Here is a 72089-nt window from a genome sequence, read left to right on the forward strand (position 1 = left end):
TGTAACTTTGAGGTATGGACAGCTACACACTGAGGCTTTGAGCCTCAGTCCTGTCTGTTCACATTTTATTCTGTAAAAACTAAATTTTCACTGCTTTTATGACCTTTTTAGTGGGGAGAACATAGCTAGGATTTAATGATTTAACAAATCTTTTAAATCCTTTGTCCTCCACAATGCTAAATGGCTGGGAGTCCTCAATCACCATGCTAACCAGGTCTTCATCTATTTGAGATTGTTCTCCTGAGGAAAGACAACAAAAACAAAGCACAAATATAAATATCACACACGTAACTTATTACAGTTGTATAATATTGTTATATCATTTAGTAACATTACTGCATGCTATATTATCATGGCATTTGATGGCTCACCTGGTCTTGCTCCACAATCGGTGTTCCCCTTATTCTCATGCAAAGCTCTGTAGTGCCTGAGCATGGATGAGGTGTTGTTGTTATATCCCAGCTCCCTGGCACATAGCAAACACTTCACCTTGTACAAAAGTAAAGACAGCTTAACATAAATTGTATTGCACCATCAGTATTATGAAAATACATCTTCTGTAGAAATTTATATACCTTGTTGGGAAGAATAAGATCAAAATGTTCCGACACAGGGGAGGACATCCTCCTCTTCTTTGCTGGCTCCATTCTCTCCTGACTTTCTCTCCTCACTCTCATAAACCTCCAAACTGTCTCCAAACACTCACTAACCACAACTCTCCATCAAACACCCACATTTTTGAATGAAGTCTGAGGGGTTTATATCGCTGTCATAGCTCGCGGCAAAGTTCGAACCACTTCATGAACCAGTCACGTGGTACAGCCGGGCAGCGAGACTTCGGACGTCATCATTTTCAGCTCCTCCCATAAATGAAGCAAGCCTCGATACGCGCGTCGCGGAAACGCCCCCTCCATTAGTCGACACAAGCTTTGAAGCCTCGATACAGAACGTCACATCACTACTAAACACACATCCTTGGGGAGCCCCCGTATTCATGGACTGGTTCTTATATAGCGCTTTTCTACTCTGTCCGAACACTCAAAGCGCTTTATACAACTAATTCATTCACCCAATCACACAAGCACTTCTTCTAAGCTCTTAAGTGCTAAGTATCTAACATTCATACACACTCACACTCCGATGGATGCATCGGAGAGCAACATGGGGTTAGTATTTTGCCGAAGGATATTTGGCAGCCAGGGATTGAACCACTGACCTTCTGGTTAGTGGCTGACCTGTCTTCAAAGCATGCCTCAAAGCGAGTGAAGAATTCGTTTAGCTCATCCGGTAGAGAAGTGGAACTGACAGCAGTCTGCGGAGAGGGGTTGTAGTCTGTGATGTCTGTATTCCTTGCCACATCCTCTGAGTATCTCTGCTGTCGCTGAAGCTTTGGGAAATCCTCCTGGAGTATTGCCTTTTCCTGCCTGAGAGGTTTGCCCTTGCTGTTCTTAGGCTCACCTCATCCCCAGCTCTGAAGGCTGCATTTCTCACCCTCAGGAGCCTGTAGGCCTCACCTGTGAGCCATGGTTTCTGATTGGCCCAGACAGTGATAGTGCGGGTCTCTGTGAAATCATTGATGCATTTTGAGATATAGGCGATGACAGTTTCTGTATATTCCTGAAAGTCTGTGGTATTGTCGTGTGTGGTGGCCTGTTTAAAGATCTGCCAGTCTGTGGTAGGAAAGCAGTCATGCAGTGCCTCTGAGGACCCTTCTGGCCACACATGTACCAGCTTACAAACTAGTTTGGTGACTTTGACCAGGGGCCTGTATGCTGGCATTAGCATAACAGTGATGTGATCAGAGGCACCAAGGAGGGGGAGGGCTTTGTAATCTCCTCTCTGGGCAGTGGAAACATTGTCAAAAATGTTGTTTCCTCGTGTGGGAAATGTAATGTCTTTATGCAGTTTGGGAAGCACAGTCTTTGGGTTTGCATGATTTAAATCACCCCCTAGGATGAGAAAAGCATCTGGGTGGGCTGTCTGCTGCTCACTGACAAGCTGATGCAGTTCATTCAGTGCCTCACTCCTGATGTTGTTATTGGAGCAGGGAGGGATATAGACAGCAACAAACAGTATGGCTGAAAATTCCCTCGATAGGTAGAACGGTCTGCACTTGATGATCATAAGCTCCAGCAGAGGTGAACAGTGTTTGCAAGCCACAACTGTATCGCGGCACCAGGCATCATTGATGTAAACATAGAGTCCCCTTACTCGAGTCTTACCCCCTTCAGCGAGAGCTCTGTCTGCTCGAAAGCATGTTAGCCGGTCGAGTTGAATGGTGCTGTCGGGAATGTTGTTGTTAAGCCAGGTTTCCACAAAGACGAAGACACAACATTCCCTCACTGACGTCAAGGTGGACCGAATTAAGCGTCCATGATCCAGCTTGTTGTCCAGGAAGCACACGTTGGACAACTTGCTCTACCTCATGAGTTACAGCCACCCCAGCATAGGCCCTTGTGTTGAGTCAAGTCCTCATTAGACAAGTTGTGACCACAAATTTGACCAACCTATAAAAACAAACAAACGAGAAAAGGCCACTCGCTGATTTAATCGCTCTTGAACTTGATCTTGGATTGGTTTGAATCCACTAGTCAGCTCAGGTGAGTCAGGACTTTGCATGTTGTCAGTGTGCAGTCCACAGACATGTAAGTTCAACTGGTAACTCTACATTGGCTATAGGTGTGACTGTTAACGTAAATCATTAGATTAGATTAGATTAGATTAGATTAGATTAGATTACATTAGATTAGATGACTCTTTATTGTGTCTCTTAGGAAAAATTTGTCTTGGATGAATTAGGGGAACAAATGATTGTCTGTCTGTATTCACCCTGTAATGGACTGGCGAAATGTTCAGGGTGTGCAGAGGAGGTGAGAAAGACATAAAGAGAGAGGAACTACGTCTTTAGTGGGGTGTGGTGTGTGGCTCAGCAGGCTTTACAATTTCGTCTTAATTTACAGTGCTTTTATCCACCCCGTGTTGTTAAAGAGGGCCACTTTTGCTTATATTCATCCCCGTATTTCATTCTTGGACTTTAGTGCAGATGCTTTAAATGGATCACAGATGTCTTACAGCGGAACAGAGTGCAGCTCCTCTGTTCACTCTCAGACTGAAACAACCATTTCAGCTCTCATCCTTTCTCACTGCTCTCACAACTTTCTTCTGACTGGTGGCTTATTATAAACAGAAGGTGTGAAAAGCAGGTGGGTGGAGCTTCTTTGCTCATGGCCAGAGCTGTGTGCCTGAGATGACTATATTATATTATATAATCTTAACTGCCCCTTGGTCCTTGGGGATAAATAAAGTCTTTCTGACTCTGACTGATATCAAGGATATTTGTTGTCTCTGACATCACACAGAGCCATAAGTATAAAAAAAAACTGTCAAAAAACAGCAGCTGAAGACTGTTGTAGGGCAGTTTTACACATTTGGTTTACTCTGGGCTGAATCTGCTGATAAGCTCGAAAACTTGTAGTTTTTTCCCTTCGTTTATTTCTTTTCACAGAGAAAAACTTCAAGTGAACCATATGCGTTGCTACAAACCACGTGATAACGTTTAGTCTGCTTACTGGCCAGACGTGTGCAGACCAGGAGCAACAAAAAATGAAATACAGGATGAAGGTGTTGTTCTCTGGTCTAGTGAATAACATGGAGACTCGTTTATCTGTGCAATTTTATTCATTTACAGCAAATTGGTACAGTTTGTGTACTCTGCACATCTGTGGTGCTCTGCTGCATCACACAATGTGAAGCTTGGAGGGAGGAAAAGCAGCTGGCTTAAGAAAGGAAAAAATAGAACTTTGACATCTCAGATGAGCTTTATCCCAGTCCTGCCTCCACTTTTTGGAGCTAAACAGTCATGACATTCTCATAATAAATAAGATACTGCAAATAATTATTTCTTCATATGTGCGATTGAAGTGAATTGAAACTGTGTATGCAATGTATGCAACTGTTTTAAATATTTGGCCTAAATAATTTTGAATGAGCCTAAACATGATGACCTAACTAGTGATACCCTGACACACACACACACACACACACACACACACACACACACACACACACACACACACACAAGCATGTTATGCTGGTTTCAGCTGAAACAATGTTTCAAACCAATTTCTGGGGTTTTTAGTTCACCATCTATGAGGCTTCAAGAAGACAATAAAAGACAGATCTGAATGTTTGAAAATGTTTTGGAAAAATTCTGTAAAGATGAGACGAAAAATACTCAAAGGATAAATTTAATTGGTTTATTATTTAGATAAGTTGAAAGAAAAGTTAAACAAGCAAATAATGAAAAAAGGTAAACAAGTAAATAAAGAAAAAAGGTAAAATGAAGTAATAATGAAAAAAGTTAAACAAGTAAATGAAGAAAAAAAAAGGTAGAGGAGAGAAAACCCCAACAATCCCCTCTGAGCAAGCACTAGGCGACAGTGGGGAGGAAAAACTGCCTTTACACGGGCAGAAACCTCCGGCAGAACCAGGCTCAGGAGGGGACAGTCAACTGCCGGGACTGGTTGTGGGGGTGAATAGAGGTGGAGCAAGACGAGGCTACATCAGGTGAGGAAGCAGCAGCGTCTCTCCTCCGGAACAAGCGGAACCATTTTGTCTTCTTTTTCATGCACTTTTCCACGAGCGCTTTTTTCTCCAGGATGAGATTTCTCAACTCATCGATTGTTTCTGTGTTTTGCTTTTCAAGTTTCTTACATCTTTGTTCCACCTCTTCTAATGTTGCTTGTTGTTCTTCAAGCTTGTCTTTGAGTTGTTTGGATGTTGCCTCCTGTATCAGCTTGTCCTTGTGCATGTCTGCATTTCTCTCTTGGACTTCTTTGTGCTTGTCTTCTAACTGCTCGTTTCTTTTCTGGATTTCTTGGAGCGTGAGCTGCAGGTCTTCATGTATTTTGTCTTGTTGTTGTTTTTGTGCCTGCATTTGAGTGTTTTCACGCTTCAAGTTATTGAATTCCACCAAAATCCCCTTAACAAGCTCGGAGTTGTTTCTTGCTATCTGATCGATCCTTTTCTGCATCTGTGAGCAGCGTTTCTCCAGTTTGTCCTTTTCTTCTTCCACTTTAGTTACTTTGTCCTCCAGCTGATTACAAAACTCTTGCAGTTTTAGATTTTTACACTCAAAGTCCTGGACAATACGTTTTCCTTCTTCCAGTCTTTCCTGCTGTTGCTCTTTCTGTTGAAGAAGGTCTTTATTTTGGCGCAGTGTTTCATCCAGGCTTTCTTTCAGCATTTGGTATTTTTCCTGCATGCTCTTCAGTTCGTGCTGCAAGTCTCTTTGCTTTTTGTCCTGCTCTTCCTTCTGTTGTTGGATTTTTCTCTTTTCTTCCACAACTTCACGGAGCTGTCTTTGGAGCAGCTGATCCATTTGGTCGATGTATTGGAGATCCCTTTGTGTCTTATCAGTCATCGTTTTCTTGTCTTGGAGCTGGTTGGTCATTTCTTTTAGTTCTGCGCTCTTTTGCTTATTTTCTTTAATGAGGTGCACAATTTGCTCTCGGGCCTGAGCAAACTTGATTCCCCAGCCCTCATTAATAATTTTTATGTCCGGCTGGCGCTGTTGTCTTTCTTCCAGCTCTTTATTTTGGGCTTCCATTCGTCTACACTTGTCCTCCAGTTGAAGTTTCTCATCTTCAATTTGTTGCATTTTTTTCTGGAGAAGGTAGTTTTCCTTCCTACTCTCCTCTAATGCCCTTTGGAAGGATGAGACGCCATTTGGGGAAATTGGCCGGCCACGCCAGGAAGGAGAGGCGGCGTAATCTTTTTGAACTGGTTGTTTGTTTCTTGGAAACATGTTGGAGTTTCTATACGATGACTTTGAAAAGCTTTCCAAATGTTTCTGTGGTGAACGTTTCGTAGGCTGCAAACACAGATGCTGCTGAAACGAACTAAAACTTGCTGTGTCTCACCCCTATTTAAGGAAAAACATCAAAGGACTTAAGATTCTTAAGATCTCCCTATGACATCATCACTCCCTAAGCCAATGAGATTGTCACAAGACATTTTGGAATGGGGTATTTTTTTTTAAACTGTTTTCAAACTTAACTTAAAATTTCAGTGTTTCCTAGTTGTGGAGTATTGGTTAGTCCAGTCGATTAAGAAATTAATTGTCACAAACATCCCTAATATTATATAACAGACAACAGAAAACAAGACAGTTTTTTTTCTACGCAATAGAGCTATAATAAAAAAAATTTTTTAATTATCCTACTTTTTATAAAAGAGAACATTTATTAAAGAATATGTATTTAATTAAAAATCTCTGTTCATCTAAAGCAGGGGTCAGCAACCTTTAAGACCCAAAGAGCCATAATTGGCCTACCTGGGGTTGAAAGTCTCGATAAACCGGCGAAACGCCGTGCAGGAAGAGATCATGTCCCTGCAGATGAAGCACTCGGAGCACGACGCTCACCACGACATGGAGCCCCTGCGACCCCACGACATCCTGCGGCCCCAGCGATGAAAAAATAACAAAATATAATTTTATTTGTATATTGCAAAATCACAATAATCTTCCAATTTAGAACTACAAGTTAAAAAAAAAAGAACTAACATAAATAAAATACACTTCAGCTAAATACTAATTTATTTTCCCAAACCACGCGGAGCCGCACTATAAGGACTAAAGAGCCGCATGCGGCTCCGGAGCCGCAGGTTGCCGACCCCTGATCTAAAGGGTTTAACAAAAAGGGGGAGCTTCCTGCTCGAAAATGAAATGTCCCCATTTTATGGGTTTGGGTGCTTAACTAGTTAAAAAGAACAAAAAAACAAACAAACATCTGTCTCCTATTTTTTTTGTGTCACACAGGAAAGAAGCATCAATATCTGATGAGAAGACATTAATTTGTTGGTGTTTGTGGTGTTTGGTGCAGTTTTCCTGTGTTCTGGGTTGTTGTTTATTTCAAATGGAGATGAAGATCTCTAACAAGTTGATTTGTTCACATTTGCACATCTTAATTTTTAAGAGGAATGTGTTTGTTGAGTTTGTACACTATATGCATGTAAGGCAACCGTTTCCTTTTTCACTATTTTTGTGTGGTGCATTTTTCTCTTTTAACAAAAGGGGAACAAAAGGCATTTAAGTCGTCCTAAGATGATTTGTTTAAATGTTTACATGGTCTTACTGAGGTGATGCAAAGTGAAACATACTTTCTTTTTTTGGTAATGTGCTGGAAAAGCTTGAAAATGGACCTTGAATGTGCTTAAAAAGTGCTTGAATTTGACCCTGAAAAATGTGTATGAACCCTTCATATATTGCAGTATTCACAGTTTATAGTAGGAATTTCATGCCAACAGCTATTCTTTATTTTGTTTACTGGGAAATGAAATGCTGCCAATTCACAAAGCTGGTTTTCAGCTGCACTTCCTGTTGTAGACTTGTGATGCACACAGGCTCTGTTCCAGCACTCAGCATGTTCTTCCTTATTTTCTCCACCAGGGGGAGTTCCTAAACTATGACATCCTGATAGGAGTGAACCAGGGAGAGGGGCTGAAGTTTGTGGACGACAGTGAGGACAACGACGGCATCTCAGCTGCGGCGTTCGACTACACCATCTCCAACTTTGTTGACAACCTCTACGGATACCCAGAGGGTGAGGACGCCACCTCTGTACACTGCCACTTTTTCAGTTATTCCATTTTACAGCCTCCTCTCACTTAACTGCGTTTTGCAGCAGCATCAGGTTTTGTCTTATTAGGAGCCGCATTTGTTTATTTGTTAGCATTTTTCTTTTTGCTGTATTCATTAAAATAAACAGATAATCGTGAAAATGACAAATGTGGGCAATTATCAAAGCCCACATTACAGTTCTGACAGCTTGAGTTCACATGAATTTTCAAAAGAATATGAAAACCTGTGAAAGTGCTTTAAGCGTTTAAAACCTGCGAGTAAAGAATGGAATCAGTAAAATGTAAAATGTGAAGTGAATCAAACAAGACAAGCGTGCTAAAGAGAGCCACCCATCCACATCACGGCGTGTCTGCGCCTTAACCTTTGAGGCTCTGTGGGCAGTAATGCTATCATCCCCCAGGTAGTCGGCTCCCAATCTCAGCGTCGTTGTTTCTGACAGATCGGCCTGCGAACCCCTCACAGCCGGACCACAGTCACAGTACAGACATGTTTGGATAATGCAGCCATACTTCCTCTCTACTGCCTGTCACTCCTTCTGTTATGTGAAAGACTTTTTTCCTCTCTAGATTTTCACTCGCTTCCTGGCTCTTGGTTCATCTCACCAACGTGTGCTTTGGTTTCATATCTTTCGATCAGACCGATCTCTTAAAAATGTCTCGCACTGCTGTTACTTTACTCTTAGCAGTTTTCACTTTTATCTTTCTTCCCCTCCTGTGCTTCTTCACCAGGCAAAGACATCCTGAGGGAGACCATTAAGTTCATGTACACAGACTGGGCGGACAGGGACAACGGCGACATGCGGCGGAAGACTCTGTTGGCCCTGTTTACGGACCACCAGTGGGTGGCACCAGCTGTGGCCACTGCCAAACTCCATGCTGAGTTTCAGTCCCCAGTTTACTTTTACACGTTCTACCACCACTGCCAGACCGAGACGCGGCCCGAGTGGGCCGACGCCGCGCACGGAGACGAGATACCTTACGTGTTCGGCGTACCGATGATCGGTGCCACGGACCTGTTCCCGTGCAACTTCTCCAAGAACGATGTGATGCTGAGCGCTGTGGTCATGACTTACTGGACTAACTTCGCAAAGACTGGGTAGGCCTCATGTCATAGTAGTGTAAACTGTAGCTGTTACGGTTTGTTCTCTGACAGAACTACAGGCTTATCAAGCAAAGGTGTTGATTTAGCTGTAGACTTTAATGTGTTTCCAAAGTGTTTCCGTTTTGTTACAGTTCAGGTAAATTTATCTAAGTCTGTTAACATGTCACAGGACTTAAATGCCTCAGGGCTCAGTCTCTGTAACACTTTAACCAGATCAAATTAGTGATGATTTAAATTAAACATAATCTCAGATTTTACAGTTTTTTGAAGAAGTTGAAAGAAATTAAATATCATTCAATCTATAATTTGAGGTAAAGAGAGCGAGAACAATCAAATTACAGGAGAAAGAAACAAAAGTTAATGAAATGTAGCAGCGACATGTAAACACAGTTGGATGATGAAGTCAATGCATCATGGGAAGTTTCCCACTGCAAACTGAGCCTATATCAGCAGGACTGAGGGTCGTGTGCTCCAGCTTTAACTATAGACTCTGTCAAAAATGATCAACACAGATGTAACATGAAGAGCCTTTCAAGAACAGAGAAATTGTGGTGCGGTGATCGTGGTCCCTTCAGGTCCCCTGACTGATCACTGCTAGAGAGGTACAAAGAAAAAACTGAGATATGTAATTTATTAGCGCCTATATTAAGAATGAAATGTTTCTTAGGATCAGCTGTAAACAATTACAAAACGAATTACATTAAATTAAATTAATTAAACATTAAATTCTTTGATCTATTGAATTTTTATTGTGTTAGAAATCCTAAAGTGTTTCTACTGTTGTCATGTGCTTTGCTTTAACACTCTAACAGGCGATGCTACCATAGAACTGTTGCAGTAAAGTATGATAGTGGTGCAATAATAGCAGCCTCTTATTATGGGCTGAATCTGCCGGGTGACTTAGTTTTATGTCATCTTTTTGTTTTAGTGTGAATCTGTAATTAAAATGCGTATAGCCTTGTAGTCCTCTTGAATACTTGAATCTGGGTTGCTAGTTTAATTCCCGTGTGGCTTTGAAGAATTGAACATGCTGGTTCACCAAAAGCATCCAGATCCCAGAGCAGCCGGTTGGTCTTAGATAGTTTAAAGGTTGCACAGAGAATGGGCCTCCTGTCTGTATTCAGTGTATTGATGCCACATGTTACTTATAATGGAGACTGAGTATAACTTTGAACTGAAACGTTTAACCTTTATGCTCCATCAGGGACCCCAACCTGCCCGTCCCTCAGGACACCAAGTTCATTCATACCAAGCCCAACCGCTTCGAGGAGGTCATCTGGACCAAGTTCAACTCGAAGGACAAGCAGTACCTTCACATCGGTTTGAAACCTCGTGTCAGAGACAACTACAGAGCTAACAAAGTGGCCTTTTGGCTGGAATTAGTCCCTCATCTTCACAGCCTGCACGACGTGCTCTTTCCCACCACTACGCGCTCCCCTGCAGGCCATGTCCCCGGCACCACGAGGCCCAGACCCACTCGTCATCCTTACCCTACCTTCCCGTCAGATCCTGAGCCCGAGGGCTCAGAGCGCCCGCCCCAGGACCTCTTTCCCGGAGACACCCGCGACTACTCCACCGAACTGAGCGTGACAGTTGCGGTTGGAGCGTCGCTCCTCTTCCTCAACATCCTGGCCTTCGCCGCCCTTTACTACAAGCGTGACAAGCGGCACGAGATGCGCCGGCACCGGCTGTCCCCTCAGCGGGGCGGCCCCGCCAACGACCTGGCTCACAGCCAGGAGGAAGAGATCATGTCCCTGCAGATGAAGCACTCGGAGCACGACGCTCACCACGACATGGAGCCCCTGCGGCCCCACGACATCCTGCGGCCCGCCTGCCCTCCCGACTACACCCTGGCGCTGCGCCGCGCCCCCGACGACGTGCCGCTGATGACGCCAAACACCATCACCATGATCCCCAGCACCATCACCAGCATGCAGCCTCTTCACGCCTTCAACACGTTCCCCTCCACCGGCCACAACAACACCCTGCCCCACCCCCACTCCACCACCAGGGTATAGTAGGGACAGGCCCGACACAGCGCCACCTAGGGACCAGGAACACTGGCTCTGCTACCGCTCTGGAAGGGAGGCCTCTAGACGTGGGCCTTCGTTCTGTCCTCTTATTCTCTTCTTTCTCCAAAAGCAACTACACCTGCTGCGTCATGTGCTGTAAAACTTGGCAGCTCCCTCCACTGGTGGCATGTGGAGGTGCAACTGAAGTGTACAGCAGCAGATGAGCAGTTTGGGTCGGGGTGGGGTGGGGTGGGTGACTCAGATCTTTCAAAGATACTGTTTTCAAAGACGGTCTGCTGTTTCCAGGCTCAAGACCTCCAACATTCGTCAAAGGGACGAATGCTGTCTCGCTCCTCGCTGTTTTCTCTTTTTTAGCGTCATCTCTTTTTCCATCTCCTGTGTGTTATGTGCACATTATGCTTCTCTTTTCTACATCCGTGTTTTATTACTGCTCTCTTCCTCTCATGTGACACGCCTCCCTTCTGCTCTTCTCTAAAATTCCCGATCTGCTGAGCAGTTTGGAGGGGAGGCGACACTAAACATATAACTATGAAAACACTGATATCTTTCATTCTACCAGCATTTTTAGGTGCCAAGTAAGTACTGCTGTGTTTGCTTTCTCATCGAGGGAGAAGAAAAACGAAAGAAAAATAGAGTATCACTATTTACCGTCAACTAACAGAGTTCTGTCATGTTCTCATGACAAAGTGCCAAACTGGCCCTCAGTCGTGGTTTTCTTTCTTTCATCTTCTCTTTCTTTGTTGTTTTGTTTGAAGCATTTGTTTAATTGTTGTTTTTTATTGTGTGGAAAGAATTTTTCTGAAAATATAGATATAGAGAAATGATATTATATATAGTTCTATATAAAATGTGTACAAAGGAGAAAGTATATAAAAGGGTTTTCTCAGTGGGGGATCTATGCATGAATTATTTTTAAAGACGCGGGGAAAAGGACACTGTACCTGTCGATGCACGTTTCCCAAAATCTAAACGAGTCATATCGCTCCATGTTTGCTACTTTTGGTTTTTGGTTTTCTCCCGCAGAGTAAGAGCATCGCAGGAGCTCCTGAAGTCAAACGACGCCTCCCAGCACTCATTTATTAAAACGGAGTCGATGCCAAAAGTCTTAAACGTTAGAATCAAAGCAACAGCTGTGAACTCAGTCATGGTGTCATGTGCAGCCTTCATCTTACTGTCACTACTTTTTCTTGTTAGGGTACGTGAGGTAAAGCGTCCGTCGATGTAGCTTGATTGTACAAAATTATTTTTCTACGTTATTAACAAAACAGAGCAGAGACTGATGCTGCTCCTGTCTGACCCCTTATTTCTGGCACATGTGTATTCTGACTGACGTGTGTGTGTGTGTGTGTGTGTGTGTGTGTGTGTGGGAGCGGCTGTCACTGTGTGAGTGTGATATCACATCTGCATCACTCAAGCGTAGGCGGGTCCGCGTCAGACAACAATAAACAAAAAGCAGAAAAAGTCCAACAGTAAAAACTCAGACTCCAGCATGAGCTCCTTCCTGCTGCTTAACCAAACACCTTCCTCCATATCATCACCGCTCCCTCCTTCCTCCTATCTCCATCCTGCACCACCTTTGTTATTTAACACCGACCCCCTCCACCCCCAAACTGATAATCAGAAAATCTCCCAAACACCTGACTTCACTGTGTCGACACCGTTCCTCACTATTTCTGACCTCAGTTCAGCTCTGCTACTATCCTCACATTAAGGGTTCATTCACCTGCCTGCAGATGATCTGTGAGCTCGTCGGTTGTAAATTAAACTCTAAGCACACTGAGGGTAACCGGAGGCGTTCAGGGCCTGCAGTGCAGAGCTGCAACATGAAAAAAGGGATGGGGCTCAGATCTCCTGAACAGGGTAGAAACAACACGGTGGGTTTGTGCTGTTTGTGATTCCTGCTCCGTCACTCTGGTGGAGACGACTGCAGCTCAGCAGCGCTCCCTGCTGATCCTCTGATGAAGATGTCAACAGTATGTAAACTGAGCTGATGTGCTGCTGTTTGAGCCCACATGGTAGCGTACGTCCAGTATGGGAGAACTTAGTCACCGGTGCTGTCTTTGCTTGTGCTCTAGCTTTAGCCTGTTTGTTTGTTTTCTATTTTATTACTGCCTAAAAGGGGAGGTGGGGGAAACACATGCCTGACTTCTCCTGTCAGAGGTTTTGTAAGCTCACTGGAAGGGAAACGTGCACAATGTAAATCATAAAACAACTGACTGGGGCTGTGCTGCAGGTGGATCAGTGCTGTGGACAGTAGCTGTGGAAAAGAGACTGGACAAAGACTCTCAGCCTTAAATACAGGACAGAGGATGATCCCATCATCTTTCAGCTAACAGTGTGGAGCAGAAGGACGGCCGGCTGATGCGTCCATACGAACCCTTTTGTACTCACTCCTGTGTATAAGGAGGCGGCGAGGGGTTGTGTAGTTAACCTCAGCACCACACAGCTACAGCAGAGGAGAGAACACAAACCAGTCCTTTCATTCGGCTCGGTTCTTTCTCCTTGTCTGTTTTATAAGCTAACACTAGAGGGCGCCATTGTGGCACATTCAGCGCTCACTCTGAGGTCACTGGACAGAGAAGAAAATACCAAACTGGGAGACGGATGGAGACGAAACATCTGGAAGAAGATCAGAACTGTACATTTTTAAGTGTAAGAAAAAAAACAGACAAAATATTTGTAAATATTAAGTTTCTTGTTTATTTTGTTTTGGGGTTTTTTTGTTTGTTTTTTTGGAGTGAATGAATGATATGCTTATTTTGTGATGACAAAAGACAACAGGTGCAGTTTGTAATGAGAAGAAAAAAATGGCCGTTAGCTTGAGGTTTCAAATGAGTTCATCCTGACTACCGATCAGTTTTGTCTTTGTTTTTTCAACATTTATTTTATTTTTGTCATAACGTTGATCGTTATCATGTGACCATCCTGTAGCAGGAAGGTCGCTGTAGCAGAAGTCATCTCCACTGAAGCCCCCTCACAGCAGAGGGCCAGTCATGCTGTTTATTAGGATTTGCTAGTTTTCAGTGAGAAAAAACATTTTCATGAAGTTTTAAATCGTTTCGTTACAATTTTTCTCTGCGATTGTCATAAATCGTCGTCTTCTTTTCAAGCCTTAGATGACTTTTATTTTGAAATATGAGTCTTGTGATCAGAGATGAATCTGTGCTGCATGATGTGCGTAACATCAGAGCGATAAAAGCCAGCTTTGCCTTTCAGTGATTCGCAGTAAGGACATAAATGACCTAAACAGAGACTGAAAAAAAGTGCAGTCAGTTAAATGTTAGCTCACCTAACATGTAGCAGTGTTTACATGTAGCCATGTTTGACAGACTCCAGGGCTTTGATACCATAAGATGCCTCATATCCTCACAGACTCATGAGATCACACAGGTGGTCTGACCTGCTCGTGTCACACTGTGCTGTCTGTCTGTCTGTCCGTTGTTTTTCTCGTGCAGTGATGTTATGTAGCAGAAAAACAGTTGGATGCTCGAAAAGTGCAGAGCGATGGGTGACGTGTGGAGTACATCACAGTCTGTGTGTGTTCAACAGCTGTTAGAGCCACACTTTGTCCTGTCTGTGGTTTAACTGCTGGATTTATTTTATTTCAACACTCAAAAACTGTCAGCAAAGCAAAACATGATGATTGGATGATCCCGTGTCACTTCCACAGTGTCAAACGTGCACAGAGACAGTGACACCCACAGAGAAACCCTCAGCTTGGTGTCCATTGCAAATCTGCACCTGTTGTCTTGTTTCTACTTTCTTTGTTGAACTCAGAAACTCGAGACTTGAGATGAAGAAAAATGTTAAATAATGGAATAAAAAAAAAGATGATTATTAAAAAAAAGTAAAGTAAAATTATATAAATAAATGAGGTGATGATATTTCTGTTTACTTTAGAAGTTATTATACACTGTATGCTGTGATTCTGATCTGGGAAACATTAAAGACATTCATAGCCAGGCTGCTGACTTTGTCTCTTCATTCAGAGCCTAACAGAAGTGCTGTGACAAACGATTTACCCCATCCTGATTTCTTAGCTATTTGCATATTTGCCACACTTATGTTTCAGATCATCAAACAAATTTTTATGATAGATGAAGTTGACCAGAGTCAGTATAAAATAAAGCTTTTACATGTATTACTGGGAGGTCGGCAGCTCCTCCACTGCTTGGCCCTCTGTGAAAACAACTGGGATCCAGCTTCCTGTGATGCTGAATTTTAGAAGTGGGGAAAAAAAGGTTGATGTTGTTGTAATCTACAGTGAAAAATGTCATAAAACAGATAACAAATTTGCAATTTTCATGAAAAATTTTTTCATTAATATTAAAAAAAAAACTAAGCAAAATACCTCCCCCTGCTGGCCGCACAGAGAAACAATAGATAAAACCTGAGAGCTGCACAGTTGCAGCAGTGTGGTTTACGTCATTCTGTTGTCAGCCTGTTTTACACATCAGTGGTTTCTTATTGAAAAGTAAAAAGATCTGAAATCGTTGTAAATTCAGCTACTATTGTGGGCTGGGGATGATTTACACTTAACATTTTAATAACTGGGTACAGAATGTCATAGGCCCACTAAAAGTAACAAAATAAGCTAACATCAAATACATTTACTGTAAACACATCAGAAGGTTATTTATGTGGCAAAATTAGATCTATACAAAATGTTGCAGGGAAACAGAGAAGGAGCTCATATAGGTTTGAGTTTTATTCACATCTATTGTGCAGGTACAAATAACAGAGTGGAAAACTTTATATTTTTTGTTTGCAAACATTAATTTATGAAGATTAATTAACATGAGTGTAGCACAATGTAAAGGTGAAAGCAGTATTCTGACACGACAGTGCAATCAAAACACATTTTGCCGCTACAATCTGTGAATAATTGTGACAAACAACTGTCATTTTAATATTGGACAAAATAGTTGTGCAGCCCTAACCTGAAATATGCTGTTTGTTCAGAATGAAAAAAGTTAGTCACGGGTAAACATTTTAATCACATTTATAGATGCAATATGTTATGTCAGTTAAGACTAAATGTTACCACAAGTTCCCATCATCAGAGCACTATGAGGAGGTGACTCAACGCTATGGAGCAGCTGGCTCTGTACATTTTTGGACACTGATACTTTTAAAAAAAAAAATCTTCCCTTTGTGCAGAGCACATGAAATTTACTGCAAGTCCATTAAACCAATCATTATTAGAAATATGAAAGAAGGAAGAAATGAGATGCTTTTTATTGTTATCAAATTTGCTACTAAACCATACAGTAAAACTATACTGGGGGGAAAAAATGCAATCTTTTGAGGTTAGTGTGATAGCTTTAATTCCTATTGTCCTGCTTGATTTCGCAAAATAGAAACACTTTTATAGATTATTTTCTAAGAAGCTATTTAGTGTGAATATGTTAAACTAGATACTGTTCTCACATTGCCCCATCTGCAAAATGCCTCCATGTGTAATGTAGTATAACAACCATGAGGTTGGTTTTCTGATTATTAAATCCAGAGATCTACAACACACCTCTGTGTTTGATGGTGTACTTTTGCATTGTATCCATAGCTCGCAGCACTTTTTTCAGATGTTTATTATTTTGCTTAATCTCTTAAAATCCATTGTCACTGTTGAGCCATCGTGTCAGTCCTCTCAGTCCAAAATGAAATCTTAAGTTTCGGAGAAATTGACTGTGTAGCGTGAGGCTAAAACAAAACTCAAGCGCTGAAGCAAAGGGAGTGATCCCTGTAAGCTGTTCTACCAAAGCAGATGTGTGACATGTGTGTGTGTTTCTTCAATTTTCAGATAAGATTTAGCACCTCTGCCACAGACAGCTGCAGACAGCTGTGGGCACACTGGGGTTGTTATTAGTAATTTCCTCCAGTTAGCCAGGTAGTACAGTTATAGTCAAAGTTTTAACAGTGGCACCACTTGCAACACTAAACTTTTATTTATTTGAAAACAAACGTTTTGAAACTTGTGAAATTCTGTGAAAAACAAAGTAACGTAGTGCATGAAGAACAAATTTTGTGACACATAAGTGCTGATGTCTAAACACAATTCATTACATCTCCACTCATTTTTATAAAAGAAGTGACTGTCTTTCATATTCTCTGACACTGACCTAATTATTTTATATTTCATGCTCAGCTACAAATGTTACTTCACTGTCACACACACATCACACATCCTACCATTTGTCTGTGATTTTTGTTGCTCAAATAGCTGTTTAGTCTAATAATATGTATTTTTCAATGTAATTGAGCAGTTGTCCTGTCTGTTCCTTGGTTGTTTGAGAAATGCTCAATGCAGTTTTTTTCACTCTAAACCAGACAGACCATTTTAGGAATTGCCAGTCATGCTGCTATCCAGAGTAACAATGAAATAAAATATCCCTCTAGACTGAGGATATAATATTATATATAAATGTCAAGAGATTTATTCTAAAAGACACTTCTTCAGCTGAGAGTCTAAGGGTAGAAACACACAGACACGCTGCAGTTTTTACTTGCAAGGGCGGTCACAGAGCGCTCACACGAGAGAGGGGGCCCTGTGATCAGCACTCTGTTACTGCTCTGGTCTTTATTTATATACAAAAGTAATACAATAGTGAATACGTCTGTTCATAGACGGAGGAAGGTTCGTGCGTATGCAGGTGTATGTGTGTGTTGTGGGATTCAGAAGGGAGTGAAGATAAGAGTGGTTCAGCTCTTATTATCGCTGTGGGAAGACACAAAGAAAGAGAACAGAACAAGTTTTTGTAGTGAACAACAGTCTAACACATCAAAAGGTCATCATGCAGTATTCTATCATATGCAACCTTATATCATTAAAAGCTTATACTGACTACTAAGAACAATTTTCTATTGACAATAACAAAACCCAATTCTACAATATCATACCTAAAAAAAGAGTGTGTGAATTCAAATGGTCTAAAGAGGGTATTAAATACTTAGGAACTTTCATTCCCATATTCTCGGGCCACTTGTTTGACAAAAATTATAATAACATTATTCAGCGTATCAGCAATGATTTAGAGCAGTGGTCTATTGTCCCCCTGTCTCTGTTAGGTCGAGTTGAATATATCCGTATGAATGTTCTGCCCAGGCTACTCTATTTATTTCAGATGATACCAGTTGAAATCCCAAAGACAATGTTTGATAAGCTGAATGAAAGAGTTTCGAGCTTCAGGTGGGCTAAACAGCAGCCTAGAATTAGACTCAAAACCCTGCAGTTGCCCAAAATAAAGGGGGGCATTAATGTACCTAATTTTAAATATTACTACTGGGCTGCACAAATAAAACCTTTGCTGACATGGTTGCAAAATGATATAAATACTCGCTGGCTCAAAATAGATAAAAGTAAATGTCCTGAAACACTAGAAACACTACCTTTCGTAGAAAAACCTGTAAAAGAAATGGCAACCTGGACAAAAACACATTAAAAAGTTTGAATAAAATTCAGTCAGCACTGGGACTACCAAAGTGTCTTTCTTTACTATCAAGCACAGGATCTATGTAAACCTTTTCCTCTAATAACTCGGATACTGGGTTTAAAACGTGGGCACATAATGTACTGAAATACATACAACAATTACTGGAACAATGAAACTTTAAGACATTTGAACATCTGAAGAATAAATTTAATCTCCTCAGGACAGATTTTTATAGATCTCTACAACTAAGGTCCTTCTTGATGGCACTCAAAAGCTGGGGAAACATTGCCAACCCCACACCTAATGAAGAATTTCTAAAAAGTAAACAAATCAGAAACAGAGACAAGAAGACTATTAGTAAAATCTATAACGCAGGCTCATCAATGATTAAGCATAATTCCCTGAGGATGAGGGAAAGATGGGAGGCAGAAATAAATGAAAAAATACCTGATGACACCTGGTGGGAAATATGTACTGAAGCACAGCAAACCACTAGTTCAAACACATGGAGAGTTTAAATGGAAAATTATCACCAGATTCTACAGAACACCAGAAATAACTGCTAAGATGGGTCCAACACATCTGAGTTCATGCTGGAGGAACTGTGGGACACACTCTGCCAACCATACTCATATATTCTGGCTCTGCCCTAAACTCTGTGTATTCTGGAGGCAGATATTTGATGCTCTTAAAGACATTTTCCAAGGTAAATATTCCACCAAGTCCTACAGTAGCAGTGTTGGGAAGGATTGCAGAACATACTGACTGCAAAGCCACAACTCACCTTCTAAAATATATTACTCACTGCAGCCCTAAAATGCATAACTATCAGATGGTTAAAACCAGAAACTCCCACATATAATCTATTGATCCAGAGAGTGTGTGATGTCTGTCTGATGGAACAAATTACATACTCAGACTACAGAAACCTGTCTTTGAGAAACGGTGGGGACCCATGTTACCTTTACTATTACAATGAAGAACACCACCTAATTTTAAGAGCTCTCTCTCTATGCACACATACACACACACATATTTATGGACGGCACAGGAATAAGGAGACCTCATATAAGGCCAAAGAGTGCTCATGTTTTCCTTTATATGTATGTATGGTTGCTTTCTGTAACATGCTGCTGCTGAACAATCATGGCTGCTTTGTGTAGTTTTAATGTGAGTATATGTTTGTACATGCGGGTACAGTTGAATAGAGGAAGTGAAGGATGTATCACTGCTGATTCAAAATAAATAAAATGGAGTTAAAAAAGAGTAATAATTAAGAAGATACACCACTGCTGTAATCTTGGTGTTCATACCTGTTTGGACAGCAGGAGGTGTAGTTTCCCTGAATTTGTTTTCCTGAATTTCTCTGTATTTTTTTGTCACTAAGAAGTCAGGAGGCAGCATGAAATATGAAGTATATTCACAGCTTGGTTTTTTTTTTTTAATGAATTATCCTTTACATTTGAGAGTAACAGATAGTTAAGTAAACTAGTTATCATACACTCTATGATATGATTATGATTAATAAAACATCAAAAAGATTATTACCATTCTCTATTCAAAAAGTTAAGACAAGGTTAACTTTCTCGCTTTGTTGTGACACCCCCCCCTCCCAAAAAAAGAAACCAAAACAAAAAAACTGGATATCCACAGAAGACAACACTGATGGATGATCGCAGAATCAATTCCATGGTGAACCCCTTAAAAACAGCCAACCAAGTGAACAACACTCTCCAAGAGGTCGGCATATCTATATCCTAAAACAGAGGGTGCACTGCAAGGTGCAAGCCACTCATGAGCCTCAAGAATAGAAAGGCTAGATTGGACTTTGCTAAAAAAAAAAAAAAAAATATATGTGTATACATATATATATATATATATATGTGTGTGTGTAAGTGTGTATGTGGAAGTATGTGTGTGTATGTACGTACGGATGCATATATGCATGTATACAGGGTGGGCCATTTATATGGATACACTGTAATAACATGGGAATGGTTGGTGATATTAAAGTCCTGTTTGTGGCACATTAGTATATGTGAGGGGGCAAACTCCTCAAGATGGGCGGTGACCATGGTGGCCATTTAGAAGTCGGCCATCTTAGATACAACTTTTGTTTTTTCAATAGGAAGAGGGCCATGTGACACATCACACTTATTGGTAATGTCACAAGAAAAACAATGGTGTGCTTGGTTTCAACGTAACTTTATTCTTTCATGAGTTATTTACAAGTTTCTGACCACTTATAAAATGTGTTCAATGTGCTGCCCATTGTGTTGGGTTGTCAATGCAACCCTCTTCTCCCACTCTTCACACACTGATAGCAACACCGCAGGAGAAATGCCAGCACAGACATCCAGTATCCGTAGTTTCAGGTGCTGCACATCTCGTATCTTCACACCATAGACAATTGCCTTCAGATGACCCCAAAGATAAAAGTCTAAGGGGGTCAGATCGGGAGACCCTGGGGGCCATTCAACTGGCCCACGACGACCAATCCACTTTCCAGGAAACTGTTCATCTAGGAATGCTCGGACCTGGCACCCATAATGTGGTGGTGCACATCTTGCTGGAAAAACTCAGGGAACGTGCCAGCTTCAGTGCATAAAGAGGGAAACACATCATCATGTAGCAATTTCAAATATCCAGTGGCCTTGAGGTTTGATCATCTCTCATATGGACTATTGTTTGACATCCTGGTCACTTGCTTGTCCAACAACACTTAAAACTATTGAAAACATTTATAAAAGAAGTTTAAAACTACTTGACAAAAAACCGACTTCCCACCACTACTGTCATGTGTTAAAAAAACATAAATTACTGAACTTCAATAACTTAGTGAAACTTGAAAGAGTGTGTTTAATATATAAAGTCTTACACTCCCTTGCTCCACCACCACTAAAGCAGTTCATTAGGCATAAAGAAAGCTCAGACGGGACCACTCGAGCTACAACCCGAGGAGACTTGTTTATACCCCACAGAGGGACAGCATTTGGGCAGAACGTCCTTTCTGTCCAGGGTGGCCATCTGTGGAACAGTCTTCCCCAATCCATTAGAGAATGCTCGACATTCAACTTGTTTAAGGCACAGGTTAAAAACTGGTTATGGACAAATCAAGTGTGTGATCATGTATAAGTTGTATAGTTTTAATGTTTTATTTGGGAATAGAATGGTGTGTATGTGTGAGTTTGGTGATGGAGTTTTTATTATAAATGAATTATGATTTTTTTAATGAATTATTATGTCTATGTTTTAATGTTTTATGGACAACAGATGGAAATTAGCCCTTGGCTATAATCTGGCATGTTTACATTCATGTAATTTATTTTACATTTATGTTCATTAACATGCACTGTCCTAAATAAATAAAAAGAAAAAAAGAAAGACTGATGACGGAGAAGAAGCAGAGGATTTTCTCTGTTTCTACACAGACCTGGTCCAGACAGCAGAGAGCTGCAGAGTGAAGACGTTCATGGGAAGAAGCTGAGTGCAACGTCCTCTTTGAGTCCTGGATCAGGAAGTGACGCCGTGAATATTTGGTGTTTAAATAAGGTTTCTGTCTTTGACTCAGTCTGTTGTCACTGTGTTTTACAGAGAAAAAGAGATTTCAGATTAACTGGTGTTCCTGCTGCTGCAGCACTAAAGCACAGTATAGGTGACCGCGCTGATGCCTGTTCATAATTTCACCAAAGTTAATAAACTGTTGGCTAAATGTTCTTGTTGTCAGAGGTAAACAGAGGTGACAGGAGCAGATAATAAGGATTAAATATATGCTGAGTAACTAAATGCTGCTAGTCTGTGACATCACTCCCAGCAGCATCACCTCATTTCTTTGACCTTTAACATGAGAGCAGCTAGCAGAGCAGCTAGCAGAGCGGCCGCTACCTCTGCTGTCTGTCATGTGACCGAGTCAAGTGTGTGTAGTAGACTTGTTAGCATAGCTAGCAGGCTGAAAGAAGATAGCAAATTGTGTGAACACTTTGTCAGAGGTGAGCAGTAAAGAGAAGGATAAGGAGCTCCTCCAAATGCTGATAATGCACTTAACCTGATTTTACTCTTTGATGCATAATATGTGATGTTCAATCGAAAACAATCACTTAAATTGACCTTATTATTATTATTATTATTATTTGTTTATTATTCCTAACAAGGCTGTGTACTGTAGAAGTTTGCACATTTGATCTGAGGTTATTGTGTCCCTGCAAATTCAACAATGGGCCTCAATGCAAAGCATCAAACAAATATTTTTATTATCAAGTCATTCGACTTACTGGATGAATCATTGCAGCCCTGACAGTAATGCACACTCATTTTTATTGGTAGTCAACTGGTAAATGCAAGCTTTTAACTTTCATTGATGAGTAAAACCTTCAGTAGAAACATCTGGAAGCAGTGAGTGAATAAAACGTCTGACAGCAGCAGCAGGGACGATGCTGTCATAGTTTAATGTGGAGTCTGCACTCAAACAGTGAAGAGCAAAGAAAAGAACTCTGATGGTTCTGGGTCCTTTTGACCCAGCACTGTGGGTTTCTTGTGTTTTGGTGATATTTTGCATTATGGTTTATGTTCTGGTTCATTTACAGTCTTAGTTATGCTGTTTTGTGTTTCTTATATTTCTTGTTTAGTTCCTTGATTATTAGATTCCCCCTGTGTATCTCTGTGTGTGTCTGTGTTTATGTGTGTTTGTGTGAGTCCTTGTGTTCCATTCTGTTTCCCCAGCCCGTCATGTCTCTCGTCTCCTCTTTCGAGAAGGGTCTGGCTGGAGCCACTGGGGAGCGCTATATTGCGACCTCCACAGTAGCCGGAAACACGTGACCTCCACAGTAGGCGGAAATACGTTCCTGCATGGATCATCGACTGTGGAAACCTTGCAAGTGGATGGTAAAAGTTGGGACAGAGTCTTTCATGTACAAATTTGCTGTTAATAATTTATTTTTTTATTAATGGCACAGAAATATAATGTACAACAATTATGGCAATCTCTACAAAGATTCTTTTTTCCCAACATGAAATAGTATCAGAACAGGCTGAATTCCAACATATAGAAGATAGATAATGAACAGGAAGTACAAAAAACAACAAATAAATAAGGCAAGAGGCACTAAAGGAGCGACAAAGAAACTGATTTTGAAGACGAATAAAATATATCCTCTCTATCTGTCTCTCCTCCCCTCCTCGGCCTCTCTCGGTGCAGATATGTAGGTATAGCTGTTTCCAAGCTACTTCTTACTATAACTGATTTCCCAGGGAAAGAAGGCTCTGCAGCTCTGCTTAATAATTAACTGACCAATCTTCGGCCCAGGAGAAGGGAGAGATAGAAAAAAGGGAGCTCGGGAGGAAACGAGAGAGAGCCAGGCAGCCCCCTTAATGAGCCACTTGAGTGGTTTAAACAGCACAGGACAGCCAGAACTAAAGGAGAGAGAGAGAAAGAGGGAGACAGAGAGGGGGAAATACATCCAAGGAGAAGCTTGGAGGGGGGAAAAGCAGCTAGCTCAAGAAAGGGGAAAAATAGATCTTTTGACATCTCAGATGAGCTTTTTCCCAGTCCTGCCTCCACTTTTTGGAGCTAAAGCTCCACAGCATGCTCCGTCAGTGATGCTCTGGGTCTGTAGTCCCATCCTGTGTCTACAAGCTTTTCTCTAGTGAGAAACGTGATGAGGAAAAATGGTAAAACTCTATTTTTAATCAAGTTCTGTAGTAGAAAGAAAGTTATGTGATTTATACATCAAGCATCCTCCCTCCGCCCTGAACCTCACCAAAACATCCCTCTTTCCCACGTCTCCTTTCAGGTCTGTTCCACAGGGCCATAGCGCAGAGTGGCACAGCCATCTCCAGCTGGTCCGTTAACTACCAACCCCTCAAGTACACCAAGATCCTGGCCCGGAAGGTGGGTTGCACCTACGCAGAGACGGCTGACCTGGTTGACTGCCTGAGGCGCAAGAACTTCAGAGAGCTGGTGGACCAAGACATCCAGCCGGCCCGCTATCACATCGCCTTTGGGCCTGTTGTGGACGGAGACGTAGTTCCTGATGATCCAGAGATTCTCATGCAGCAGGTGAGGGTCTGATAACAGTAGCTGCACATCTCTGTTGTGTTTTATTATCTGAGCAAAGTGGTGAGAACTCCTGGGATCAGCCATGACGTGAAACCAAAACTAACCAAACTGTAAAGCAGAGAAAATAACTGCAGTGTTGGTGATGTACATGATCGGGGCGGTATACTTTAGACACACTGAGTAGTTTCCCTTGTGTTGTCATGAGCGTTTGCCAGAAGCCCAAAAAGCAAAGAAATAAGACTTTATTAAAGAAAAGTATAAACACAAGTACACGCAATGATGAGACACAACTATAGAGACAAAGAGCGATCTGACTGGGACAAGTAAAACTAACTGGGAGAGCAGTTTTCTTCCAACAATCGCTACCAAAATAAAACAGGAAGCAACAAGACACATTAGCAAATAAGCTAAATGTAGTCAGACCTGGAAAATGTTAAGCTGGAACAGAACAAACAAGATGTGATCCTGTAATTCAAAGCCGACAGAGTCGTCGAGGTTTTCAAAGAGCAGGTTTCTCTTCTCAGTTCGATTGGAATATTTTCATGTGACAAGAATAAAAAATTATTATTCTTTTTTATTCATCCATCCAGATGTTATTTTGGATCATCTTCTGAGTGAAAAACTGACAAAGCTGATTTGTGTGTATTATTAGTGTAAGTAACCACTGCTGGTTGACCAGGATTTTTAATTACAAAAGAGATTCTTCAAAAGTTTTATTATTATTTGATTAAATAAATGCTACATTTTGAAGAGGCTGCAGATGTAATCAGTGTCATTAATGTGAAAGTCATTTTGTGAGACGGGGGAAGTGTTTTATGTAAGGTGAAAACAATCAAACAAAAGGTGTGTAGAAAGCAGTAACGTGAATCTGAAAATCACTACAGGGACATATTGTGTGTGAGAGGAAGAAGTGTGAGTTTTGCAGCTCTATGCATTAATCGACACTGCAGACTTTTAAAGGATCGGCCCTGAAGCCGTGACCTGCAGAACAGGCAATATGATGAAGATCATGGACTTAAGAGTCATATACAGGGTTCTTGAAATCCTTGAAAATGCTTGAATTGTAATATTGTCTTTTCAAAGTTTGAAAAGTGCTTGAATTTCAGATGTGGCTCTTATACGTGCTTGAAAGTGTTGTAACTAAAAGTTACTGTGACTCAAACATAGAAAAATTCGATTTTTTTATTTCCCACACCTAATTTATTAGAGATTATTTTATTTAAAAGTATTTTATAGCATATAACACCTTTGAAAATATGCTTCGGTTCACATTTAACTCCAGAAAATCATCAATCAAAATATGGATATTACCTGACCAAAGATTTGTGGTGACGTCACTGCTCTTTTAACTGTTTGGTGTCTTTGCTTTGTTTGCTGGTTGTAGAAATGGTTTATATGAGCTCTTAGCCAAGATTCTGAGGTGTCTGTGGACACATTACTCATGTTGGCACTTATATTTCTGACCTCATGTTATAACCGATTAAACATGATCTCCTCGCTTTTGCTCCCATTTTTGGTGGTGTAGGTGCAAATGATCAGTCATGACATTCTCATAATAAATAAGATACTGCAAATAATTATTTCTGCATTTGTGCGATTGAAGTGAATTGAAAATGTGTATGCAATGACACTGTTTTAAAGATTTGGCCTAAATAATTTTGGAGTGAATGAGTCTAAACATGATGACCTAACAGTTAGGTCGGCAACCCGCGGCTCCGGAGCCGCATGCGGCTCTTTAGTCCTTATTTTGCGGCTCCGGGTGGTTTGGGAAAATAGAAGAAGTATTTCGCTGAAGTGTATTTTATTTGTGTTTAGTTCTTTTTTTTTTTTAACTTGTAGTTCTAAATTGGAAGATTATTGTGATTTTGAAATATAAAAATAAAATTATATCTTATTATTTTTTTCATCGCTCAAAATAAGCGTCACACTGGCGGAAGCCGGTATACCCGCCGAAACGCCGTGCATTTATCGAGACTTTCAACCCCAGATAGGCCAATTATGGATCTTCGGATCCACATTATGTCGGCAGCTGTTCTCCACTGTGAACTATGTTAAAAACAAACACCGCTCACGCCTCACAGATGACAGCTTACAGTCCTGCGTAAAGATGAAAGCCCCGATTTTGCAGACGCTGTGAGCAGAGGTTTGGGACCAGAAGTCTCATTGTAAACATATCACGGCAGACCCGACGATGTTTGCATGGACATGCTTTTCAGCATCTCTTTATTGACCACTTTTCACACATGGTTGCTGTACGCATAAAGCCGGCTGTAGCTTTTCAGCTCACAGCCCGACAACACAACAGCAGAGAGAGCACAGACTTTAAGGCGGCGAGGCGTGATTGCGGGTGCCGCTCAGGTGCGTCTGACTCCCATGCAGCGGCACTGCAGACCACGCCCCGCCACACACATTAACCAGGTAAAACACATATTTAGGCAGAATTTTGCAAATATTTTTTTTTTTTTTTTTTTTTTTTTTAGCGGCATAGTGCTTTTTTTCCAATTACTTTTTTTTAAAAAAGGGTGGCGGCTCACAACAGTTTTTGTTTGCTACATGGATCATTTTAGTTCAGCTGGGTGTCTTTCCTTTTGTTATATTTCTTTAAGAGTTCAAAATGTGTTAATTACATAAATAAAATGTAATTTTCTCTGTAGCACTTCATGGATTACATAAGCAACACACCTTAGTTGCTCTGTGGATTCTTTTAAAAAGCAGTTAAAAACTTTTCTGTTCAAACAAGCCTTTTGTTGATCTACGTGTTTTATATTCTTTACATTATTTACGTTTGATCTTTTACATTGTGTATAATGTCTATTGATTGTATTGTTTATTTTAATATTTGTGTACAGCGCTTTGTGGCTGCCTGTCTGTGAAAAGCGCTTAATAAATAAACTTTACTTACTGACTTTAGTTGTTCACTCAAAGCATAACGGTAAAAAACAATATATACAGTGTTATCTTCATTTTAGATTTCAAAAAGTATTTGCGGCTCCCAGTGTTTTCTTTTGCGTGGAAACTGGGTCCAAGTGGCTCTTTGGGTGTTAAAGGTTGCAGACCCCTGACCTAACTAGTGATACCCTGTCACCTGTCACACACACACACACACACACACACACACACACACACACACACACACACACACACACACACACACACACACACACACAAGCATGTTATGCCGGTTTCAGCTGAAACAATGTTTCAAACCATATTCTGGGTTTTTAGTTCACCATCTATGAGGTTTCAAGAAGACAATAAAGACAGATCTGAATGTTTGAAAATGTTTTGGAAAAATTCTGTAAAGATGAGATGAAAAATACTCAAAGGATAAATTCAATTGGTTTATTATTTAGATAAGTTGAAAAAAAAGTTAAACAAGCAAATAATGAAAAAAGGTAAACAAGTAAATAAAGAAACAAGGTAAAATGAAGTAATAATGAAAAAAGTTAAACAAGTAAATAAAGAAAAAAAAGGTAGAGGAGAGAAAACCCCAACAATCCCCTCTGAGCAAGCACTTGGCGACAGTGGGGAGGAAAAACTGCCTTTAAACGGGCAGAAACCTCCGGCAGAACCAGGAGGGGACAGTCAACTGCCGGGACTGGTTGGGGGCGTGAACAGAGGTGGAGCAAGACGAGGCTACATCAGGTGTAGCAGTAGCGTCTCTCCTCCGGAACAAGCGGAACCATTTTGTCTTCTTTTTCATGCACTTTTCCACGAGCGCTTTTTTCTCCAGGATGAGATTTCTCAACTCATCGACTGTTTCTGTGTTTTGCTTTTCAAGTTTCTTACATCTTTGTTCCACCTCTTCTAATGTTGCTTGTTGTTCTTCAAGCTTGTCTTTGAGTTGTTTGGATGTTGCCTCCTGTATCAGCTTGTCCTTGTGCATGTCTGCATTTCTCTCTTGGACTTCTTTGTGCTTGTCTTCTAACTGCTCGTTTCTTTTCTGGATTTCTTGGAGCGTGAGCTGCAGGTCTTCATGTATTTTGTCCTGTTGTTGTTTTTGTGCCTGCATTTGAGTGTTTTCACGCTTCAAGTTATTGAATTCCACCAAAATCCCCTTAACGAGCTCGGAGTTGTTTCTCGCTATCTGATCAATCCTTTTCTGCATCTGTGAGCAGCGTTTCTCCAGTTTGTCCTTTTCGTCTTCCACTTTAGTTACTTTGTCCTCCAGCTGATTACAAAACTCTTGCAGTTTTAGATTTTTAGACTCAAAGTCCTGGACAATACGTTTTCCTTCTTCCAGTCTTTCCTGCTGTTGCTCTTTCTGTTGAAGAAGGTCTTTATTTTGGTGCAGTGTTTCATCCAGGCTTTCTTTCACCATTTGGTATTTTTCCTGCATGCTCTTCAGTTCGTGCTGCAAGTCTCTTTGCTTTTTGTCCTGCTCTTCCTTCTGTTGTTGGATTTTTCTCTTTTCTTCCACAACTTCACGGAGCTGTCTTTGGAGCAGCTGATCCATTTGGTCGATGTATTGGAGATCCCTTTGTGTCTTATCAGTCATCGTTTTCTTGTCTTGGAGCTGGTTGGTCATTTCTTTTAGTTCTGCGCTCTTTTGCTTATTTTCTTTAATGAGGTGCACAATCTGCTCTCGGGCCTGAGCAAACTTGATTCCCCAGCCCTCATTAATAATTTTTATGTCCGGCTGGCGCTGTTGTCTTTCTTCCAGCTCTTTATTTTGGGCTTCCATTCGTCTACACTTGTCCTCCAGTTGAAGTTTATCTTCTTCAATTTGTTGCAATTTTTTCTGGAGATGGTAGTTTTCCTTCCTACTCTCCTCTAATGCCCTTTGGAAGGATGAGACGCCATTTGGGGAAATTGGCCGCCACGCCAGGAAGGAGAGGCGGCGTAATCTTTTGAACTGGTTGTTTGTTTCTTGGAAACATGTTGGAGTTTCTATCGATGACTTTGAAAAGCTTTCCAAATGTTTCTGTGGTGAATGTTTCGTAGGCTGCAAACACAGATGCTGCTGAAACGAACTAAAACTTGCTGTGTCTCACCCCTATTTAAGGAAAAACATCAAAGGACTTAAGATTCTTAAGATCTCCCTATGACATCATCACTCCCTAAGCCAATGAGATTGTCACAAGACATTTTGGAATGGGGTATTTTTTTTTAAATTGTTTTCAAACTTAACTTAAAATTTCAGTGTTTCCTAGTTGTGGACTATTGGTTAGTCCAGCTGATTAAGAAATTAATTGTCACAAACATCCCTAATATTATATAACAGACAACAGAAAACAAGACAGTTTTTTTTCTACGCAATAGAGCTATAATAAAAATTTTTTTTTAAATTATCCTACTTTTTATAAAAGAGAACATTTATTAAAGAATATGTATTTAATTAAAAATCTCTGTTCATCTAAAGCAGGGGTCAGCAACATTTAAGACCCAAAGAGCCATAATTGGCCTACCTGGGGTTGAAAGTCTCGATAAACCGGCGAAACACCGTGCAGGAAGAGATCATGTCCCTGCAGATGAAGCACTCGGAGCACGACGCTCACCACGACATGGAGCCCCTGCGACCCCACGACATCCTGCGGCCCCAGCGATGAAAAAATAACAAAATATAATTTTATTTGTATATTGCAAAATCACAATAATCTTCCAATTTAGAACTACAAGTTAAAAAAAAGAAGAACTAACATAAATAAAATACACTTCAGCTAAATACTAATTTATTTTCCCAAACCACGCGGAGCCGCACTATAAGGACTAAAGAGCCACATGCGGCTCCGGAGCCGCAGGTTGCCGACCCCTGATCTAAAGGGTTTAACAAAAAGGGGGAGCTTCCTGCTCGAAAATGAAATGTCCCCATTTTATGGGCTCGGGTGCTTAACTAGTTAAAAAGAACAAAAAAACAAACAAACATCTGTCTCCTATTTTTTTTGTGTCACACAGGAAAGAAGCATCAATATCTGATGAGAAGACATTAATTTGTTGGTGTTTGGTGCAGTTTTCCTGTTTTCTGGGTTGTTTATTTCAAGTGGAGATGAAGATCTCTAACAAGTTGATTTGTTCACATTTGCGCATCTTAATTTTTAAGAGGAATGTGTTTGTTGAGTTTGTACACTATATGCATGTAAGGCAACCGTTTCCTTTTTCACTATTTTTGTGCGGTGCATTTTTCTCTTTTAACAAAAGGGGACAAAAGACATTTAAGTCGTCCTAAGATGATTTGTTTAAATGTTTACATGGTCTTACTGAGGTGATGCAAAGTGAAACATAATTTCTTTTTTTTGGTAATGTGCTGGAAAAGCTTGAAAATGGACCTTGAATGTGCTTAAAAAGTGCTTGAATTTGACCCTAAAATGCATATGAACCCTGCATATATTGCAGTATTCACAGTTTATAGTAGGAATTTCATGCCAACAGCTATTCTTTATTTTGTTTACTGGGAAATGAAATGAATGAAATGAAAAAGGATAAGCGGCAGTGAATGGATGGATGGATGGAAATGAAATGCTGCCAATTCACAAAGCTGGTTTTCAGCTGCACTTCCTGTTGTAGACTTGTGATGCACACAGGCTCTGTTCCAGCACTCAGCATGTTCTTCCTTATTTTCTCCACCAGGGGGAGTTCCTAAACTATGACATCCTGATAGGAGTGAACCAGGGAGAGGGGCTGAAGTTTGTGGACGACAGTGAGGACAACGACGGCATCTCAGCTGCGGCGTTCGACTACACCATCTCCAACTTTGTTGACAACCTCTACGGATACCCAGAGGGTGAGGACGCCACCTCTGTACACTGCCACTTTTTCAGTTATTCCGTTTTACAGCCTCCTCTCACTTAACTGCGTTTTGCAGCAGCATCAGGTTTTGTCTTATTAGGAGCCGCGTTAGTTGGTTTGTTAGTTTTTTTCTTTTTGCTGTATTCATTAAAATAAACAGATAATCGTCAAAATGACAAATGTGGGCAATTATCAAAGCATACATTACAGTTCTGACTGCTTGAGTTCACATGAATTTTCAAAAGAATATCAAAACCTGTGAAAGTGCTTTAAGCGTTTAAAACCTGCGAGTAAAGAATGGAATCAGTAAAATGTAAAATGTGAAGTGAATCAAACAAGACAAGCGTGCTAAAGAGAGCCACCCATCCACATCACGGCGTGTCTGCGCCTTAACCTTTGAGGCTCTGTGGGCAGTAATGCTATCATCCCTCAGGTAGTCGGCTCCCAATCTCAGCGTCGTTGTTTCTGACAGATCGGCCTGCGAACCCCTCACAGCCGGACCACAGTCACAGTACAGACATGTTTGGATAATGCAGCCATGCTTCCTCTCTACTGCCTGTCACTCCTTCTGTTATGTGAAAGACTTTTTTTCCTCTCTAGATTTTTCACTCGCTTCCTGGCTCTTGGTTCATCTCACCAACGTGTGCTTTGGTTTCATATCTTTCAATCAGACCGATCTCTTAAAAAATGTCTCGCACTGCTGTTACTTTACTCTTAGCAGTTTTTCACTTTTATCTTTCTTCCCCTCCTGTGCTTCTTCACCAGGCAAAGACATCCTGAGGGAGACCATTAAGTTCATGTACACAGACTGGGCAGACAGGGACAACGGCGACATGCGGCGGAAGACTCTGTTGGCCCTGTTTACGGACCACCAGTGGGTGGCACCAGCTGTGGCCACTGCCAAACTTCATGCTGAGTTTCAGTCCCCAGTTTACTTTTACACGTTCTACCACCACTGCCAAACCGAGACGCGGCCCGAGTGGGCCGACGCCGCGCACGGAGACGAGATACCTTACGTGTTCGGCGTACCGATGATCGGTGCCACGGACCTGTTCCCGCAACTTCTCCAAGAACGATGTGATGCTGAGCGCTGTGGTCATGACTTACTGGACTAACTTCGCAAAGACTGGGTAGGCCTCATGTCATAGTAGTGTAAACTGTAGCTGTTACGGTTTGTTCTCTGACAGAACTACAGGCTTATCAAGCAAAGGTGTTGATTTAGCTGTAGACTTTAATGTGTTTCCAAAGTCTTTCCGTTTTGTTACAGTTCAGGTAAATTTATCTAAGTCTGTTAACATGTCACAGGACTTAAATGGCTCAGGGCTCAGTCTCTGTAACACTTTAACCAGATCAAATTAGTGATGATTTAAATTAAACATAATCTCAGATTTTACAGTTTTTTGAAGAAGGTGAAAAAAATTAAATATCATTCAGTCTATAATTTGAGGTAAAGAGAGAGCGAGAACAATCAAATTACAGGAGAAAGAAAGAAAAGTTAATGAAATGTAGCAGCGACATGTAAACACAGTTGGATGATGAAGTCAATGCATCATGGGAAGTTTCCCACTGCAAACTGAGCCTATATCAGCAGGACTGAGGGTTGATTTAGGGTCGTGTGCTCCAGCTTTAACTATAGACTCTGTCAAAAATGATCAACACAGATGTAACATGAAGAGCCTTTCAAGAACAGAGAAATTGTGGTGCGGTGATCGTGGTCCCTTCAGGTCCCCTGACTGATCACTGCTAGAGAGGTACAAAGAAAAACTGAGATATGTAATTTATTAGCGCCTATATTAAGAATGAAATGTTTCTTTTTTTTTTTTTTTTTTTTTTTTGCCTGTCCCATTTGGTTCTTTAGCCGTCAGAATTGTTGTCTGAAGACCAACAAGGATACCAAATAGATTTATTTTGCCAAATGGATCATCATGGCATTGCCGTATTGGTCCATTTGATCAAACTTTGTTGTTATTATTTATTTTATTTTCAGTTGTTACAGATGGGACAGACATGACTGGGGGATAGGAAAGGGAGAAAGAAAGAGAGCAAGGGAAAGAAAAACAGAAGGGAAAAGGGACAGTGAGAAAGGGCACTTACAAAGACAAAGAGAAAAAAAAAATCTCCTGGATCACCTGTTGAGAGAAAAGAAGAGAAGACAAGCAAAAAAAAAACAAAAAAACAAAGCAACATACTAAACACAACACCATCACGTTAATCTAGCTAAGTGTGAACAGCAGTAAATACTAAATATTGAAAGTTGTTGTGCAGCACGCAGGACAGACAGCGCACAATGTGCTTTGAAGTAGCAGCTAAGAAAGGTGTAGTTTATGTCTACGAACAGTGAACACCCGTGTGCACACCTGTGTGGATCAGCGCGCTTGTATACAAAAGGTTTCCCCATGTAACGGTCTACTAGAGGGTGTGGAGGCCCATAGCCCCGTCCCCCAGGGCATGAAGCAGGCATGGAGGAGATCCAGGCTCCAGACATCCAGAGGCCCCAGAGTGCGAGAGCCCAAGGAGTACCACCGGAGGGGCATCTGTGCCACCCTCCTGGGAAGGGCTGAGGAGATCCCCAGACGAGGGGGTCACCCAGTAGCCACGGAGCAGAAGCCAGAGGGGGCTGCACTGGCGTGCCCGCCAGCTCTGCCGGCAGCCAGCTGTGCCAGAGTGAACCGAGTTGCAGGTCCCGAGGCCGGAGGCCCGAGGGCCCCCTTTGCCCCGGAAGAGGCCTGACCGAGTGACAGGCACCAGGCCCCGCCAAGTAGCCACCGGGAGTGAGCTGGTGTATACCTGAGCGCTCAGCCACGGACACCAAGAACCACCAATGCACCAACCCCTGAGGGCATCAGTTACCAGCAGGGAGTGTGGTGAGGGGAGATAGGCCTCCACACTTGGAGGGCCTGGGAGTACCTAGGGAGGTGGAGTCTAAGACCCGACCTGACATATAGACACAGACAAACAGGCACACACAGACATAAACATGCTTTCCCACCCTCATGCACACATATACAAACACTCAGCACTCACCCAACGTAGGGATAGACATACATAGACATGTACACACAATCATACTCCCCAAACATACTCTATGCCCCGGGTCCAGGTACCTCGCCCCAGAGGGGAAACGGCACCCAGACCCAAGAGATGTGACCCTTTCCCCCGGGGTGGAGGCAAGCAGACCGCCCCAGGCTCCGCAGCAGCAGGGAGGTCAATCGGACGGCCAACACCTCCTCCCAGCCCCCCGCCCCGATGGCTAGTAGAGAATGAAATGTTTCTTAGGATCAGCTGTAAACAATTACAAAATGAATTACATTAAATTAAATTAATTAAACATTAAATTCTTTGATCTATTGAATTTTTTTATTGTGGTAGAAATCCTAAAGTGTTTCTACTGTTGTCATGTGCTTTGCTTTAACACTCTAACAGGCGATGCTACCATAGAACTGTTGCAGTAAAGTATGATAGTGGTGCAATAATAGCAGCTGCTTATTATGGGCTGAATCTGCCGGCTGATTTAGTTTTATGTCATCTTTTTTGTTTTAGTGTGAATCTGTAATTAAAATGCGTATAGCCTTGTAGTCCTCTTGAATACTTGAATCTGGGTTGCTAGTTTAATTCCCGTGTGGCTTTGAAGAATTGAACATGCTGGTTCACCAAAAGCATCCAGATCCCAGAGCAGCCGGTTGGTCTTAGATAGTTTAAAGGTTCCACAGAGAATGGGCCTCCTGTCTGTATTCAGTGTATTGATGCCACATGTTACTTATAATGGAGACTGAGTATAACTTTGAACTGAAACGTTTAACCTTTATGCTCCACTAGGGACCCCAACCTGCCCGTCCCTCAGGACACCAAGTTCATTCATACCAAGCCCAACCGCTTCAAGGAGGTCATCTGGATCAAGTTCAACTTGAAGGACAAGCATTACCTTCACATCGGTTTGAAACCTTGTGTCAGAGACAACTACAGAGCTAACAAAGTGGCCTTTTGGCTGGAATTAGTCCCTCATCTTCACAGCCTGCACGACGTGCTCTTTCCCACCACTACGCGCTCCCCTGCAGGCCATGACCCCGGCACCATGAGGCCCAGAAACAACGTTCCTCGAACCACTCGTCATCCTTACCCTACCTTCCCGTCAGATCCTGAGCCCGAGGGCTCAGAGCGCCCGCCCCAGGACCTCTTTCCCGGAGACACCCGCGACTACTCCACCGAACTGAGTGTGACAGTTGCGGTTGGAGCGTCGCTCGTCTTCCTCAACATCCTGGCCTTCACCGCCCCTTACTACAAGTGTGACAAGCGGCACGAGATGCGCCGGCACCGGCTGTCCCCTCAGCGGGGCGGCCCCGCCAACGACCTGGCTCACAGCCAGGAGGAAGAGATCATGTCCCTGCAGATGAAGCACTCGGAGCACGACGCTCACCACGACATGGAGCCCCTGCGGCCCCACGACATCCTGCGGCCCGCCTGCCCTCCCGACTACACCCTGGTGCTGCGCTGCGCCCCCGACGACGTGCCGCTGATGATGCCAAACACCATCACCATGATCCCCAGCACCATCACCAGCATGCAGCCTCTTCACGCCTTCAACACGCTCCTCCACCGCCACAACAACACCCTGCCCCACCCCCACTCCACCACCAGGGTATAGTAGGGACAGGCCCCACAGCGCCACCTAGGGACCAGGAACACTGGCTCTGCTACCGCTCTGGAAGGGAGGCCTCTAGACGTGGGCCTTCGCTCTGTCCTCTTATTCTCTTCTTTCTCCAAAAGCAACTACACCTGCTGCGTCATGTGCTGTAAAACTTGGCAGCTCCCTCCACTGGTGGCATGTGGAGGTGCAACTGAAGTGTACAGCAGCAGATGAGCAGTTTGGGTGGGGTGGGTGGGTGGGTGACTCAGATCTTTCAAAGATACTGTTTTCAAAGACGGTCTGCTGTTTCCAGGCTCAAGACCTCCAACATTCGTCAAAGGGACGAATGCTCTCTCCTCCTCGCTGTTTTCTCTTTTTAGCGTCATCTCTTTTTCCATCTCCTGTGTGTTATGTGCACATGATGCTTCTCTTTTCTACATCCGTGTTTTATTACTGCTCTCTTCCTCTCATGTGACACGCCTCCCTCCTGCTCTTCTCTAAAAATTCCCGATCTGCTGAGCAGTTTGGAGGGGGAGGCGTACACTAAACATATAACTATGAAAACACTGATATCTTTCATTCTACCAGCATTTTAGGTGCCAAGTAAGTACTGCTGTGTTTGCTTTCTCATCGAGGGAGAAGAAAACGAAAGAAAAATAGAGTATCGCTATTTACCGTCAACTAACAGAGTTCTGTCATGTTCTCATGACAAAGTGCCAAACTGGCCCTCAGTCGTGGTTTTCTTTCTTTCATCTTCTCTTTCTTTGTTGTTTTGTTTGAAGCATTTGTTTAATTGCTGTTTTTTATTGTGTGGAAAGAATTTTTCTGAAAATATAGATATAGAGAAATGATATTATATATAGTTCTATATAAAATGTGTACAAAGGAGAAAGTATATAAAAGGGTTTTCTCAGTGGGGGATCTATGCATGAATTATTTTTAAAGACGCGGGGAAAAGGACACTGTACCTGTCGATGCACGTTTCCCAAAATCTAAACGAGTCATATCGCTCCATGTTTGCTACTTTTGGTTTTTGGTTTTCTCCCGCAGAGTAAGAGCATCGCAGGAGCTCCTGAAGTCAAACGACGCCTCCCAGCGCTCATTTATTAAAACGGAGTCGATGCCAAAAGTCTTAAACGTTAGAATCAAAGCAACAGCTGTGAACTCAGTCATGGTTAGGGATGGGTATCGTTTAGGTTTTATCCGATACCGGTGCCAAACCGGTACTTTTGAAACGGTGCCGGTGCTTAAACGGTGCTCAAACGGTGCTCAAACCGGTGCTTAAAGAATGGAGAACACAAACTTTGTCCAAAAACCTCTCATGTTCAGCTGTTTTTTTTGTAAAAAGATAACAATGTTAGCCTTTTCTGCAGCTATAGGGCATATATGGTCTCACTCTTGGCTGGAAGCAGTGCTTAAACAATGGAAAAAACACAAACTTTGTCCAAAAACCTCTCATGTTTAGCTGTTTTCCACTTTTTCTTTGGTCATTTTAGCGTTTTTGGCCAGGGTGAAGGGAGTATCTGCCATCAAACAAGAAGACAGCCGCATGTAACTACGGCGGTGTTTGCTAGTTCACCTTACATGCATTAATTTAATAACGTGGTTAGCCTACTCAACGTTAATTACACATGAACAACATGAAGCTACTCAGGCAGAGAAGAACGGCTGCTGCTGCCATCATCATCTGTCATCATTTCTGCTACACTGACAGGGCTAGGGGCCAGGACTCTCCTCTTCGGGTTTTTGGGTTGTTGCTAACTCCGGGTCCGCTAACAGGCACCACACCCGCAGTAGATGTGCTCGGTGTGAGGTCTCGCAGCAAGCTATCAAACACGGCGCATTTCTCGGCTTTAAAAAATAAACGCTATGCGTCGCCAGGTGTTTCATCAGATTTGAGGTGTTACCTCCTTTGACAGTATCACAGTATCAGCATAAAGCACTTGTTGCAGGCTGCTGAGTTTGCATCCTTTGCTGTGAAGTACAGGCAGACTTTTGATCGCTTTGCCTTGGGCGTTTTTAATCTGTAGCTCTGCTCTAAAAGAACGTACGTACCTGGCCCCGCCTACTATCCTCGGAAATGTAAAATGATTGGCTAGAATTGGCTCAGGAAAAAAAAAGCACCGAAATAAAGCACCGAAATGTGCGCTGCTTTTCGGTCTGGTTACTACCGTTTATGTCAGAAAGGCACCGGACACCGGTTTCTTGTTAGGGTACGTGAGGTAAAGCGTCCGTCGATGTAGCTTGATTCTACAAAATTATTTTTCTACGTTATTAACAAAACAGAGCAGAGACTGATGCTGCTCCTGTCTGACCCCTTATTTCTGGCACGTGTATTCTGACTGACGTGTGTGTGTGAGTGTGTGTCACTGTGTGAGTATGATATCACATCTGCATCACTCAAGCGTAGGTGGGTCCGCGTCAGACAACAATAAACAAAAAGCAGAAAAAGCCAAACAGTAAAAACTCAGACTCCAGCATGAGCTCCTTCCTGCTGCTTAACCAAACACCAAAGGGAAATGTGCACAATGTAAATCATAAAACAACTGACTGGGGCTGTGCTGCAGGTGGATCAGTGCTGTGGACAGTAGCTGTGGAAAAGAGACTGGACAAAGACTCTCAGCCTTAAATACAGGACAGAGGATGATCCCATCATCTTTCAGCTAACAGTGTGGAGCAGAAGGACGGCCGGCTGATGCGTCCATACGAACCCTTTTGTACTCACTCCTGTGTATAAGGAGGCGGCGAGGGGTTGTGTAGTTAACCTCAGCACCACACAGCTACAGCAGAGGAGAGAACACAAACGAGTCCTTTCATTCGGCTCTGTTCTTTCTCCTTGTCTGTTTTATAAGCTAACACTAGAGGGTGCCATTGTGGCACATTCAGCGCTCACTCTGAGGTCACTGGACAGAGAAGAAAATACCAAACTGGGAGACGGATGGAGACGAAACATCTGGAAGAAGATCAGAACTGTACATTTTTAAGTGTAAGAAAAAAACAGACAAAATATTTGTAAATATTAAGTTTCTTGTTTATTTTATGTTTTGTTTTTTTTGGGGGGGGGGGTTTGAGTGAATGAATGATATGCTTATTTTGTGATGACAAAAGACAACAGGTGCAGTTTGTAATGAAAAGAAAAAAATGGCCGTTAGCTTGAGGTTTCAAATGAGTTCATCCTGACTACCGATCAGTTTTGTCTTTGTTTTTTCAACATTTATTTTATTTTTGTCATAACGTTGATCGTTATCATGTGACCATCCTGTAACAGGAAGGTCGCTGTAGCAGAAGTCATCTCCACTGAAGCCCCCTCACAGCAGAGGGCCAGTCATGCTGTTTATTAGGATTTGCTAGTTTTCAGTGAGAAAAAACATTTTCATTAAGTTTTAAATCGTTTCGTTGCTCCTTTCTCTGCGATTGTCATAAAATCGTCGTTCTCTTTTCAAGCCTGTTGTGGAAGTTTTCCATTTAAATAAAGCCTGCAGACGAGTGGTGAGCGGTAGCCAACATTCTTTAATCCAAACACACAAAGAACAGACAACCAAGCTTGGTGGAGAGCCTACATGACCACGGGGCAGGTCAGCAGAGTCTCACTGAGCCTAACATGGCTCTCAGTTAAATACCTTCTCCAGGAACAAAAGGCAGTACACAGCTGGTTCACACCTTAAGGTTCACACTCCCTTGCTACCTCCCAGAGTCCTCAAAGAGACAAAAGACTCTTCCTGTGGAGTGGTCTGCTTCCCCCAACTTCCTTACTACACCCCCACCATTTGTCTTACAGTATGGGTGTCAGACATGTTAAAATCCAGTGGCACCAAGGCATTATACAATAAAATAATGTGATTAGTACATAAGTAAAAGAAATTCCTATACAATCCCACCCTTTGATTCTTAAATCAAGAATCACATTAATACCAGAATTTCTTTCCTGACATTCTGTATATCACATCAACATTATTTTACACTTAAAGGAGTTTCACACTGTGTATCCTCACTTCACTGTTCTCTCACCACCCTTTGTTCATCTTTAATCTTCCCCACAATCTAAGCTCTCACATGCAAATGGCAACAACAATGATACAGAGGAAAGGCCTTCTCCGGAGTGTTAAAGTACTTTGCATGGCAAAGTGAAACAGCATTAGATGGGCATTCCCAGTCCCAGTCATGGCTCCTGGTGTCTGTGCCGTTTACAGAGTCATAATTCCAACGCTGATCTCCCTCTGCGCTGTCACTTTTGGAGCCTGGCACGCTCTCTTCATCCGTCAATTTCTGTTCCAACGCGGCTGTAGATTTTAAGGCAGAGCACGTCGTACACCTTAGTTGTCTTCCTCAACGTCAACGACGAAACTCTTTCATTTTATTTTAAGATTTTGCTGTTCAAAATCTCCTCGTGACAATCCTTTGGAAGCCCAGTGGTGCAGCCCACTGTTGTTTATCAGTTGTCCTGCCGATGGTCCCTGCTTCTCACTGGTCCTGTTGAAGCGTTCTCTCCCAGTCATGGTCTGCATCTGCACCTCAGTCTCTTCTTCCATATCCCTCATGTCACGGTCTCTGCAATTTAAAAATGAAAGCTTCCCCGGAAAACCCTCTTTTGCCCTATTGTCAGCTTATCACACTTAGACATGCCCAATAAAGTTGTGCATTGTCTCTTAAAAATTCCCAGGGCTTCTACCCTGGAGTCGTTTCACTCCAGGCCCTGTCGTAAGAAAACATTAGCCAGTGGTGTGTCCTGCTGTAAATCATGTGATTAGATCATATGATTAACCCTCTGCTGTGGAAAAAATAGATGTTAGCGCAGCGCATCTGTATGCACACTTTCACACAGTGACTTCTGCACTGTAAACAATACAAGGTCATGAATAACACACCGCTGGTAAATTCACAAAGACACAGAAAGTGGCAATTAAAAGGTTAAATCAGCACGGCCCAAAAGCCCATGCAACCTGTTGCTGTCACTTTTCTGCTCCTGTAAAAAGAAACATACATACATACATCCACCCTTTTGTCACTGTCTGGGTGGAGGTGCAATCTTGCACACTGGTGTCAAGTCAGTAAAAGCTTTTGTCAGTCCAGTCAGTCCCCATTTTTTATTTGCTGACAGTAGAACCTCTCGTGACGCAATAAGTTTCTACTGCCAGCAATGACGCCATTTCAAAAAAGAAAGAAAATTTAGACTGGATTACCTCGCTGAATCCTTTTTGGCAGGGACTTGTTTTCTGATTGTCCCAAATACGTGGCTTTCTCCAGAGCCCATTTTAATTTTTGGAGAAACTCACTTGCGATTGTTCAACATGTTGTGTAGTGCTTTCGATTCCGATATTGCAGGCCTGCCTCAAAAGAGAAAATTGCTAAAAATCTCAGTGCACTGTTAAAAATCAAAATTTATGAAGGCCTCTTTAGGAGTGGTCTAAGCATACTCTCTCAGAATGATAGATCAAAACAAAACCAATTGGCAGTTTCAAAGTGGTACCAAAAGAAAATGCATCAGCCAAGTAAATCCCCAAAACTTTCATCCACCAGTCACACACCTCACACAACAGCAATATTCTATTAGATAATGAGTTTTGTTTTCCCCCATGTACCCAGATGTGTGCCATGATAAAACCTTTCCCACACATCAGAAACAAGAAACTCAATAATCTATTAGTCTCCACTCATCTGACCCCCCTGCAGCATTCTGTTCACCCCTGCAATAATTCAATCATCCTTCCCCCAAAATAATACTAGTTCACTAGTCTATGTATCACTTCTTAACCCACTAAGTGAACCGGACAAGATGATGGTAACAGAAACACATGCTTAAAATATCTTGATGCATTCTCAATCATCCAGGAAAGTAAATCTCCAAAAGTTGAATCTGTTCATCTGGACGTAGCGTTTTGTGGGAGAAAAGTTTCGTCACTCATCCAAGTGACTTCTTCAGTCTCAGCTGACTGCAGGTTTCCCCAAACCTTATAAACAGTACATTTGCACAATGACTGAAACCAGCCCACTGAAGGAACAATGGGCTGTGAGGTCAGTTCCTTAATCATAATTATGCAAATTCCCATGACCCATGCTTAAAATACTGTTTGATCTTCATAAGCTTCATTGCATGTGTGTTTGTGTTAGTAGGATGAATGCATTTTTCTGTTTGTGTAATTTTTGTGTACCTCTCCTCTTTGCGGTGCTCCAGACACTTTTCAATTCTCCACGCAAGGCAGTCGTTTTTCCTTCCCAGTTTCCTAAACCCAAATTTCATTTCCCACACTAAAACAGCCATGTTCTCCCCTGCTCCTTCCACTGTGGTCTCATCTCATCTCTCCCCCTTGCAGCAGTCCAGTGAGAGTCAGTTGTCTTTCAGCTTTGTCCTGTGTTTTCCACTGTCTCATCTTGCCATTTTGCTCCAAAAGTGGCAAATGTCCAACTCAGACAGTCTTTTCAAAAGTCCATTTACACACAGTGAAGTTGCAGCTCGTTGGAAATGCACATCCATCCATCCAGTCATGATATTGCCATTTTTCTCCTTGCTGTTGCTGTCTTGCACAGCTGTTGCTGCTGCTGCTGGACCTTTTCTACACTGCTCAGGATACTGCTGTGAGCTCTTGATATCCATCTCGTTGTTCTGGAACTGCATTTCCTTTCTTCAGGGAGAGATTCTTGGAGCTTGTGTTCTCAGGGTGGCAAATACATGGAAGTTAAGCTGTAAAGCAATTCAGCCAAAACTTGGCTTGAGTGTTTCTAATGGTGTTAACCTATAATTTTCTTCCGACTGCTGCACGTGGAAAATTGATCCGGGTCTGCTCTTCACCTGCAAGTGACACACTGAGACATTTTGATCATTCTTCTCATTGCTTAAAACGACACGTCTCCCCTCTCTGGTTCTAACCTCTCCTTTCTTAAAACCCAGAAAGTGAGACTGTAGTTGCCCTGCGTTGAAAAACACCAAACCCCCTTCCTATTTTTATCAACAATTCTGTTAAAAAGAAATTTTTCGTGTGTCCACCCTAGGGGAGCTGGTGGCCTGCAGTACCACCCTCTTCCGCTAGTTGGAAACAACTTTTACACAAATTTCTACACTCCTGTCTTTCTTTCTTTTTTTTTTCCTTGTTTTGTTCCCCATTTTCAACATTTTGAACCCCATTTTTCACTGTTTTTTTACACACACATCAACTTTTCCCACACAACCATTCTCTTTCATCTCACAACATACTTTTACCCACAGTTCTTAACATACAGTCACACATTGAGTTTTGTCCCTGGCCGCCCGGTGGAGCGCTTGCCGCAGTCGCCTCTCGAGCCACTAATCCGGCTCCACTGACTGCCCCTGGAATCTAGATTCTCTATTACTGCACGAGACGTCTCTCGTGAGGTTCCTTGCCTTCTACGGACCAAGGAACGAACACCGCCACCCCCAGTCTCCTTTGAAGAAGTTAGGATCTTTTAGAAGACGCTAGGGATGTCACTCCGTGATTCTACAGGGTGGGCCATTTATATGGATACAGCGTAATAAAATGGGAATGGTTGGTGATATTAAAGTCCTGTTTGTGGCACATTAGTATATGTGAGGGGGCAAACTCCTCAAGATGGGTGGTGACCATGGTGGCCATTTAGAAGTCGGCCATCTTGGATACAACTTTGTTTTTCAATAGGAAGAGGGCCATGTGACACATCAAACTTATTGGTAATGTCACAAGAAAAACAATGGTGTGCTTGGTTTAAACGTAACTTTATTCTTTCATGAGTTATTTACAAGTTTCTGACCACTTATAAAACATGTTCAATGTGCTGCCCATTGTGTTGGATTGTCAATGCAACCCTCTTCTCCCACTCTTCACACACTGATAGCAACACCGCAGGAGAAATGCCAGCACAGGCATCCAGTATTCGTAGTTTCAGGTGCTGCACATCTCGTATCTTCACACCATAGACAATTGCCTTCAGATGACCCCAAAGATAAAAGTCTAAGGGGGTCAGATCGGGAGACCTTGGGGGCCATTCAACTGGCCCACGACGACCAATCCACTTTCCAGGAAACTGTTCATCTAGGAATGCTCGGACCTGGCACCCATAATGTGGTGGTGCACCATCTTGCTGGAAAAACTCAGGGAACGTGCCAGCTTCAGTGCATAAAGAGGGAAACACATCATCATGTAGCAATTTCAAGTATCCAGTGGCCTTGAGGTTTCCATTGATGAAGAATGGACCCACTATCGTTGTACCCCATATACCACACCAAACCATCACTTTTGTTGTTCCAACAGTCTTGGAGGGATCCATCCAATGTGGGTTAGTGTCAGACCAATAGCGGTGGTTTTGTTTGTTAACTTCACCATTCACATAAAAGTTTGCCTCATCACTGAACAAAATCTTCTGCGTGAACTGAGGGTCCTGTTCCAGTTTTTATTTTGCCCATTCTGCAAATTCTGTGCGCCGATCTGGGTCATCCTCGTTGAGATGCTGCTGTAGCTGGAGTTTGTAAGGGTGCCATTTGTGAGTAGCTAATATCTGGGGATGTTTGACTAATGCCACTCTCCAGTGACATGCGGAGAGTGCTACGCTGTGGGCTGAATGAAGCTAGGACAGCCACTGATGTTTCTTCATTAGTGACAGTTTTCTTGCGTCCACATTTTGGCAAATCCAACACTGAACCAGTTTCACGAAACTTAGCAAGCAGTTTGCTAACTGTAGCATGGGAGATGGGTGCTCTCGTAGGGTGTCTTGCATTGAAATCTGCTGCAATGACCCGGTTACTGCGTTCACCAGATATCAACACAATTTCGATCAACTCCTCACGTGTTAACCTCTTCGACATGTCAATGGCTGTGAACAAAGAGAAACTTGTAAATAACTCATGAAAGAATAAAGTTACGTTGAAACCAAGCACACCATTGTTTTTCTTGTGACATTACCAATAAGTTTGATGTGTCACATGGCCCTCTTCCTATTGAAAAAACAAAAGTTGTATCCAAGATGGCCGACTTCTAAATGGCCACCATGGTCACCACCCATCTTGAGGAGTTTGCCCCCTCACATATACTAATGTGCCACAAACAGGACTTTAATATCACCAACCATTCCCATTTTATTACGCTGTATCCATATAAATGGCCCACCCTGTACATGAAGACTCTCCGTGATTCTACACGAAGACTCCTTTGGAGCTCTTGCCCTGGAAGGTCGTAACACATTCACCTTCTTGAGCTCCCCGAAGGCTGCAACACGCTCACCTCCTCGGCCAGACACAAAACTCTCGTGACTTGTTACATGTTAGCTATCACTCACCCATCTGCAGGAGTCCCCTCAAAGTTGATGGTCTCGGTGGTTGCTGAAACACACGGCTCCGTGACTCCTCCATTTCCTTCCTCCTTCAACAGCCGGTAGGACAAAGGTACATTTTTCCTCAGGGGTGATCAGCCCGTCCACGGAACCGTTGTTCAGCGACCACACGGACCATCCCATCCTCGTCGCCATTTTGTTGTGGAAGTTTTCCATTTAAATAAAGCCTGCAGACGAGTGGTGAGCGGTAGCCAACATTCTTTAATCCAAACACACAAAGAATAGACAACCAAACTTGGTGGAGAGCCTACATGACCACGGGGCAGGTCAGCAGAGTCTCACTGAGCCTAACATGGCTCTCAGTTAAATACCTTCTCCAGGAACAAAAGGCAGTACACAGCTGTTTCACACCTTAAGGTTCACACTCCCTTGCTACCTCCCAGAGTCCTCAAAGAGACAAAAGACTCTTCCTGTGGAGTGGTCTGCTTCCCCCAACTTCCTTACTACACCCCCACCATTTGTCTTACAGTATGGGTGTCAGACATGTTAAAATCCAGTGGCACCAAGGCATTATACAATAAAATAATGTGATTAGTACATAAGTAAAAGAAATTCCTATACAAGCCTTAGATGACTTTTATTTTGAAATATGAATCTTGTGATCAGAGATGAATCTGTGCTGCATGATGTGCGTAAGATCAGAGCGATAAAAGCCAGCTTTGCCTTTTGTGATTCACAGTAAGGACATAAAGGACCTAAACTGAGACTGAAAAAAAGTGCAGTCAGTTAAATGTTAGCTCACCTAACATATAGCAGTGTTTACATGTAGCCATGTTTGACAGACGCCAGGGCTTTGATACCATAAGATGCCTCATATCCTCACAGACTCATGAGATCACACAGGTGGTCTGACCTGCTCGTGTCACACTGTGCTGTCTGTCTGTCCGTTGTTTTTCTCGTGCAGTGATGTTATGTAGCAGAAAAACAGTTGGATGCTCGAAAAGTGCAGAGCGATGGGTGACGTGTGGAGTACATCACAGTCTGTGTGTGTTCAACAGCTGTTAGAGCCACACTTTGTCCTGTCTGTGGTTTAACTGCTGGATTTATTTTATTTCAACACTCAAAAACTGTCAGCAAAGCAAAACATGATGATTGGATGATCCTGTGTCACGTCCACAGTGTCAAACGTGCACAGAGACAGTGACACCCACAGAGAAACCCTCAGCTTGGTGTCCATTGCAAATCTGCACCTGTTGTCTTGTTTCTACTTTCTTTGTTGAACTCAGAAACTCGAGACTTGAGATGAAGAAAAATGTTAAATAATGGAATAAAAAAAGATGATTATTAAAAAAAAAGTAAAGTAAAATTATATAAATAAATGAGGTGATGATATTTCTGTTTACTTTAGAAGTTATTATACACTGTATGCTGTGATTCTGATCTGGGAAACATTAAAGACATTCATAGCCAGACTGCTGACTTTGTCTCTTTATTCAGAGCCTAACAGAAGTGCTGTGAAAAAGGATTTACCCCATCCTGATTTCTTAGCTATTTGCATATTTGCCACACTTATGTTTCAGATCATCAAACAAATTTTAATGTAAGACAAAGATGACCACAGTAAATACAAAATACAGTTACTGGTAGGCAGTGTTGGGACTAACACGTTATTAAGTAACGCGTTACAGTAACTACGTTATTATTGTGGTAACGAGCACGGTAACTAGTTATTATGCCAAAACCAGGAACGCGTTACTCGTTACTGGGATTTAGATAGGCTCGTTACTCGTTACTTCGTGTGGTGCTATCGCGGAGCTTCCACAGATTCAATAACATTAGCAAGTGGTGGAAGCCAGCAGGTGGATGAAGGAAAAGGGAGGCAAGAGGAGAGACCCGAAGCGGCCGCCGGTCCGAGTGTCAGGTGAACTGAACTTCAGGTAAGAAGTTATGACCTGCAGTCTGAGTCAGATATAAACCAAGTTTAGGTGGAGTTTATTTTCGGTATGCTGACATTTTCGTACTGCGTGCTAGCTAGCATGACAGAGTTTCTATACAGCTGTGTGGGTGCTATGTTACTGATGTTGAACTTTATTTTGTTCATAGGGTTAATTATTAGAGTTGCCAACCGTCCCCTAAAAAACAGAATTGTCTGTATTCAGAGAAAATATTACGCGTTTCGTATTGAGGTGAAAAGGAACACAGTTTGTCCCGTAATTCAGCTACAATGAAAAAGACACAAAGCTGAAGCTGCACAGCTGCCTCTTCTTCTCTCATTCTCTCCCGTTTCTACTTCAATCACGAAACTGATCAATGATCAGCTGATCGGCTTTTCTCTCTTGTTTATTTATCGCCCACTTTGCGCCAGAAAGAGGAAACCAGCAGATGTCGCGCTAAACAACAGCAGCACGTTTAAGCTTGATCAGCTGTTGTTAGAATTTATTTAATATTAATTTCTAGTATCAGCTGATGTTTGCTGGAGCCACAGCTGTAAAGCTGCTGGTCATGATATCAGTTTGGTTATCTGGTGAGAGGGAAACATGAAGATGAAACCAGGAGATGTCCTTACTGAATCATCAGAGCTGAACAGGTGATGGAGAAACAGGTTTACCTTTTAGGTGACATGAATGAGTTGAAGGGAAGTCATGAACTGTTTCTGAGAGACAAATAACACCAGCATCCTTTTCTACGTAGCTGACAGCTGGTAACTGTGCAGGGGCGGATCTAGCAAAGTGTTGCCAGGGGGCCAGGTAGGGCATTAACAGGGAAAGGGGGGGACAAGGAAATACTTTTCTTTATTATTCTCATTTAAAATGTCTCGCTTTAAAAAAAAAAATTTATCTGAGTCTTACAACAAACAATTGATAGATTGATACATATATACCATCAGAACAGTGTACATCACTGTCACAACAGTGTTTGTTTTAATTCAAAGGCTTTATGATTTTTCCTATAATGGTGGGCCGGTCTCTAGTCAAAATGCCCGGGACGATTTTTTTGTCCCAGTCCAGCTCTGTATGCAGCTCATCTGCAGTCTGGTGTTACCTACATCTTCCTATTCAGAAGGCAGAATTTCCAAGTTCTGAGTACAATCAAAAGCACCACGACTGCAGTTTTTGTATTGGATGTAAAAAGCAGGTTAGAATCATGGCGGCGGTCAACGACGGTCCAGGCGTGGGATTTCTCTCGTGGAAATGTGCACATTATTTTTTCCTTTCTATTGGTAGGCGGCACAGTGCACTTGTCTTGCTGGGTATCCAGTTACGGAAGCAACACATTAACAAGAGAATTCTGAGTAAAACCAAAGTTACTTTCCCTAGTAACTAGTTACTCTGAAAGTAACGAGTAACTTGAAGTAACTGAGTTACTTTTTTAGAGAAGTAACTAGTAATGTAACTAAGTTACTAATTTAAAGTAACTTACCCAACACTGCTGGTAGGTCAGCAGCTCCCTCCACTGCCTGGCCCTGAGTGGAAAACAATGATGGGTTTTTGTATTTTGTGCACAAACCTTGAAGTGTTTGTGCACTAATATTTTTTTTTAATTATATACAGGAAAATAACTTCCCCTGCTGGCTGCACAGTTGCAGCAGTATTGTTTACATCATTCTGCTGGTATTCTGGCATGTTTTTACACATAGGTGGTTTCTCATTGATTATTTTAAGTGGTATAATAATAACTGGGTACAGAATGTCATAGGCCCACTAAAAGTAACAAAATAAGCTAACATCAAATACATTTAATGTAAACACATCAGAAGGTTATTTATGTGGCAAAAAATTAGATCTATACAAAATGTTGCAGGGAAACAGAGGAGGAGCTCATATAGGTTTGAGTTTTATTCACATCTATTATGGAGACAAATAATAGAGTAGAACATTTTATATTTTTTGTTTCCAGACATTTATTTATGAAGATTAATTAACATGAGTGTAGCACAATGTAAAGGTGAAAGCAGTATTCTGACATGACAGTGCAATCAAAACTAATTTTGCATCACTAATTTTAAATGGAATGGAAATTTTTTATTGTTAATTATTTGCAGCTATAAACACTATGCTATAGTTTCCTCATTCTTGGGTTGGAAGTTCCTAGATTCAGGTAATGATAAGTGGGTCATACCTCAAGCCTGTTTAGCAGAAAGACCCACCCTATAGAGAGAGGAATTGCGATAAGTGTTCTTGAACATGCTGTGGTGGATAACGCAGGGTCTGGGAAAAGAGGAGATAGCTGTTGTTATGGGGGATAAATAGGTGTTTGTACACTGTTGGGTTCAAAATATTGGGAAGAAAACACAGGAGGAATGCAAGTAACCACAATGGTCCAAAAGATGAATTCAAGCGATGACTTTAATGAAAATCACACGTGTGGGAGACACACCCTGCAGAACATCAAAGGTGGATCTCTCAAACAATAAACAACATAAAGGTTTTATATGGGCAGATTAATACAACGCCCCTTCATGTCTTAAACAGATACAATATTTGCATACGTCAAATCAAACCCACAAAACCCCAGTTAACTTTTGACCCCTTTTTAAAAGAACATTGGCTTCCATCCTTCTCTCGGTGCAGTCCCCGCACCCACAGTCCCCACAAGACAGTTAGACATCCTGTACTCTTATCAAACCATCACCTACACCCACAAAAACTGCAACCTTAGCAAGCATGCTTACCTTTCACCTAAATAAACTCACTTGTATGTCTGTGTCAAGGTTATTATCGTTAACGAAAACTAACGAAATAACGAATAAAAAACAGTTTCGTTAACGGAAATAAAAATAAAAACGAGACTTTGCAATAAAAGGAAAACTAACTAAAACTGAAATGACCGTTCACAAAACTAACTAAAATTAACTGAATTTATAGAGAAAATGTGTTTAGTTTTCGTTGATGTGTATGTGTCATACGTTAGTCAAGGGTGAGAATGAAGTGTATTTTCCAGGTTATGTTCTTGCTGTGCCTTATTATGCCAGCAGGTGGCAAGTACCTCAGTCGGGTCGTCTGTGTTGCTGCTCCGTCCACGCGTAGCATCATGTCAACAAAAGTCGGGAGAAAGCGTCAGAGTCCAATTTGGGATTACTTTGAATATGACTGTGTTTTGGATAAAGCAAGTGTCTTGTAGTGGAAAGAGACAAATTATGAGGGCCATTTCTAAAGGGAAAGAAATCCCACAAACCTTAAAGTGCACTTGAAAAGCTCACACAAGAAGGCTAACCTAGCTTACCTGGAGAAGGTAAGGGAGCACGCCCAACCCTCATCCCCAGAAACAGAAGCTAACACCAGGCAAGGCAGCGTGATGCATCCCGAGACAACAGGACTGGGATATCTACATAACTGTGTGAGTCAATTGCCTTCAAAAAGTTTATCAATTCACTTGGACCAAAATTACGAACACCCGGTGCTGCAAGAGTTAATAGTCTCATTGGGGCCAAGATATACATTTTATAGTTGCCTGGTATCAATGGTTGTTCATCTGCCTTTATTTATTTATTTAAAGAACCCATAGGTGGGAATGTGAGTTGTCTGTCTCTGCGTGTTAGCCCTGTGACAGACAGGCGACCTGTGCAGGGTGCAGGGTATGGTAGCTGGAATAGCAACATACCCAAGGATAAGCAGAAGAGAATGACTGATATGATGAAACTGGGATTTTGTTACACTTTATTGCAAACACAACTAAAACTATAACTGAAACTAATCAAAACTAAACTGAAACTAAGGATTTTCAAAAAAATAAAAACTAAACTAAACTAGCAAACAATTGGTAAAAACTAATTAAAACTAATATAAAATTGAAAATCTGAAGTCAAAACGAAATAAAAATAAAAACTAATGAAAATTGCAAAACTATTAAAACCCTGGTCTGTGTACGTGTGGGTGTGTGTGTATGTCTGTGCATATGTTACCCTTGCCTTGCACCCTATGTGACCTCTCTGCTTATGCAACCAGGCTGAAGCCATCCTATGTGTGATGATCTTGGCTTATATGTAAAATATATAAAAAAGGTATTAAACAAATGTCTCAATCTGATACCACTACTTAAAACTTAATAAAAAGGTATACATGAATAAAAATAATAAAAGAACAGAATACAAATGTATTGTAAGCATGTGCAATCCTTCAATAACTCAGGTCATCCTCACAGTAGATTGGCTAATCCTAACCAAAAGTTTATAACCCTCAAGAGACGACTTCTTGAGTCACAACTCCTTTAAGGCACAAATGCAATGTGTAAAATAATCATAGGTGCTCCTGCAATGACAAATTATCATATGATTATACTGGCACCTGTACATAAAGTAAATAAAGTAAATAAAAGTGAACTTAAAGTGAATGCAAACTTTAAGGTAATATCAATAAATGCATCAATGCAAATGCTTGTTATATGATTATGATGCGATAACAATATCCAAATAATAAAACTGAAAATAGTAAAATGAACTGATAAAAATGGCAGGAAAAATAACATCTCTTTTCTCCACAATTCCCTCTGATGACCTCTGGAAAAACATCCAGAGGTCACCAACACTGGTTGTCGTGTCACTCCTCGACCCACATGCCTCCTTCCATGTTTGTCAATGGCATCATGGACATTGAGTCACAGCTCCAGGGTCCACTGCCCTCGTAATCACCTTCTCTATCAAACCTCTGACACAAGGAATGAGACAACAGCCACAAGTGACCAGAATAGCCACTAAAACAGATAAAGAAAGCATGACCGAAATTACTAACCCTTTCCACCGTCCGAACACCGAGGTCATCCAGCCCTCCAGCGGATTCTCAATTCCAGAGTCTTCATGCATAGTTTTAGACAGACTCCTCAGACCCTCCAGAGCTCGGGTGACCGAGCCGTCTGGAGCAGTGTTATTCGGGATGAAAGTACAACACTGATCACCGAACATAGCACAAACCCCGCCTTTTTCGCCAATAACATGTCCAGCGCCATTCTATTTTGCACTCCCATTAAAGAAGTCGGACCCATTTGCTCAGATAGCCCTTCCACTGCGTCTCTGGTAAGGTTAGAGAGTCTCAGCACATTGTAATGGACGTAATTAATTCTGTCTACATTCTTATTTGGGGTCACTGGAAAGAAAGCAGAAATTATGGGAAGATTTTCAAACCCAGCGGCTATTTGATCAGCAAGTTTATACTCATTCGGGACTCCCTGGGCACCTTTATGGAATCAATCCAGGTAGGTGAATTCATCCTAGGATCATAAGCATGTGTCCCCTCAGCCCCTCGTTTTACCAAAATGTGTCTTTTGCGCCTCAATGTCAATGTGCGTGTGTTGTGCTGTGGAATAGCCTTTAGCTGGTTACCAATTAACGTGAGTGGTGCTCCTAGTCTCACCATTGCACACGTCCCCACACTTCCCAGAGGAACACGAACCAAGAGAGTTTTTTGCCCACAATAATAATACAACCCACTTCTAGCCCATGTCCCAATTAGAGTGGTCGCATCACTTACATTATTTGTGGTTCTCCCCGTCTGGATAACAGAGCACCAGTTTGGGTCAATTTCTCCCAGCTTATATTTTACTCTATCTGTGGAAAACTTAAAACACGATATAGTTATCTTTTCTGGGCATAAATGGTCCTGCTTTGGTATATTTGTCAATCGGTGGGAATAAACTGGACAACACAGTACAGTTGCCAGTACTCACCGCTCCTCTGGTCATTCGCAACATACAGTCATAGCCCCAGTGGTCTTCTGGATGTAAAGGTGCAGGTTCTGTAAACAAACGCGGCCTAGCAGACGCACAAGCTATACAATTGGACACTTCCTGTTCTCTCGCATTTTGAGCCATCCAATCCAGCCAGATATTGCTGTCACTGAACCCTGTGGCACGTTCGATCAACTCCTGAGGTTTTAATCTGGAATAGTCCACTGACAGGACTCGTCTATCCTTTGGTTCCTGCTCCTCTGATACAGCGTCCAACGACCCGCTTTCCCCTTTTCCTGTAACATTGATAACAGCATTTGGTGAATTGTTAGTCCTGTATGTTCCTGCATCTTCTCGAACGAGTTTTATGGGATTTGCCTTACCAAGAAAGTTAACCTTAATTAACCCCTTTGGATCAGTTCCTACAGTTTCTACACCTAAAACTAAATATACAGGGTTTTTACGACGCCAATTTCCCAATGACAAAGTCAATGGATTTTGAGATGAACTATAATCCCTCTGAAGTCTTAGCTCATTCTCTAATCCTACTTCTGGCGGCTCCCAATTTTCTCCCGTGTAACCCCTCACCTGGTTCCAGTTCCGCACCAGCTTTCATAAGGCCGACTTCCCCTTTACGCAATGTGTGTTTACCGCATAATCCCAACAGACCCACACGTTATAGCCTCTCCAGCCACTGCTTGCTCCCTTACAATTTATAACATCACATAAATCAAACGTAAATGCCGTTGTAGAACCATTAACATAATCTAGTTCTAAGCCACCATATGTGCTGAGACACTCGTCCTTTTTACCTGAGACCTCACGCTTTGTTCTCACCCACGGTTTACTTTCACTGCTTGGCGTCTCAGTTGGTGTTGGGCTGGAATGACCTCCTCGTTCAGACAGTTTGCTTGGGGCGGTCTGCAAAAAATAAAGCAAAAAACATATGGCCATGATTAGTATCATGACTGACATCAAACATACCACAGAAAGCAACATCTTAATATCTTTTCTCCCCTCACGAGTTTCTGGTTGTTGTGATGGCATCGTGTCAGGCAAATCTTCTAAGGTTTCTAATTCTTGTAATGGCATTATGTAATGCAACTTTTGTGCTTTAGCATAAGACTTCAACTCTCTCTTCTTGTTACAGTCTTTTCTCAGCTTATCAGTTCGTTACCACTCCTTTTTTGTGGCGTGGCGATCTTCTCTTCGGCTGCTCTTCTCTCTTGACCTCCCAGGTGGACTACTGGTTGGCCCGTTGCACGGCTGAGAGGATTTATTCTGCCTCTTATTTCCAACCGTGTTAGATGGTGCTTGGCCTTCCCCAGCAAGCCCTCGTCTGCCGCTGCGCTGCGTCCAGTGGAACCAAGTGTCACCTTTCCTTTCAACTGGACCGCTGTAGCCATCCGGGCAGTCACCTCAAACGGACCCGTCCAGCGAGGCTCCTTCCACTTTCGCTTAATGACCTTCAGCCAGACAGCCTTCGCATCCGGAACCTCTCCTTTCCCGTGGGTTTCTCACACGCCACCTGTTTTGTGAAACTGGACACAAGTGCTTTCAACTCATTAAAATATTCAGTGTGAGACCTGTTAGTTTTCCTGGGCTGCTCCACCGGGCCTACTGTCCAGGGTGCCGGAAACTGCCTCCCGGTCAGCAGCTCGTAGGGACTATATCCTGTGGACTGATTAACAGAGCAACGTATGGTCATCAAAGCAATCGGCAGGGGCTGCAACCCAACTCAGCCCTGTGTGTGTGCAAATCTTCGCTATCTTATTTTTCAGATTTAAGTTCATTCTTTCTACTTTCCCTTGAGATTGAGGATGATACACTGTTCCAAATTTGTGCTGAACACCCAACATTTTCTCCACTTCTGCCAAATCTTGGTTTTAAAATGAGTTCCATTATCTGATCTAATTCTTTTGGGAAACCCATGTCGAGGAATGTAATGATTGATTAAACACTTAATTACACTCTTCGCGTCCTCCTTCTTTGTTGGCCACGCTTGGGCCAGCCTGTCAAAGCATCTACACACACCAACAAATACCTGACTCCACCAGGACCTACATCAATCATGTCAGTGTAATCAATAACAATCTCTTCTCCTGGGCTCTCAGGCACCTGAAACTTACCTGATTCGGGCTTGACCGTTGGCTTGGGATTGTGTACTCCACAAATTAAACACGTCCCTGGCCTTTTCCCTTATCATTTCTCTCAGATCAGGATGCCACCAATGACACAGATTCTTCTCCATCTGTGCCACACCCACGTGGGCCAGCCCATGGGCCTCACTTACCTTCTGTTTCGCCATTTTGGCTGTGAGGACGGGGGCGCCTGTCTGGCCCCCGCCACAAGCCACCGTCCTGACAGGCTCCTTTTCTTTGCCACACCCCCTTTTCCTCCGGTGTGGCCTCCTCCTGAGCCTGTCTCACCTCCTCAATCCTGTTGGTGATCACTTCCTCTTCAGCTATCACTTGGATCATTTGTCTTGGTCCTTTGTAGCCGGCTGCTTCCTTTGCGGCTTCATCTGCTTTCTGATTTCCTTTTGCCACCATGCTGGTTCCTTGTGAGTGACCCTTGCATTTTACGATGCTTACCTCATCCGGGTCTCCCAAAGCCTTTTCCAGTTCCTCCATTTCCTTTTGGTGGCAAATAGGTGCATTGGTTGCTGTTCTGAATCCTGCTCTTTTCCACTGGGCCAATTCCACATGCGCTGCTCCAAACGCATATGCTGAGTCAGTGTAGATGTTCACTCTCCTGTTCTTGGCCAATCTCAGAGCTTGAATTAAGGCTATCACTTCAGCTCTCTGGGCTGACTGCTGTCCCTCAATTCTTCCTGCTTCTTTGACCTGATACTCATTTCCTATCCTGCAGACTACAGCGTACCCTGCCTTCAATCCTTCTTCATCTCTGTGGCAACATCCATCTGTGAACCAATCTTCGGCTCCAGGTATGGGTTCCGCCTTCAGGTCTTCTCTGATTTTCTCTTCCACCTGAGCTTTTTGGCCTTCGTGTGGTTCTCCTGATCCTATTAAATCTGCCATGTTAATGCCTTCATGAGTGAATGTCAAATTTGGGGCGTCTAAGACTTTGCTCAATCTCTGTTGTGCCAGTGATGTCATAGTAAACGCCTGTGAATTGACATACGCCACTACACTGTGTGTAGTCAGTATTTTAAGGGTGCTCTCTCACTACATGTGCTGTTTTCTGAATGATTTTTGCGACCCCTGCTGCATGTTGTGTGCATGTGGGATGCCTTGCTTCTGTTGGATTTAATTTTATGCTGACATACATGAGCACTTGCCTACTTCCCCTTTTTCTGAAACAACACACCATTTACAATGCCATTTGTTTCAGAAACATCCAAATAAAATGGTTCATTGTAATCAGGTGTTGCCAAATCAGTAGCTCTAGACAAATCCTGTTTCAGTGAAATGAACGCTGTTTCAGTGTCAGGCGTCCAAGGCAACACTGCCTTAAGATTTCGAACGCCAGCTGTCTTAATAAGATCCCTTAAAGGGCAGTTTTTCCTGCATAGTTTGGGATAAACTGTCTGCTGTAACCTGTCAAGCCAAGAAAAGAAAGCAATTCCTTTACAGTTCTCGGTTTTGGATGTGTCAGAATTTGGTCTCTGTGTGTGTTCATTAACCCCACTGATTTGTGTGCAATCACCCGGCCCAGGAATGTTACCTCTGGTCGAACTAATTGCAGTTTTTCTTTACTTACTTTGAAGCCACATTCTGCCTGTCTGTTCAACACCACCAGAGAAGCTGCCGTACAAGCCGCTGCTGACTGGGCTGCAATTAAGAGATCATCTACATACTGTATTAATGTACAGCCTTCAGGCAATTGACATGGAGACAAGGCCTCTTTCAGCACCTGATTGAAAATGCCTGGAGACAATGCAAAGCCCTGTGGCAGCCGAGTGTATCTAAACTTTCGGCCTCTGTATGTAAATGAGAAAATGTCTCTGAGTGACTCATGCAATGGGAGACAGAAGAATGCATTTGCTAAATCAATACAGGTGAACCATTTTGATCCCATTTCAGTGCAGTTAAAGCTGTGTATGGGTTTGGCACAGGCACAGTGTCAGTACGCAGTATAGCATTAATTGCTCTCAAATCATGTGCCATACGGTACTTTCCTGTCCCCTGCTTTTCTACTGGCAAAATAGGTGTGTTCCAATGTGCGTATGATGGCTCTAACACTCCTACCTGCAGCAGCCCTTCAATGGTCTCTCATGATCCCGCCTCCGCTTCTGGTTTGTGTCTATACTGCGGTCTGTTAATCGGTACATCTGACTTGAGCTGGAACAGAACAGGTGAACAAGTAGCCAGACCAACGTCCGTGGGCCCTTTGGACCACAGACTGTCAGGCAGTTTAGACAATTCAGCAACAGCATCAGGATGATCAGTTCTCTCCCTACCATGTGTTCTGGAAATTTCTTTGTGTTCAAGCACTACTGTGTTGTCACAGACACAATTGATTCGATATATTTTACATTTTGTGCATAAGAAACATTAGGAATTTGTGTGGACTGCCACCAAGCATTATCCAGTGCTCGCTAACCATCGGTCCCAGATCCCTCGCCTCGTGCCCGTCATGGACCGCTAAGGTAATGTGCGAGCTGAATCCTCTCCCACATTGTACCAAGGCAGTTGTTCATCAGTTAATTTCACAGCAGCGGCGACACCTTCTGGTCCAATATAAATGTTTTACAATGCACCTTCCAGGTCTGACCCTCAAGCTCAGACTGGAAATGTTCCCGATAGGTGTCATCATCTTCTCTATCATAGAACAGGGTAACATGGAATGGATCTCGTGGCGGGGAATAGACGGCCAGGCTCATTATCCAGGGTTTCCACAGCACAAATTGTCTCAGAATGTCTTCGCCCACCAACCTGCCCCAGTAAATGTCGGCTTTCGGTTGTTCAGAGTCTTGGACTAGATATTGAGTCTTTGAAAGTGATCCCAGGCACGGGAATTCTTTTCCTCCCGGCAGAGCAACTGTCAGTCCATCTGCAGAACACATAATTGTAGCTCCCAGTTTCACAAGCAGATCCCTGCCCATGAGGTTTACAGGCACCTGTGGTGACACCACGTATTGGTGTTTCAAAGTCTGTTTTCCCAGCTTGGTCAATGCTGGATCAGTGAGAGGCAGAGTCATTGGAACACCGGAAAAGCCCACCACCTCAACCGTGTGACAGGAGAGTGATGTTCTGTCTGGTGTGGCTTTCAATGTTGAATAAGTTGCTCCAGTGTCCACCAGAAAGGACAATTCTGTCCCTCCACGGACATCGACAGCATGGGCTCTGCCATTCCCACACTGTCTGCTCTCTCCGGGTTTTGTCAGAACTGCTCGCCCCCAGCCCCAGTCGACTACTGGGTACTGAGCAGCTGGTGCCGCATTTGGGTTTGGTGCCTGATGTATTCCCCTGAAACCACCTCTTCCTCTCGGGATCCACGTGCCTGGGGTTGATAGCCTCGCCCTTGATAGCTCGGGGGTCGGGTTGGGGCAATTTCGAGCCCAGTGTCCTTGTGCTCCACATCTGAAGCAGCCAGTGGTCCAAACTGCGTTGCTGGGATTCCCTGCACTCTGAGCCCTTTGTCCTCCCTCCAGGATCCACCACGCCCCTCTGCGATCCCCGGTTCCCCAATTCCCTGCAGGTTGGCGCTGCCTTGGTGCCTTAGCGGGCCAGCGGTCATCAGGGTAGAGGTTCGGGTCCAAATCCGCCAATCAGGCACAGGATCAGGCTGTGGGGTTGCCACCATCATTCTCTTAGGACTCTCTTTAACTTCTTTCTTTTCTCCCGCTTTATCTCTTGCCTCAATCAACTGTAATTTCACCAGTTGCGCCTGAGCCTCCTCCAGCTCCTTCTTTTTTGTTTGTTCACACTATCCTGTTCGTGCTGCAAGCGATGGGTCACATGTCGCTCCCACTGCACCGAATCTGCCACGGCAAAATCAGGATTCTTCTCTAGGTCAGCTGCGACTTGTTTGGGCAGTCCAGCTAGAACGGCGACACGAAACCAAGCTCGATGCTCCCCTCCTGGCCGGGATGTATGCCTGTTTGCGACAGCCACTGCTCCTTTGCTTTTGCTAAAACTCTCTGGGGTATCTTTTGGATCCCAAATAATCTTTGGTATAGCTCCAGTGTTGGGTGCTGGATATTTTTCACGAACTGCCTTTGCTATTTCGTTTTGCACTCTGTAATAGGGAACATCATTAGGGTACTCAGTGGTCTTAGCTATCTCCTCTACATCAGACAGACCTCCACCCACCATACAACGTCCAGCCAGACCTCTAAAATCTCCAATAGCCAATTCGTCTCCTTCGGTCAGTGCCGCTAATTTCCTTAACCAACTTGCTCCCCTCAGTTATTGGTGGGAGCTAGGAAGCCAGGGCTTCCAAATCTCTGACCTTATATGCACGATAAATTGGCTGTTGTTTAGGTCCAACTATTAGGGGCATAACAGATTTTAGCTTAGACTTCCCTTTCCTATGCTTTCCTGTCCTCCCTGACCTTCTGAGTGGTCAAACATAGACCTCCTTACTCCTCGTGCTCCTACAGTCTCCTCCTTTGTTGGATTTTTTCCCACCGTTCTGTTCCTCAGGCTGATGACTGGACCTGGGTCAGCTTCAGCTTTTTCTCTCATGTCCTCTTCCTCATCACTCTCTTCTTCTGATGATGTCACACAGGCAGCTCTCTCTACCTTTGACATTTCTCTTGCTGTCTTCTGTCTAACCACATCCAGTGTATGCAAAACCTCCAACAGGCCACGTTCGTCCTCATTCATACACCCGTGCACTTGTCCTTCCCATCGTTCCTTCTTCAGTTTGGCCAGGATCCCTGTCCGGACCGGTGCTTCCCGGCTGGTGTTGGCAATTCCTTGAATTTGGACAATGTGAGTTCGTCTCCTGGTGATGTCATATCCCCATTGGAGAGGTCAATTCAGTCTGGTTCTCTGGCCTTGACGATCCTTCCATCGGGTCTTCTTCCTGGGCCACGTCACCACCAGTCAGCGAATGGTGAGGCGAGGACAAGCCTACATCTGCAGCTGAGGCCATTGTCCCTCCCCCACCCATGGGCTGAGTGTCCACCGCGCTAGACCCTTCTTCACAGGGAAGACTTGGAATTGTCAGGGTGCACTCACATATTGCACGTCTGCAACTCCCCCAGGACCACGCCTGTTTGACCCTCAGGGCCACGCACGTGTCCTCCTTCAAAAGTCATCATAGGCATGACATATGGTGGTGGTGGGGCACTGGGTGTCAATGTGGCCCAGGGATATAATCTTGGGGTGTAAGATTGGTTAGCTTCCTCTGCCTTTGGAGTCAGCTTCTTCATCTGGTCCTCTAGTGTCTTATGTTCTTGTTTCAATTGTTTCAAAGACTCCACGATACTTACCATTTCTTCTGTTTTTCCTGTTACATCCTCCTTTTCTTCCTTCATCCAGGAACATGCTGCATTCCACAAGAACAGCCACTTGCAACATTGCGTGTGTTTTGCCTTTAAGTCCTTAATTTCTCCTTTGGCTTTCCGGTTAACTGAACGCCCCTCTGACTCTTTTTCCAGTTGTTTTATTTTCTGCTCACATCTCTCTCCTTCCGCTTTGAGCACTATATTTAGGGCTATTTTATCCTCCAATCCTTTCTGTTGGGAAGCAATAAATTTACTTACCTCCGCTTCCATAACCTGACACTCTTTTTCCACTGATTTGGATGCTCCAAGACCAGCCAAACGAATGGCTCTCTTGAGCTGTTCAAGCTGCTGCTTAAGAGGCTTATAGCCCCTTTCTCCACTTGATGTCACACTTGGGCTGTCAGCCATTTCCTAAAACACAGACTTACCTCCCAAATGACGTCACTCGGCTCCTCCTCCCGGGTTACCTCGCTACGCCTGCCTTTCAGTTTCAGAATCAGTCTCACCGCTTTATCAGCCACTATCTCCTCCTCCACCTGCTCAACAACACACAGTTACCCAACCTGTCAGAAACCATCCCCGAGTTTAGCAACATTCGCATTAAATCACACTCCTTTATTTTCCACGGTAATTTCATAAAGACACCAGCACTGTATGTTGTCCTGTGTGCACGATGTGATGTAACTCCATTCACAGAGCATCAAATCAGCGCAGACTTGCATCAAGGCGCCATCATCCTACATTAATAATAAAAATACACACCATGCTCTAGAGAAGAGAGCGACACACCGATTAAACTCAGGCTCATCTAATTCACAATTACACCCATTCAATCACACCCTTTGAAACAACACTCTGCAAAATCTCCTCCATTTCAAACACACCGCCACATCCACACAATCTCACCCACACACTTTCATCACCCATATTATTCATTTAAAATCACCTCACTCCAGAACGTCACAAGCAATCACACGGCCACCATCATGCCATTATATTAAAATCAGACCCACTATCAACAGCCTCAATCATTGAAAGAAGGAAATTAGCCGCAGAAGAAGGCGCCCATCCCGGTCGTCTACATTCCCGCCAACTCAATCAACCCCTGAAATAAAAAAGTAACAACGGCTCAAATAAGCATCTAAGTCCTCCGCCTCTACTTCTTCCCATATTGTCAACTCATATGGGTCATCCTCCGTCTCTACATGACACACACAGTTAACCTCCACCAAAGACCCTACCACTGTGTAATTTCAATCTTACAGGACGCCTCTAACAGCATGGTTGGATTTCTGTATAATTTTATCCAGCCTAAAATTTTAAATTAAAAATAAAATAATCTTTAGAGTTTTCCCTAAGCACAAGTCTAGTTCAACCTCTCACAAAGTTGGTCCTACACTGACCCTAACAAGTCCACTTTATTGTGTGCTCATGGATGCTCTTATTACTTTATCACTTTAACAATCTGTCACACTTATTAGTGGCTCATTTTTTGCTTAAAACGTATGTCTGAACTTGATCACAGAGACCGAGCATCATTCAGCACTTCAAGCTGACAAACTCCTGTTTCTCTGTATCAAGACAGCTCATAAATCTTTACCAATTCTCTCCTGATAATGTCCTATAATTTCCTCTACTTAATTTACCGTACATTATAAGTACAGTTTAAACTAGACTTTAAAATTTCAACTAAATTAGGACGTCCTTTTATCTTTATACACTCATTAATTCACAGTAATCAATTAAAATTGTACACGCTCATATAACCTCAGTTAGGCTACAGTTTGCTTCCCTTAAACACACCACATACTATACTAAAATCAACAGATAACGGGGTTAAGTAATATATTTATAAACTTTTAAGCTTTAAAAGGAAACTTAAACTCTCATAGCATCAAACATACATTGCTTAAAACCATACTTTGCTTAAATCAAAAACACTTTCAAACTCACACCACAGTTCCTCATCATTTAATCACAGCAGTGAAACAAAACTTCATTCACTTTCTTATAATAAATAAAACCAGCATTTGATTATAAAGAACATTTGCAAAGCATAATTATACATTCAATAACACGCTGAACAAAAATAAAACTCCTTTGTGCACTCCACAACAGTCACCTCATTTGCATACACCCGCATCATCTAAAAATAACCTCCAGCGCTGCAGCACGCGCTCAGGCTCACCAGCTGATCACAGACAAAATTCTTTTCTTTTACATTATATTACAATGACGTCCAACAATCACAACCACAAATATCAGGCCTGACATTATCAACACCTAAATAATTTTGGCAACTTTAAATTAACCGCCCAGCGGACAAACTTCCCGAGTTTTTTGCAACCAATGTCACCGTTTATCGATCCCGGACCGCGGCCTGATTTCTAAACTTCTAACACAATTTAAAAGCGTCACTCAACCCAAGCTTCACCTGAAAGTTTTAAGTTGATACTACACGCCTGAAACCCGGTTTCTCTGACCAAAAAGCGCAATATACTATCCCGACAGTAAAAGTGATTCAATCACTTTAGCGTATTTTGGGATGCCCGTACCCCCACAGATTGCCAAACTGGACTAACCCTATTCATTAATAGGTCAGGGTCAAGCGTCCTTGACCAGGAGAGACCGTCACATCTGAGCTCTGCGCTTCCTAAGACTATTCCCTAGTCCCGTCCTAAGATAATTTAATTACTTTGAAAACATCACCTAAAATCACACAAGCAATTATATTGATGTTCAAGCCCGGCTTTATATTCAATTGAGACTTGAATGTCACAAACTTTCACCAATTACCTATTATACTAAATTCATTTTATGCAGTCCAACTGCTTTAAATACACTTATTCTCTTTAACCAGTACTATCATTTTCAACGTTTCATTATCATTACTTCAATTTCAGATTTTTCACCAAAGTCAAAACAGACCTTTACCAGTAATTTCAGTGAGCAGACTTTCAATTTACACAGCCCAATTTGACACACTTTGGTTCATAAGATCAACAGGTGGTGCCTACCTTTTGATGTATGCCGGCTTGTCACTCACTGTCACCACTGACCGATGCCTGAGCGCCTGACACCTCGGACCCCTCTCCGTCCTGTACTTCCCCCGGACGAGCCTCCAAAATGTTGGGTTCAAAATATTGGGAAGAAAACACAGGAGGAATGCAAGTAACCACAATGGTCCAAAAGATGAATTCAAGCGATGACTTTAATGAAAATCACACGTGTGGGAGACACACCCTGCAGAACATCAAAGGTGGATCTCTCAAACAATAAACAACATAAAGGTTTTATATGGGCAGATTAATACAACGCCCCTTCATGTCTTAAACAGATACAATATTTGCATACGTCAAATCAAACCCACAAAACCCCAGTTAACTTTTGACCCCTTTTAAAGAACATTGGCTTCCATCCTTCTCTCGGTGCAGTCCCGCACCCACAGTCCCCACAAGACAGTTAGACATCCTGTACTCTTATCAAACCATCACCTACACCCACAAAAACTGCAACCTTAGCAAGCATGCTTACCTTTCACCTAAATAAACTCACTTGTATGTCTGTGTACGTGTGGGTGTGTGTGTATGTCTGTGCATATGTTACCCTTGCCTTGCACCCTATGTGACCTCTCTGCTTATGCAACCAGGCTGAAGCCATCCTATGTGTGATGATCTTGGCTTATATGTAAAATATATAAAAAGGTATTAAACAAATGTCTCAATCTGATACCACTACTTAAAACTTAATAAAAAGGTATACATGAATAAAAATAATAAAAGAACAGAATACAAATGTATTGTAAGCATGTGCAATCCTTCAATAACTCAGGTCATCCTCACAGTAGATTGGCTAATCCTAACCAAAAGTTTATAACCCTCAAGAGACGACTTCTTGAGTCACAACTCCTTTAAGGCACAAATGCAATGTGTAAAATAATCATAGGTGCTCCTGCAATGACAAATTATCATATGATTATACTGGCACCTGTACATAAAGTAAATAAAGTAAATAAAAGTGAACTTAAAGTGAATGCAAACTTTAAGGTAATATCAATAAATGCATCAATGCAAATGCTTGTTATATGATTATGATGCGATAACAATATCCAAATAATAAAACTGAAAATAGTAAAATGAACTGATAAAAAATGGCAGGAAAAATAACATCTCTTTTCTCCACAACACATAACTGAAGTAATTTTGATATCCATTATCATGCTACCTAACAGTCAACAGACACGAAGACAGTAATACATACACATCACTAAGGTTATTATTCAGTAATGTAATGTGGTTGCAAATTTTGAAGCTATTATGATAACCTTATACCACCAACGACGTGGAGATCTAAATTTTTTAGACCCAGTTAAATTTATGGACTCACAAAGATCCTCTGGAAAAGAGAACTCACCCCCCTTACATTAACTGTCCTGTTACTGTACCACCTTAATAAACCATGGTGAAGTAAAATTTATTGTATACGTGAAATTTACGGTATATATGTTCCGTGCAGATAGATATAGAGTGTATGTAGTTATGTAATGGGGGTGCAAAAATACACAAAATTCACGGTTTGGTTCTGTTCGATACTTAAGTGTCACGGTTCGATATTTTTTCAATACAAAAAAAATGTTAATGCCTTTTTTAATTTGTAATTTATTAAAATTATAAATATTTCTTTTAACTTAAAAGTACAGTTTTTAAATTTAATGTTGTTGAAACAACAAAATATTTAAAAAATAAATCTATCTGATCAAGAAATCACTCATCTTTGCAAAAGAGGGTTTATTACAGAGAAATGGCTCTTTCCAAAAAAGCTATACTATACCCTTCTTCAGGTCCCCATAAGAGGGAGGTTTTCTACAACAGACAAGGGTCGCATGTCGACAGCAATAAAAGTAGCAATTGCCCTATTTCTTTTGCCCTCTTAGAATCATGTGCTGTCTAAATGACTCGGGTAAAGTTTGTAGCACGCATGCTTGGTGTTGTTTTTGTCTGCTTCCACTTGTCTTTGCACTAGCGTGATGTCGGCGTAAATGTGCAGTGATATTCGTTGTGTTCCCACTACTGCTGTCAGCATTAATCGCGTTAAAATGACGTTAACGCCATAACTGCATTAATGCGGCAAATCGCCGATAACGAGTTGCCGTGGATCACCCCGCGCGTGGGGCTGGACAGCGCCAACACGTTAACGAGCTAGTTCCCACCAAAGTAATTGAGCATTGTGTGACACATCTGACATACCGTTGTAGTTTTGTCCATGATGCGCTACCATCAGGATCATACATACATACATGAAAACCAAAATAGTTCCAAACGCCAGATCTTAAAGACGATGGGGGAGGATCAATTTCGGGTAGCGTTGAGCCAGTTGCCATGATGTCTTGCTAGCTTGCGCGGAGCTCAGTGGATCTTAGTGATGTGTCGTCACGAACAAAATGGCTCTTAGAGCCAGATCTTTGACGTGAACGACGCTAGCCGGTTCCTTATCATGAGCCGTGGGTTTTTTTTTATCTTTCTCTCACCCTCTCTCTCGCACTTTTTTTCTGCTTCACTCTGCATGCGAGCCTTGTGCTTTACTTTGGGAAGAGGGGGGAGGGGCGGTAGTTACACTCGCAGTAGCACAGGAACAGAGCGGGAGGGAGAGAGAGAGAAAGAGAGCCAGGGACAACAGCGTCACATTAGAAAGGTATAATAATCATCCACAACTATTTTCAGTTGCGGATGATAAAGGATTCAGAAAGTTTATTCATGCAGGCCCATATGACAGAGAATATGCATCTTCTTTTTGTTTTCATATTTTAATTTATATTTAATTGTGTTGTGGTTTGCAGTGTTTTGTGTTGTTTCACTTTATATTTGTTTAAAAGGAAAAAGCTGAAAATTTAAATAGTTAAAAGTTGAAATGTGAATAATTGGTTTTTGTATTATATGATTTATTTATTACATTTTATGTGGAGTGAATAAATAAAAGTATATTTATGGTGGCCCCTAGAGACAAAGCACGTACAAACTCCAAAACACGTAAAAACTCTAAAACACGTAAAAACTCTAAAACATATAAAAACTCAGAAGCACATACAAAACACAACAGAAGTGCTCCAGAATGCTAGGCGCAGTGTTAAGCTTTTGTTACCTAGTGGCTACACAACCCAGGAAGTACGAACGACCAGATTTGGTGTGTGGTAGTAACAGGTAAATGAACATTTTTTTAAAATTATTTGAACATATATGAGCACTTGTGTATAAATACACAAACAATACACAAATGCTTTCAATTGTATAATTTAAGTGATCTAGGTAGCTCTGTTTGGGAAGTTCCGTTTACTAGAAATGTGTTTTGGAGTTTGTACGTGCTTTTTGGAGTTCGTAACTGCTTTGTGGGGGCCACCGCATATATTTATATATAAACATATATAAATAAAACCACTTTTTTTTTACATTAGTAATTCCTTTTGTGCATAATTTTATATTATTGTTAATAATAAATTAATTAAAGCAACAAAACAACCTGAAGAGCCAGTTGGGAGCCGAAAGAGCTGGCTCTTTTTAGTGATCCGAGCCAAAAGAGCCGGTTCTCTAAAAAGAGCCGGAAATCCCATCACTAGTGGATCTGCGCTCGACAATGCAGCCTAGACACAGTAGTCGAAAGCAGATCCACTGAGTTCTCTACACAGACAGCATTGTCAGAAGAAAAGTTGATAAAATAAATGTAAAAATTTGTATTGTTCAAAACATATGCGCACCGAACCAAAAGCACTGTATCGAACGTTTCAATACCGATACATGTCTTGTTGCACCCCTATTACATAGATATACATGTCATCCAAAAAATCCACCACAATAACAGTAAATAATTAGCTTGATTTGTGGACTTTACCACATATAGGGATATAGTGATTAGTGATCCTTTACGTCCTTTTAAAAGTGTGAATATGTGAACTCCGATATGCCATGAAAGAAAGGGAAATCTTAAATTCAGAGCAAGAAAGCCACGTATTGAAATTAATTTTAAGAAAAAACAACCTTTTCTGATCTTTGAAAACTTAATGTGTCAATACTTGACACAGAAAGACATTTAATCTTAGTTTACATAACAAAATGTGAGCATGTGACAAGAAACAAAGTGAAAAAAAATAAATGCTCATATATCTATTTGATCTCTGAAAAAAATCATTAGTGAATATATATTCTAAGGATTAGGCCTCAGAATATATTAACAATATGTACAAAACAAAAAAGACAGATCATTTTTGAGGTCAGATTATTTTACATTAAATGTGTTAAATGCAAACTAATGTAATGCGACTAATATTACCAATAATTGCCTTATTTTGCACTAACAGTATCTTAATTTTGCCTAATAAAATGCTTAGATGTGTTCTTTAATACCGCTAAAATAATATTGGTGATGTGTTCTTACGTACATAAACAGTGGAGAAATGAACGTTGTTACTTGATGGTAAATGACTCTTTGAGACTTTTTTCTGCCTGCTGTTTTGTGATTTCTTTCCAGGCTGCTGGAATAACAGCAGGTTTTGCATTAAATTCTTTGGCAAAATCATCGTTGTACTGTGCCATTATAAATTTCCAGTAGTCAGATGCCTCAAGGCTCACATCTGGGGGGATTTTCCAGTCTGGGTAAAAGTCCTTGTAATTCTTGTAAGGGTGCCGTTCATAGTTTGTAGCACTGCAGTAAAAACGTTTGTCACTGACAACGAGAGAGGAGCATATGTCAGTGATAAGTTCTTCTGTTGTGTCCCACCTGTAGCTACCCAGACCCTGAGGCCGATGCAGTAGAGCAAAGTGCTCAGTATGGGCTCTTCCTCCTGCATCACAGGGAGCTTTGCAGAATGGACACTGTTTGCCGCAACCAACCAATTTGTTGAAAAGCTCATTCTGGGGCTGCACATGGAGATGCTGTAGTTTCATTTCAATTTGCACTTTTTCAAACTTCATTCTACGATCTTCTGCCATTTCATTCACAGACACTGTGAGCCAGTCAGCAAACTGTTTCTTGTCAGCATTGTTCAGGATCATGAAAGCACCAAGAGCATCCTGGGAAATGACCAGTTTATCACCAAGTTCTTTACAAATATCTTCAACAAATGTCTTCAATTCATCACTCTTTTTATTCTTGGCCTTGTTGATGGCATCATTTATGCTTTTGATACATGAATTAAGATGTTGGTCCTCAAACTCAGATATTGTGGACACAGTTGAGAAGCGCTCCACTATTTTGTTGAGTATCCATGTCTTGACATATTTCTCATATGAGTCAATATAGCTCACATAGTTTTTAAAATCATCCTTTGAAAGTAAATCCAGTAAAACTGAATACTGAAAGGACATTCGTGTGCTGAGCTGCTCACATGTCAGCATTTCACCAGTGATATCAGGTCCTAGGGATCGAGTGATAAAATCTTCAACAGCAGGCTTCAAACATCGGTTGGTGAATTCTTCTGCCTTCTTCTGACACTGGTCTCTTTCATGGAACACATCTTTAAAATCATCACAAAACCTTTTCTTGTTTTTCATCAGACATCTGTAGGGATCATTTTCTTGGATGAAATCTTCGTGCATTTTCTGAAACTCTCTGGCTGCAAATCCACAGATGTGCTGTTTCAGAGAAACTTCAAACTCAATGTTTGTCTTAACATCTTGATTGTTTTGTAATTTCTCATCAATGATGTGTAGAATCTCCTGGATGTAAGTGTCAGAGTAGTTTTTTTTTCTATTCACTTTTTCTCTCACAAACTGAGTGCAGGCATTTATGATGCTGTCAGCCAGTTTTTGTACAGCCATTATGTGATCGTCAATGTTGAACCATTTAGCCACTCTGCCCATTGCGTGTTTAGCTCTGTGAAGTATGTTCTCACTTGTATATTTGAAAGGCTCTTTTCCACAATCTTGTAGACTTTTTTGACTTAATAATTCACATGCATGACTCCCCCTGTGTGACAGATTGATTCTCAGGCCATGAGATACGCTGGTGAAGACATTTGTTGTCTTTTGTTTAGAAAAAGAAAGTTTCTTCAGTGTTTCATTCCACATCTTATCAAACTCGTTGTCCAGCTCTTTGTCTTTCATCTGGGCTTTTTTCTTTCTGCATGTATCTATTAACACATGAACTGCCTTTTCAATCTCTTGTGCATGATTTTCTTTGATTTTATCAATTTCTGCCATCCCCTGTCTGTTTTCTGCTGCTGCTGTGAGCTGATTAAAAACAGATCTCTCCATTTCCTTTCGAAGGCTCTTTGCACTGTTTGAGAATTCCTCTCTGTATCCTTCTACAAGATAAACATGACCCTCTGTTTGCTTGAAATACTGTGTCAAATTTTCTAGAAGTTTTGTCTCCCATGCTGAAAGCACTGTGGAGGCTTCACTTTTCAAACATTTGAGAAAGTCTCTCATGTCAGAAGATTCAGATTTTGCTGCAATTGTACCAAAATTGGAAATTTTAGTTTCTGCATTTGTTACCCAGGTGTACATTTCTTTTTTGAATTCCCACTCCCATTTGTTGAATTCTGTGCAGAGTCTCATGTATGCATCAGCTACGAGGCTGTTTCTGAAGCTGAAGATAAAGTTTTCATGCTTTACTGCAGTCCACAGACTTGTCACCCACTCTTTAAACTCCATGACATCATTAGCAGATGACTCACAATTTCCCAGCAGTTTGATGATGTTTTTCTTGAGCTTATATACAGCCTCACTGTAGCCTGCATTGACTGGTGCCATTGGTGGGTTTCCATTCCAGAGTCCAGGAATGTACCAGTTCCCAGTGTCTGGACTGTACTCCATCACATCAGTGAAGCGCTTGTTCTCCTCTTTCTTTTCCATTCTGGCTGCTGCCTGGGTCATCTCATTTAACTGTTCCAGGAGCAGTTTCCTGTCTCGTAAGTTCTTCTCATGGGCTGAAACATCGGACACATTCTGGTGAACAAATTGACATTTTGGTTTTTTGCCCACCTCCTTCATCCTGAGAAAAGCATGCACAACTATTTGTAGGATGTCCTTCATTTCAGTTGAATTCTCCATTGCAACATTAACAATGGTGATGTCACTCAGCCCCACAACAAGTGTAGCAAGCTCATTGTCGTGCTCAAAGCTGTTTTCCAGTTGTGCAAGTTCTGGTGACTTTAATCCCTCAGTGTCAATGATCACCATGAAGTCACAGTTTAGGACTTTTTTCATGTCTTCATTGATTTTGATGAGCAGCATAAAGGCACCTCGAGTACATCGACCACTGCTGACTGCAAACTGCACTCCAAACATGGTGTTAAGGAGAGTGGACTTTCCTGTGCTCTGAACTCCAAGAACTGTGACTACCAGGATCTTTCTGTTTGGAGACATCAAGTCACTGAGCTGAGAGAGAACATCACTCACCCATCTGAGAGGGATGTTGGATGCATCTCCATCTACAAGCTCAAGAGGAAATCCATCAAGCAACAACTCTGCACACAGTTTGGGCAGATGCTGCAGCTGTTGACGTGCTGGATCTGTTTGTGGAAGGGACAGTGAGGCTTCATAGATCTGACCCATTTCACGGAAGAAGTGTTCAGTCCCCAGTGAGCTGTTGGAAATTTGTCTGTCAATTTCTTTGATCTCCTCTTTGTTCTCACAGTTCTTGCATTTTTCTTTATATTTCTCCTGAAGTTCAGAAAGTTTTATCCGAGACATGTTATCCAGGTTCATTCGCATCCATTTCAGGAAATAAAACCTCTCTGTTCCTGGGCTTGATATTGCATTAATGAAACATGTCATAGCTGTCGACATGTCATAAGAGTTCTGCTTTTTCCGCAGTTCTTTTCTGTCTTTCTGAAGTTGACTTGTGTAATCTTCTATATTTCCAGAGCCAACTTTTCTAAGCCGAAATTCTTCCTTCTCTAAGCAGGTCAGTTCTTTCCATATTTTACCTTGCCGAGGAAGGTGATCATCTTTGTACTTAAGGATGTCTTGAATTTCTGCAGTGATGGCTTTTGCATTTTTCTTTGCACTCTGGCACTCTGGAGAGTCTTCATCAACCAGGATTCCCAGTTCATGTGCAATGTCTGCCATCTGATCTATTGTCATGTTCTTCGATTTCTTAATCACATTTCTAACTTTTTGCCTCAATTTTTTTACAAAGTCTGCATCATTGTTCTGCTTTTTCCTAATAATGATATTGTTCTTAGTTAAGCCCAACTTAGTTTCCACTTCATTTAAAGCATCTAAAGTGCAGCGTTTGCTCTCTTCCTTGCCCACCAAGAAGATCTGAGCCTTGTGGTGTTGGTTGGTAAGTACACTGCACTCAGAGTCCAGATGGTCAAAGAACACAAAAACTGCTGCAGATGTCTGACACAAAAAGGAGTATTGTGTTTTAAATGAAGCAATGTCCCCACGAAGGTTAGCTACAGCCACTGGCTGACTGAAAATATCAATGTTTGTGTTTCCACAAGGAAGATACCAAGTAATTTCAATCAGTCCGTTGGATATTCTTCTTGGACTGTCACCACACTCCATGTTGCGATGAACAAAGGTGTCATGGTACTGCTGAGAATTGCTCAGAAGCTTATTGAGAATCTCTGACTTGGATGAGGAGCACTCACCCAGTCTGACAAAAGAGATCATTGGAAGTTCAGAGAGAACGATTCTGTCTTCAATGAAGCCCTTGGACTCTGACAGAGACTGAGGTCTGTACTTTTTAACAATGTCTCTCATGGCCCACAGCATGAGTGTGCACTGATTGGTGTCACAATTTGGAAGCAGCAAAGGAACAGAGAACTGACATGTGGACATTTTTAGTGCCATTTCCTGCTGTACAAAACCATCAGAACACAGAAAGAGAGCAGTGATTATGTCGAGTGGGTTTGGCATGTCATCTGTGTTTGAACTGTCAGAATCCTCTTCATTCCCTGATTCATCATCAGACTCACAATCCGATGTAGATGTCATATTCCTAGCAGCCACATTAACCATCATCAGCTTCTTTAGAAAATACCATGGGAAGTCTGAGTTACTCTTGGCAGGTTCATCAGTGATGGTCATCTTATCAATCTCAAGTAATTTGCTCAGTGACAGTTTCTTTGTGTAGTACCGTTGTAAACCAAGATCTTTTAGTAAGCACTCCAGGTGTGTCTCTGTGGATTAAAAAAAATCTGTT

General features: G+C 42.1%; 3 protein-coding genes and 1 pseudogene across 3 annotated transcripts in view; 2 read left to right on the forward strand and 2 right to left on the reverse strand.

Moving 5' to 3' along the window:
- Window positions 1–4438: 4438 nt before the first annotated feature.
- On the reverse strand, window positions 4439–6162 carry LOC120438864 (interaptin-like). The gene has a single exon (XM_039609345.1). It carries the CDS (start codon window positions 5804–5806, stop codon window positions 4493–4495), a length of 1314 nt encoding a protein of 437 aa, XP_039465279.1. The 5' UTR covers window positions 5807–6162; the 3' UTR covers window positions 4439–4492.
- LOC120433350 (neuroligin-2-like) lies at window positions 5805–11091 on the forward strand. The gene is made up of 4 exons (XM_039599487.1): window positions 5805–5867; window positions 7451–7604; window positions 8371–8737; window positions 9948–11091. Exons 1-4 carry the CDS (start codon window positions 5805–5807, stop codon window positions 10759–10761), a joined length of 1398 nt encoding a protein of 465 aa, XP_039455421.1. The 3' UTR covers window positions 10762–11091.
- Window positions 11092–18466: 7375 nt separating this feature from the next.
- LOC120433351 lies at window positions 18467–35629 on the forward strand (annotated as a pseudogene).
- A 30827-nt stretch (window positions 35630–66456) lies between these two features.
- The window catches only part of LOC116326314 (up-regulator of cell proliferation-like), a 6410-nt gene continuing 777 nt past the window's right edge, over window positions 66457–72089 (reverse strand). Inside the window, exon 1 of the mRNA XM_039606833.1 lies at window positions 66457–72089. This exon is cut by the window's right edge and continues 777 nt beyond it. Coding sequence (XP_039462767.1) covers window positions 67400–71974 — 4575 coding nt within the window. The 5' untranslated portion in view covers window positions 71975–72089 and the 3' untranslated portion in view covers window positions 66457–67399.

Source organism: Oreochromis aureus, linkage group 3 (assembly GCF_013358895.1).
Source record: "Oreochromis aureus strain Israel breed Guangdong linkage group 3, ZZ_aureus, whole genome shotgun sequence".
In the NCBI taxonomy this organism is placed as follows: domain Eukaryota; kingdom Metazoa; phylum Chordata; class Actinopteri; order Cichliformes; family Cichlidae; genus Oreochromis; species Oreochromis aureus.

Bases quoted from the DNA above. Each gene is read 5' to 3' on its own strand.
- LOC120433350 (XM_039599487.1), top strand. From the start codon at position 5,805: ATGTTGGAGTTTCTATACGATGACTTTGAAAAGCTTTCCAAATGTTTC. The intron at 5,868-7,450 runs GTAGGCTGCAAA...TTTCTCCACCAG, and splicing joins GTTTCTGTGGTGAACGTTTC to GGGGAGTTCCTAAACTATGA. The intron at 8,738-9,947 runs GTAGGCCTCATG...ATGCTCCATCAG, and splicing joins ACTAACTTCGCAAAGACTGG to GGACCCCAACCTGCCCGTCC.
- LOC120438864 (XM_039609345.1), bottom strand. From the start codon at position 5,806: ATGTTTCCAAGAAACAAACAACCAGTTCAAAAAGATTACGCCGCCTCT.